General features: G+C 38.4%; 8 protein-coding genes and 1 long non-coding RNA gene across 17 annotated transcripts; 5 read left to right on the top strand and 4 right to left on the bottom strand.

Annotated features, from left to right (window-relative positions):
- Positions 1 to 18,436: 18,436 nt before the first annotated feature.
- Positions 18,437 to 21,192, bottom strand: LOC126788666 (uncharacterized). Of its 2 annotated transcripts, XR_007671400.1 has the most exons (7): positions 20,841 to 21,192; positions 20,257 to 20,374; positions 20,106 to 20,147; positions 19,381 to 19,494; positions 19,049 to 19,074; positions 18,891 to 18,952; positions 18,437 to 18,777 (listed from the first exon to the last, which is right to left on the bottom strand). It is a non-coding gene; the product is annotated as an uncharacterized LOC126788666 (long non-coding RNA). The 2 variants fall into 2 exon arrangements; XR_007671399.1 differs by lacking the exon at positions 19,049 to 19,074 and having other exon boundaries at positions 20,841 to 21,190.
- A 15,198-nt stretch (positions 21,193 to 36,390) lies between these two features.
- On the top strand, positions 36,391 to 44,766 carry LOC126785889 (uncharacterized). 8 transcript variants are annotated; one of them, XR_007671132.1, is made up of 10 exons: positions 36,391 to 36,472; positions 36,597 to 36,659; positions 36,969 to 37,208; positions 37,301 to 37,516; positions 37,626 to 40,817; positions 40,976 to 41,160; positions 41,257 to 41,392; positions 41,460 to 41,509; positions 42,981 to 43,076; positions 44,463 to 44,678. XR_007671132.1 is itself a non-coding variant. In XM_050511560.1 (7 exons), exons 3-7 carry the CDS (start codon positions 37,002 to 37,004, stop codon positions 41,339 to 41,341), a joined length of 3,885 nt encoding a protein of 1,294 aa, XP_050367517.1. In that variant the 5' UTR covers positions 36,391 to 36,472; positions 36,597 to 36,659; positions 36,969 to 37,001; the 3' UTR covers positions 41,342 to 44,765. The 8 variants fall into 8 exon arrangements, 2 of the variants coding, with proteins under 2 accessions (XP_050367517.1, XP_050367518.1); XR_007671131.1 differs by having other exon boundaries at positions 44,452 to 44,678; XR_007671128.1 differs by having other exon boundaries at positions 42,981 to 44,749.
- Positions 44,767 to 46,417: 1,651 nt separating this feature from the next.
- On the top strand, positions 46,418 to 48,934 carry LOC126789105 (tubulin beta chain). The gene is made up of 3 exons (XM_050515173.1): positions 46,418 to 46,870; positions 47,264 to 47,533; positions 48,065 to 48,934. Exons 1-3 carry the CDS (start codon positions 46,477 to 46,479, stop codon positions 48,739 to 48,741), a joined length of 1,341 nt encoding a protein of 446 aa, XP_050371130.1. The 5' UTR covers positions 46,418 to 46,476; the 3' UTR covers positions 48,742 to 48,934.
- A 1,093-nt stretch (positions 48,935 to 50,027) lies between these two features.
- LOC126788261 (uncharacterized) lies at positions 50,028 to 51,934 on the top strand. Its single transcript, XM_050514232.1, has 3 exons — positions 50,028 to 50,377; positions 50,525 to 50,567; positions 51,641 to 51,934. Exons 1-3 carry the CDS (start codon positions 50,090 to 50,092, stop codon positions 51,793 to 51,795), a joined length of 486 nt encoding a protein of 161 aa, XP_050370189.1. The 5' UTR covers positions 50,028 to 50,089; the 3' UTR covers positions 51,796 to 51,934.
- Positions 51,935 to 54,166: 2,232 nt separating this feature from the next.
- On the top strand, positions 54,167 to 56,554 carry LOC126788407 (uncharacterized). The gene is made up of 2 exons (XM_050514397.1): positions 54,167 to 54,838; positions 56,253 to 56,554. The coding sequence occupies exons 1-2, from the start codon at positions 54,510 to 54,512 to the stop codon at positions 56,476 to 56,478; spliced, it is 555 nt and encodes a 184-aa protein (XP_050370354.1). The 5' UTR covers positions 54,167 to 54,509; the 3' UTR covers positions 56,479 to 56,554.
- A 1,288-nt stretch (positions 56,555 to 57,842) lies between these two features.
- Positions 57,843 to 59,794, top strand: LOC126788063 (mitochondrial import inner membrane translocase subunit TIM10). Its single transcript, XM_050514021.1, has 6 exons — positions 57,843 to 57,953; positions 58,047 to 58,094; positions 58,512 to 58,564; positions 59,021 to 59,059; positions 59,152 to 59,221; positions 59,521 to 59,794. Exons 2-6 carry the CDS (start codon positions 58,053 to 58,055, stop codon positions 59,569 to 59,571), a joined length of 255 nt encoding a protein of 84 aa, XP_050369978.1. The 5' UTR covers positions 57,843 to 57,953; positions 58,047 to 58,052; the 3' UTR covers positions 59,572 to 59,794.
- A 433-nt stretch (positions 59,795 to 60,227) lies between these two features.
- On the bottom strand, positions 60,228 to 61,442 carry LOC126788345 (probable glutathione S-transferase parC). Its single transcript, XM_050514320.1, has 2 exons — positions 61,111 to 61,442; positions 60,228 to 60,894 (listed from the first exon to the last, which is right to left on the bottom strand). The coding sequence occupies exons 1-2, from the start codon at positions 61,423 to 61,425 to the stop codon at positions 60,547 to 60,549; spliced, it is 663 nt and encodes a 220-aa protein (XP_050370277.1). The 5' UTR covers positions 61,426 to 61,442; the 3' UTR covers positions 60,228 to 60,546.
- A 1,368-nt stretch (positions 61,443 to 62,810) lies between these two features.
- On the bottom strand, positions 62,811 to 64,174 carry LOC126786557 (serine/threonine-protein kinase BSK5-like). Its single transcript, XM_050512407.1, has 4 exons — positions 63,976 to 64,174; positions 63,654 to 63,809; positions 63,403 to 63,516; positions 62,811 to 63,119 (listed from the first exon to the last, which is right to left on the bottom strand). Exons 1-4 carry the CDS (start codon positions 64,126 to 64,128, stop codon positions 62,859 to 62,861), a joined length of 684 nt encoding a protein of 227 aa, XP_050368364.1. The 5' UTR covers positions 64,129 to 64,174; the 3' UTR covers positions 62,811 to 62,858.
- Positions 64,175 to 64,200: 26 nt separating this feature from the next.
- On the bottom strand, positions 64,201 to 65,467 carry LOC126787452 (serine/threonine-protein kinase BSK5-like; the record flags this gene model as incomplete). The annotated part of the gene is given in 5 exon segments (XM_050513336.1): positions 64,201 to 64,212; positions 64,333 to 64,418; positions 64,862 to 64,964; positions 65,081 to 65,214; positions 65,350 to 65,467. Coding segments are annotated over 5 exon segments (453 nt in total), but the record flags the coding sequence as incomplete, so codon positions are not given.
- Positions 65,468 to 69,840: the final 4,373 nt, after the last annotated feature.

Here is a 69,840-nt window from a genome sequence, read left to right as displayed (position 1 = left end):
TGCATAGTGGCTCAAAGAACACAGCAACGATTTGGTTTCTGAAGCAAATCTAATCAAGTTTGAATTTTTTTCTTCCCATGGTATTGACAAGGACATTTAATAGTTGGTCTTCTCCTACAATTAACATTCTCACATCGTTCTATGCTTAGGTTTTCAAGAAAAGCAAGTGATGCTTGCGTTTATTTAAGATATAGATCAACGATACAGTTGAAAGGTCTCAAAGGCATAGAAATAAAACATATGAATTCTGGAGTTATATTTGGTAAAAATATCCTTACATATTCCTCAATTTGGATATTCCTTGCTCAAGTTTGGTTCTGATTTAAGCTACAGTATAGTTTTTGACAAAGGGATCATTGATACTAATGAGCATACAAGCATTTCTTGGAGGTAGGATGAGAAAAAACTTGTACAAGAAGTTTAAAAATTAGTATAACAAGTCTACAATTCTACTACCTTAACATGTCCTACATTGAAAGCCAGCTCCTCAGTAGTACTAGCATCTATGACTTTAAGCATGGTAAACAAAGGACAGATTGCCGAACTTAATGGCGCCATTTCTTCTTAATCATCTGTCAATTTAAATTTAATTTTTACAAAACACTCCACCATCAGCCAAAGAGGAGTCCCTCAACTTTCCCACTGAAAGAGATATCTCATTATCCATGGGATCTTTACTGTATGGAGTCATCATTACTATCTTCAATTGCAGAATCTTGCAGAGAGATTCAGCCCAAATGCAGGGACACAACAACATGTCTTAACATGCTCCACTCTAGTGTTGAATTTTGAGATGAAACAAGAAGATGAAAGTTTAGAGTTTCAACTCAATTGTATTTCTCTTGATATATTTCATGAATTAAGTAAAGCTATACCTACTAATATATATATGCACAAAACAAGAATGTCATAATTACTCCAAGACTAAGTAGCACACAGATATGGACTACGCATCACACAGATGTAGACTAATTGATTCTTCAATTCACACACATCCAATATCTTCAATACTCCCCTTCAAGCGAAGGCTGAAAGGAAAACGACAGCCGAGCTTGACCAACAATCTCTAAGTATGGCTAAATAAGTTATGGATGGGAGGATGGATAGGAATAAGTGAAACAAATTCTGGCAGTTCTGTCCTTCCACTTTGAATGGCTCCCATTTTCTGCTCTGACAACTTGACCATGAGCCACATATGCCGGGAAAGCTCTTTGTGTCTAGTTTATGTACTATTTTACAGAATTGGATTCAGAGGTCGGAGTCAATCTCAGTTTCTGTTTTAGTGCAGCAAGGTCAATTCAGAAAAATAGAGCAATTGCTTGCTCAAAATTGCTCCCCCTGAAGCCAAATCGGGATATGGCCCCGGCATTCGTACTGGAAGGGAACAAATCTGATTGGAACCAACAAATATATATAAAAAACTCTGATAGTCCAACATCGAAAATGATGAGGTTAAAACAAAACCTCTAAACAGATCTCTCCTCCAAATGAAAGATGAAGAAATCAGATCTTGACCATTGACAATTTCAAAATGAAAGAACAAATAATAAATTGGCCAAGGAGAAATGAAATAAGGAGTTTTGAACTCTAAACCGATCTCTCCTCCAAAATGGAATGAGATGGAAATAATGAAATGACAATGAACAAATGAGGAGTATTATATGGAAGAACTCCAATATATTTCTCTCCCAATGACAGAAGAAGAAATCAAATAATGAGACCGACTTGGATCTACTCCTTATCGGAAATGATTTGAGGTATGACCTCCTAACCGATCGAGATTGATGAAGAAATCGGAATGACAAAAGAGACAGCAACTTTTTTTTGTGTAGGGTCTGCAGCACTGCTTGCATCCCCTACATAACCATGTAGATCATAAACACCTTAATGCTCTAATTCTTACCCTCTAGCTGGATCTAGGGAAACCCCAGAACCAAGCTTGAACTAAAGGTGATCAAACTGAGTTAGTGCAAAGGAGAACACTAGCGTCAGGAATGGAAAATATGGACTAATTAGCCGAGCCTCATTGGCAAGGAAATAAGAGGGGTCGAAATCAAATATATTCGCCGACCAAAGAGAAAAAAAATAAGATGAAGAATCAAATCTTGACTATGGACAACAAATTTCTTCTCAACATGAAAAGAAGAAATCAAAAATGGCCAAAATGAAATGTGGAGATATAAACTCCTAAACAAATCTCTCCTCCAAAACTGAAATGGATGGAAAGAGCAGAAACACGTCCTATGAGGAAGCCTGCTCTGATCCAAGATGCAGAGTAAAAGAGACAGGCCATGAAACCTGCTCTCCAGGAAAGCTCTGATACCATGTTGAATTTTGAGATGAAACAAGAAGATGAAAGTTTAGAGTTTCAACTCAATTGTATTTCTCTTGATATATTTCATGAATGAAGCAAAGCTACATATACTGATATATATATATATATATATATATATACCGTCCATATCCAGAGTGAAGCTTCACTCTGAAATTACAGAGTGAAGTTTCAATTTTGACACACTTTTCGGTCAATTTTTTTTCACCACAAGTGATTCAATATTTAGGTATGTTATTCAAGATCATCTCTACAAAATTTCATCCAATTTGACAATGGTTTGAGCTTTCAAAATTGATATTTACACGAACGGTTCACGTTGAACAGTTTTAATTCATTCATTGATTTAATCTAATTTCAATACATTAACGATGTGCGAATTAGGTGAAATTTTGTATAGATGATCTTAAATAGCATACCTAAATATTGAATCACTTATGGTGAAAACATTTGACCGAAAAGTGTGCCAAAATTGGAACTTCACTCTGAAATTTCAGAATGAAGCTTCACTCTGGATAGAGACTGTATATATATATATATATACACAAAAAGAGAATGTTATAATTACTCTAAGACTAAGTAGCACACAGATGTGGACTACGCATGTAATACCCCGAATTTTAGGCTTTAAATTCGCATCATTTCTTGTAAATTATTAAGCTTAGTAATTCGAGAAAAATCGCCTTTTACGCCTTATGGTCAATGTCTTTGCGAAACGAAACTGATTTTGGAAATTTAAGTTGAAAAACGTTACGTTTTCTGTGGCTCGAGAGTTGACTTTTATTCCTTCGATCATCTTAGAAAATATCCTTCACGAAAATTGTAGAGCTCGTCGATATATGTTCGTGGACACGTGACACACCTTAATCGGATGTCGTATGTGAAATTTGCTAGTAACGGATGTTTGGTTTCCGATTTTGGAAGGCTATAAAAGAACATTTTTTGGAAACTTTCCAAAAATTAGAAATTTTCCCCCGAGCTTCACTCTCCTCTCCCCTAACCCCAACCCTCCTCCGTTGATTTCTCCTTCACTGATCTCCCACCTCTGGCCATTGTGACCTTCACCGCCGAACTCGCAAGGACCGCACGACCAGCTTCTCTAACCTGTGGAGGTGGCACATCACCCATCGTCGCCGTGAAGCCATACCGACAATTGGAAGTTTCTACAGTTCTGTCCCCGATCCAAGCTCCGTCACCGGTGAGTTCCCAACCGCTTAGCCTCTTGAGTTAGACCTTCTAGGTTGGTTTATCGTTGTTTTACAACTCAAATCGAAGGTTTAATTGTCGGAAATGAAGCTTGGAGTTACCGAAGTGTTTTCGTGAACATTGTTTTTACTGTAATTAATAATCACCTGTTGGTTTACTGATCATTTTCTAAACACTTTGTTATGCTATTAGGTGACTGATGAAACGAATGAGAGAATCTCACTATGACAAATCTACCCTTGGCGGCGACTCATATTTATGATTTCTTAAAAAGAGTGAATTGTGACATCTATATAATATAGTGGGTTGTGTATGTGTACAAAAATGGTAAATACAATATATATATATATACGGGTTGATGTATTATATAATGTTACGGTTTTTATTTAAATTATGAGATTGTATTATTTTCGATTAATTGTGGCGGATGGGACTGGAAGGGAGATAACGTACCTTCCGGTATAATGGATTATTGGAGTGTCTATATATATATTGATGTGCAAAAGTCGCTTGGTTGTAGTACAATAACATGTGTTGATTGTTATATTGTACGTGGTTTTAACATTGAGTCTTGTTAAAACGTTTTCTGGTCTTCGGACGTTGTTGGCATTATATCGGAACCAAGCCTTGGCCGGATGTCGGTTACGATTAGTTAGAGCTCTAGTCTGTCTGCCGGTGTACTGCATGAGGGGTTACAGATGGGTTGCCTGGGTCTCATGAGTACCCATATTTTAAATGATAGTGGGTAACATATGAGTTGCCCAGTGTCTCATGAGTACTTTTGTCTTTAAATGTTATCTGTCATATTTCTTTTGTATGCGATGTATATTATACTGTTGGTTTACTCATACGGGCTGAAAAGCTTACCGGATTTGTGTTTACAATCTCGGTGCACCAATTCGATGGTGTAGGGGATAGTTCTGCAGGTGGGGATTAGCAGATTCGGAGGGCTTACTCTGAAGATTTATTTCTTCTGTTTGTGGTGAGGATTGAGTGAATTTTACATTTCTATTGGTTATAATACTGAGGTATAAACTGGTTATGTATTATTCAAGTCGACTCAGTCGTGCGGTGGACTCAGTTTCGATACACTGTTATTATAAGATGATTTCAATATATTTTAGATTGTTTTAAAGTTTTCATGGCTTCGAATTCAAATTTTTATCATTCGAAATTTTGGGGTTGTGACATACTATTCTACCATTGTGTGTGTCTTAGCCTTAATAGGTTTCCTATTAGAGATAGATTAACATCTCTGTAATAGATTAGGACTCCGAATCCTATGAGATTGTGGTTTTGTAATGCCTATATATAGGCCCCCATATTATTCAATAAAGATACAGTTATTTTCATCATGCATTATATATATATATATATATATATATATATATATATATATATATATATATATATATATACACACTCACGTGATCTTAGTCATTCATATTCACCTATGTATGGTTAAATATTAATTGATATCAATGTAAATTAATTTTTGTAATTCATATCCATCTACATAATTTACTTTATATTTTTCAAGGTTCTAAAAAGCGCTAGGTAGTATTCAAGCGGACAACCACCTCCTAGCGCCTAGACGGCTAGGCGGTTTTGAATTATTAAATATCTAATTATTTATATATATGTATTTAAAATATTATCATGATTAAAAATATATAATGATGCTTAATATTAATTTAAAAAATGCTCAAAATAGTCTAAATTCACAATAACTTAAATAAAAAGTCCATATAAAAATATTAGAATAAAAGATAAATAATAAAACAAATGCAATAATAGTAAATCTCAAGTTCTTCCTCTCCAAATTATTCCCTAACTCCTTCATTATCAGACTCAAACTCAATATTCATATCTCATTCCCCTTCTTCTGCTAATGAGATTCAGTTTTCGGAAAAGAGACAAAGAGTGAGGGAGGCGGCCTCTTTTAGGTTTTTTTTAATGTCAAATGATGGTTGACTGCCTAGACCGCCTAGGACCGAATATGACTGAATATGGCCGCCTAATTCACAAAATGCCACATATGGCCACCGAGACAAAAAGCGCAGCGGTGGGTTACCTCCTAGCGCTTAGGCCGCTTTTTAGAACATTGATATTTTCAAATCATACGGACCATTCTCGGTAGGAGATTTTGTTTAAACTGACATATTTTGTTATTTGTATCGGTTACATACTCTATTTTTGCTTCAATCCAAATATATCGTTCAGTGTTGGTTACATAAAAAAAATCGTTCAGTGTTGGTACATGTTGGTACTTTTTTATCTGAGTTGGTACATGTTGGTACAATTCGAAAAAAAAAATGGCTTAATATGCATCAACTTCCTAGCACACTGAAAAATAACATCGTCATCTTCTACAACACTACTGCTTCAAGTGCTGCATCTTCAACTTCTATATGGCTCATCTCACTTCTTACTCGTTTCTATTTGAAAATTATGAATGCAGGGTAAAAACAAAGAATGAAAGAATTCATAGAAGCACAAATTGTGAGCTTAAATCAGTACTCTGCAACATAAAAATTTACAATACAAGTTTTTTTTTTTTAAATTACAATACAAACTCCAACATATAGTATATACATTGGAGGCAGGAGATCACACAGAAGAATGATCCATAAAACACATATGAAAGAGTTAAAAGTCTTTGGGAGAGGGGAAAAACGTAGGTGATGGCTTTATCTCCACCCGCGCGGTATCGCAATAGGTATAAATGGCTTTATCTCCTTTTGGTTTTCAATCACAAACAATTTGTTTACTTGGGCTTGATTAGTTCTTGTTAATTTATGTTGTTGCCTGTGTTTTATATCTTGGATTCTTGGATGAGTAAGATATGAGGAACTCAGATGTGTAGGTTGTATATCCGTAGGTAGTAGATTCCATGATTTTGGATTTCTGGTTATATCATCAAGAACCTATGATTCTGGTTAGTTGGACTTGGATATGAGGAACTGAGGAACATGCACAATTGAAAGTTGAAAGCATGTGGATGTATAAATAAGTTTATAACATCACTGAGAGGATCTCTCTTGTCAGTTCTTTTTTGGCGTCTCTTCTAATTGGGGGATATGCCTGCATTGATGAAACTGATGGTGCATGGATGAACTTGATGGATATAAAGGAAAGGACTTGGTCTAAAGTACTATTAGAGGTCTGTGATTATCACAGTAATCATCTGATCTCTCCTTTTGTGATCAAATTGCTGCCTTACTTAAGTATTTTTGCTAAGAGTGCTATAATCAGTAGACCCTTAGTTTCCAGTTGATTAATTGTTTGTGATTTTCTTTTATTGAAGGCCACTGCCCCTGGCCTGGAGGATAAACTTGGAAAGTTAGCTTCTGCTTATGCCGTTGCCGGTCACATTGCTCCCTATTTAGTGGAGAGTAGGTCATTGAAGGAAACTATGTTAGATTCCAATCTCAGTTTTGTTACCTCAGAGCTTGTCCAATTTGACACTAGTTTGCTTCATTACAAAACCAAAGATGGAGTTTACAGGGATGCCTCGGTTGATGGTAGAATTGTTTCTCCCACCTTGATGTGGGTGGAAGCTCTAGATCTTGTACTCGATAAGCTTAAGAATTTAAATTTGGATTTTTGGAAGATCATTGTTGTTTCCGGTAGTGGGCAGCAACATGGTAGTGTGTATTGGAAGAGTGGGAGTTCCTCAATCTTGTCATCATTGGACTCCAAAAAGCCATTGGTGCATCAGCTTAGTGATGCCTTTTCTGTTAACGAATCGCCGATATAGATGGATAGTAGCACCAATGCGCAATGTAGAAGAGGCTGCTGGTGGAGCACTACAGTTATCCCAGCTTATAGGCTCCCGGGCTTACGAAAGATTCACAGGCCCTCAAACCAAAAAGATGTATGAGACAGAATGATTAGGGGAACTTGATATGCCTATGGTGAGTATACAAGATTTGCAGTAGTAATTCTGATAGGAAAATGTTACAATATGTGCTGGTTGTGATTCATGCTGCCTCCCAGTTATTATTTAAGATAATGGATAGCATATGTTTATGTTTACGTTTATAGTGTTCTGGTTGACCTTACAATCTTTAGTTGGAACTTGATAATGCTAGTTTGCTTTATTGTTATTGCAGGAGAAGGCATTTAGAAGGAAAAGAAGCTTTTAAAATCTTGTCTAAAACTCAAATAATGTTAGAAATGTAACTATGAAACTTATAAACTGAAATTAACAGGGATTATGATATGATATGTTTAACAATAGATGTTGATGATATTATTGCCTGATTGTTTCAATTTTATACTTGTAGCGGCTTTGCAAAGAATCACAGATTCATCAGCTCTTGTGTAGGTACTAGGCAGTAGGTTGTGTAGACAGTAGGTTGTATATGCTTTGATTATATGACTTGAGTAGGCACTAGGCAGTAAGGTGTATACTTTGATTATATGGCTTGTGTATATGCTTTGATTATATGACTTGTGTAGACAGTAGACAATAGGTTGTATATTTTGATTATATGGCTTGTGTATATGTTTTGTGTATAATTTTTTTGAAGTATAGGTGTATAAATATAATAATTTTAACTAAAATTAGCAAATTTGATAAATCTGATATATCTTCTATATATCATTTTTTCACTCAATCGATACGACCCGATAAGCGATATTTAGACCCTAGGTCGTAGATGTCAATTGTTGAAAATGTCATTACCCATCTAGTCAAAACATGACCGCTATGCACTTATACCACCTCTACGCACCAATTTTCTCTGTAGATTGAGATAAAAGAATGTGATACTCGATGGAAGTTGTCAACGTTTGGTGGATATCCAACCTCCCTAACATATTTTATCCTCCCTTGCATATCTTGATCACTTGTTGTGAAGTATCCTGTGGTTCTTGGCCGAGCAAGATCTAGAGGCCTATAGTACAAATGCAAAAGACTTGAATTTAAGTAGTACAAGGACGCAGAGGCCAATAGTACAGATCCAAAGACAGCAATGTAGTAGTACAAAGTTATAGTCTCAATCACAGAGACAATCGGAAAAATCCCCCTAAGGTTTAATCTTGTAATGTGTACTGCAATGTAGTACAACTTCTTCAAATGAGTACTGGGGTACGGTATTCAGCCCTCCATATATTACCATGTTCTCAGCATAAGCTAATCCATAAGCGCAAAATGGTAGAGGAGTCCCACAGGAGTGACTTGAGATCACATGTGTCCGCTCTCGCCACATTCTAAGGTGAGAATGTTGGCGGTCTTTTGCATTACACGTGTTCTCAGGTCGCCCCTGCGGGACTTCTTCTACCACATAACAATGCTTTTGAAATGATGAGACAATCAATGTCTACAGCCGTAGAGGTGTTCGCGAGTTCTCAGCATAATCCAGCCATAAAGGGTAGAGGAGTCTTACAGGAGTGACCTGAGATCACATGTGTGCATCCGCACCACAATCCAAAGTGTGGGTACGTAACATGTGTTCTCAGGTCGCCCCTGCAAGACTTTCCTTTTACCACATCATTGTGGCGATTTGGTGTGATGAGCAATGTACAGATGTAGTAAGTCTCTCTGACCGTGCTATTCATGATATACAGGATATATGTAATGGAAGTATGCCGTGCTTATGTATTCTATTATCAGCTTCCATTAAATTGACCAAATTATAAGAGTAAGCATAGGAGTAGGAAACACAACCAAGTCTAAATTTAGGTAAGTTGGTACTAGACCTCATTGTTTCTGGAAATTCCAGTGACTCAGGATAAGAGATGACTAAGCAACCGATCTTGTACCTCATTATTTCTGCTTGCTTTGACTTGTCCAAAGTCCAAACAATAAAAGCGTTAAAGAAAACTACTTACCAGAGTTCCAAGTCTCTAAAACTAAATGCCATAGAATAATGCAGCATCGTGATTTTGATTTTTCCTGCTTTATCTTCCCAAGTAAGATACCTGATAGAGCATAGTCACATACAAAAGACGCCAACAGACCGAAAGCCTGCAGTAAGAAACTCAAGCTGTTACTTGCAACTCAAACTGAATTTCAATTGTAAGTGTAAAAAGCAAGTGACAGGTGCCGGGTCGTGGATCTTCAATCAGATATATATAGCAGGTGTATAATGAGTTGATGCATGGGACGGGTATCAATGGAGCAACATTCCCCTGAATTCTACAATAACTCAAGTTTTAGTGATAGACTGATAGTACATAACTACATAGTACATACTACATAGACTTAACCATAGCAATTTGCAGAGTTAAACAATACCTTATTTTTTCATCTGAGTAGAGGAATGAAAGTTGTGGAATTCACCTCGTCCTTACCCACAGGCACGGTTGCACTTCAATATCAGTGATAGACACGTTCATTTTTGTCCAGAATAGAACTTACAATCAGATTGTCAGTCACCACAAATATAGCTGGTCCTTTTAGAAATACTCTATTCCTGTCTTCACCAGAAGGGGATTTTGGGTCCAAAATTTCAACCGCTGTGCTATGAAATGTGGCTGTGTTCCATTTCCTGAAGGATGGTTGCTAGCAAAATCCTGGGGGAAGCTTGGGGTTAACTAGCACTTCCTTGGAGTATCTAGACTTCAAGAGCTGCTGATCAAGATCCTGGACAATTTTGTACAAGTGATCAATGCATCCCTTCAAAGTACCATACTGCATTTGTTTTAACAATAACCAAGTGGAAGAACTACGAAGCTGAAAAGCAAATCAACAAAATTGATGCTTCTGCATAGCAAACCACCTTCTTAGATTTGCTGAAAAAGAGATTCTTGATTCAGTTCTCCACCTTAACGACATAAAAATGCATTCTCCATCACACTAGCGGAACAAAAAGTATTGTATCATAATTATGAGCTTAGGTTCAAAGTAATTTTCGGTTTATTATTCAATGTGTGTTTGGCTCTTGCAGAATAGTAATCTATGATTATTGGTGGATTACTAATACTTTTGTTCAAGTTTCCTAGTGGTCTATTCTGTAGAAGAACATCTGTCAGAGTTTTAGATGCAAATGAGCACATAAGCAAATTGACCATAAAAACATAATTCAACCTGTGGAAGAACAATAAGTTCAAGGATCAGGAAACATCCACACAATTCTACATAAAAACACAAAATTAGCCTATTCAACTACCTCATCAACTTGAATGTCCAAAGTCACCTCCTCAATAGTATTTGAATCCATGAAACCAAGCCTCATCAAGAAAGAACAGCTTACTGATGTTACTACAAGCACGACTTTTAAATCAGCACTGATGGTAAGATTGCCAACTAAATGGTTTCTCTTTGAGTCCACAACGACAATGGCGAACACTTCTGTAATAGCTTAACCGAGCTGGTGATGCGCGGCAAGACACATTTGAGCACTTGGAGCCAGTACAGGCTTAAAAAGATTTGTGCGTCCTTAACATTGGATTTTGTTACATATATTATGTAAAAGAAATTTAGTGAAGTATTACTGTTTTGTTACCTGGGATACAAAAAAGGGAAAGGAAAAACAAAAAGACAATACTTCAATAGTAACTCCAGCCAAGCTGAGAGCCTTGCTCATCTCCACACACATTTTAGTATTCAGTAAACATTGTTTCAGGAAGGCATAAAACTTAAATCCTGAGCGCTTATAGAGAGATCTAAAGAAACATCAATAATATTACCTAAATTAGCAAATTGACACTGAAAGCTACACTATTTGTCTTACGAAAAATATATATTAGATTGGGATAAAAATTCTAAAGCTTTCAGGTAATTCTTACCTAGAATTCGACTAACCTCTAAGTTGTCTTCTAAAACACCCTTCCCCTTCTAGCTTCTGCATAGGTAGCAAAATCACAACACGGATTTGAAACTTCGTGACTTGTACACTTTAGAAAACACATGCATATTTGGTACATGCCAATATGGAGCAGACATCAATGTTAATCACTGCAGGGAAGCAACAACAAGGATTGGCATTCTTTAGTTCAAAACCCTCAGCATTTCCATATTAGTTGTCCATGTAACAGATTTCAATCAATGTGAAGTATGAGAAATACATATAAATCACCATATTTGGTAGATTGGAAAATACAATCTCCCTATATATTTACCAAACAGCATTTAATTTCTTCGAAATTGAGATAGTCAAGAAATTAAAAAAAAACAAAAAAACATCAACAAATTCAGTGTCATCTCCGCACCTGTGTACAAAATGTTTTTTTTTTTTGGAAATGAGTACTTCATTAGGGACAAAGCCCGAAAGAGAAAAAACCCAAAGATACAAACCGAGAAAACATTAAGAGTTGTAGCTCTCCACTAACTCAAAACAGAGCTAGAATACAGAGAGTCAACAACAAAAACACCTGATAACAATTAAAGAGTAACAACAATGTCTTCCTGCAGAGGTGGTCCAGTGAGACCGTCGCTCCGAAGGACTGAAACAAGAGACAGAGGAGGTTGTGATGTCCAATTATGAGGACCCTCACTCCGATAGCTAAGCTCGGCAGCAATATGAGCTGCTATATTCGCTTTTTTGGGGACCCAATTCCAGGAGAAGGAATCGAAGCCGATCAATTTAGCCCGGATCTGACTAATAATGTGGTAGCTCTTCCAGTTTGTGCATTTAGATCTCATCAAATCCTTGATTGCATGCAAAGAATCTGATTCCAATATCACCTTCTTCAAACCCAAAGAGCAAGCCAAGGAGACACCCTCTAACAAAGCCAAGTTCTCAGCCGTATCCACATCCCCTACATGCAATTGCTTAGAGAGACCAGCAACACTCTCCCCGATATGGTTTCTGATTACAACCCCCAGTCCTGCCAAGTTTGGCTGCTTCCAAGCAGCATCACAATTCACCTTAAACAGATAGATGGGAGGTGCCGACCAGTTCACATCTGGATTGACCGAGGAGGAATTAGATACATTCACCTGCAGAATTTGAGCTCCCAAGTACTCAGAAGCTTGGTTGGATGCAGACTTTATGACAAAGTGAGGCGAGAGAGGAGCTCCTTTGTACACGAAGTTACATCTGGATTTCCAGATCCCCCACAACAAGTAGCAACAAAAGGTAAATACTTCTTTCTTACTTCTAGGACTGGGGATAGATTGGTAGCATGTAGTAAACCAATTATCAAAAGTTGTAATTGCTTGTTTGTTGATTCGGATGCCAACATAAGAGCCAAACCAAACAGCTTGAGCCCATGGGCACAGTAGAAGTAGGTGGATGTAAGTCTCTTCCTCTCCCTGGCAAATAGGGCAGAATGGAGAAGTAGACATCTTGCGGCGAGTAAGGTTCTGAAAAGTAGGACCAATATTGTTTATAACTTTCCAAATAAAATGCCTAATCTTTGGGGTCGTCTCTAGCTTCCAAACCATACTCCACACCCTCCTGTCCACACGGTGAGAAGGACCAGGATCATGAACCTCCATAAGCTTGGACTTGTTGTGATACCAATAGTACCCATCTTTTACTTTGTATGATCCATCCTTGCAGTGAGGCCAAACAAGCTTGTCCTTTTCACCTCTGTTGCCAAAAGGAGTACTATAAATCACAGGGAACATGGACGGATGGAGTAAGTTTGCCACAGAGGATAGATTCCACACCCTATTACCCCAATCAATGAGAGAGTGGACATGTGTTAGGAGGAGCTCTTATAATAGGAAAAGACTTGACTTGACCGTTCCCTGGTGACGAAAGCCATTGATCATACCAAAAGTTAACATATTCACCACCACCTATAAGCCATTTACAATCCAGTAGTAACTCATCTCTAGCCTTGAGAAGGCTAGTCCAGCTCCAAGACGGTCTGTAGCCTTTCACAGCTTGCATGAAGCCACATTTCGGGAAATAGCGTGCCTTCATCACTCTAGCCCATAAGGAATTAGATTCAGTTTGTAGCCTCCAGCACTGTTTCGCCAAAAGAGCCATATTAAAATCATGTAGATCTTTGAAACCCATCCCCCCTTCACACTTTGCTTTCCCCAGCTGATTCCAAGCCGTCCAGTGGACTTTATTCCCTCTTTCATTGCTGCCCCACCAGAAATTACTAATGGCAGAGTTTAGATTGTCACAGAAGCTCTTGGGTAGCATAAAACACGCCATGGGATAAACTGGAAGGGACATGACAACATATTTTATAAGAACCTCTTTTCCAGCCAGTGATAAAGATTTCTCCTTCCAACCCTATATCTTGCGTTTGACCTTGTCAGTGATAAAACTAAGAGCCTCCTTCTTTGACCTTCCCCAGATAGTAGGAAGACCAAGATATGTGCCAGGGTCCTTAACCTCCATAAACCCCATTAATTCACAAAAGAGTAAGGTCATTTACTCAGGAGTATTAGGGGTGAAATAAACACTAGATTTCGCACCATTGATTACTTGGCCAGAAGCAAGACAATAATCCTTAAACAAGAGGGTCAACTGCATGATATTGTTGAGGGTGGCTCTGATGAAAAATAAAGCATCATCTGCAAAAAACATATGGGAAATAACCGGGCTGCCCCTGCATATCCTCATACCAATCACTGTCTTATTCCTCACAGCATGTGTTATTCGGAGTGATAAGACTTCACTAACAAGTAGAAACGAGTATGGAGAAAGTGGATCCCCCTGCCTCAATCCACGACTAGGTCGAAATGTTTTCCCCGGTCTACCATTCAGCACAATAGAAAAAGAGACAGTAGTGACACAAGACATGATAATTTCCACCCACTCACCAGCAAAACCAAATCGGAGAAGAACTCCCTCTAAGAAATCCCATTCCACTCGGTCGTATGCCTTGTTCATGTCGAGTTTTAAACATAACTCGTGCTTGCCACCCTCCTTCTTAGACTTCAAATAGTGGTAGGACTCATGAGCTAGTAGGAGGTTGTCTTGTATTTGCCTATCTGGAACAAAGGCATTCTGGTTAAGGGAAATTAGGGTCGGTAAAACTTCCCTGAGCCTATTAGCAAGAAATTTGGAGAGTATCTTGTAGGAATTGTTGCATAGACTAATAGGCCGAAAGTGTGAGGTCGACTCTGGGCTCTCCACCTTTGGAATAAGAACAATATTCGTCATATTCAGGGTAGAAACATCCACACCACCATTCAAGAACTCCTTACTGGATTTGAAAACTACTTCGTTAACTATATTCCAATACTTTTGGTAGAATAAACCGGGGAAGCCATCCGGCCCCGGAGCCTTTAAAGCACCCAACTGGTCAACTACACACTTTATCTCCTCCATAGTCACCGGAGCCAGTATATTGTTGTTCATGACCTCCGAGATCCCAGATCTAATGCCACATAGGGCATTACCCCAATTCCTTGGTCCCGTACTGGTGAATAACTCCTTAAAGTGCAACTCAAATTCCCTCCGAATTACATCTTCCCCAGTCAGCCAAATACCCTCAGCATTCTGAATTCTTAGTATGCGATTTCGTTGGCGACGTTGAAGGGTTGTCAAGTGGAAGAAACGAGAATTCGAATCGCCCGTCTTCAGCCATTTGACTCTTGATCTTTGATGCCAATACACCTCCTCTTTAATCCAAAGATCATTAAGCTTAGTGCTAACCTCATTCTGTTTCTCCGTACTGATCAAAGGGTGATTATTCTGTAAGTCATCAAGTTCGACTAAGCAGTCTTTTATCAAGTCTCTATTACTCCGGGGAAACCTTTTCCTACAATTCTTCAATTTGGATCTGCAGCAGCCCAAATTCCTTTTCCAAGTAACAACTGGCCCAATATTACTAGAAGGACCCCAACTCTCCTTGATCAGAGGACAAACTTCAGGCTCCTCGGCCCATGTAGCTTCAAACTTAAAAGATGGACTCCACTTCTGTTTTTCACTTGTTGTCATGAATAGAATAGGGGTATGATATGATCCTACACGGGGGAGGTGAGTGAGAGAGGTATCTGGCCAATGCAAGAGCCAGTCTATACTGATCAAAGCCCTATCTAGCCTCTCTTATAATACAACAACACCGTTCTCTTTTCGAACCCAAGTAAACTTCTGGCCTTTGAACCCAATATCCATAAGATTGTTTGTGGTCATGAAACTATCCAAAAACCAATGCCTGCTTGGATTCCATAACGCTCCCCCTTCCTTCTCCATAGGACTCAAAGTCTCATTCAAGTCTCCTATGAGAAACCACGGAATATTGTCCCCTCTAGCCGAGAAATACCACTGAGACCAAAAACTATATTTATCCTCCGGATACGGAGGACCATACATCCATGTCATTCTCAGCAAAAGACCACTTTCAGGATCCCTTATCAAAGTATCAATAAAGAACTTTGAAAAATCTACCACTTCCACCGAATAACAATCCTTCCACCAAAGACAAAGACCACCTGCAGTCTCTATTGGTGGTACTGTAAAGCCCTTGGAATACCTCATCTCCTTCATAATCTCATCAACATAGTCATCTTCCTTGTGAGTTTCTGACAAAAAAAATAAAATCCAAACTATGGGAACGGCAAACTTCCCGCAAAGTTTTAACTGTCAAGGATTGCCCCAAGCCTTGACAGTTCCACGATAATCCAATCATTGATCCCGTGTGGCTGATTTCGGCCAGCCACCACCACCCCGGAGGTGGGTTAAATCCTCCGTACCTACAATTGACACCCCAGCCCGAGAGTTATAAGTTGACAAAGATATCTCTCTCCTTTCTTCTGGACCATCATCTTCTTCAAAACAACTCAGATTAGAAGACCCCCTTCCCTTATCACCACGTTGATATTTAACTCCACCTCGACCCCGGCCAAGCCCAGCAGATAAGCGTAGAGTAGGGACCTGAGTACCTTTGACCTTTTTTGATGGAGCAGTACCACTCTCCCCTTTAGTCTTGCTGCACCTCTTTCGCTTTCCCTTTGATGCCAACTCATGTAGTGTCTGGTCAACATCCACACTATCACTAGGAAGAGTAGGTATCTCAATAATTCTAACAGTACTACCTTCGGGAAGCTTCAGCGCCGGTGATGGGTTCTCCAAAATACCCTTCTCTGTACTTGACTTGGTAATTGTTAGATCCTCTATCGTATCTTCCCTTGTTACATGTGGGATATATCTATCCGCTTTAAAGAATTCCTCTCCTCTTTTAAAAGCCCACGGAGGGATTACCTTTGGGTCAACCCAATCTTTCTCTAGACTCAACCCATTTACAGCACGTGTTAGGCTCCCATTCCTAAACATCGCACCATGTGAATCTGGGTTCCACCAGTTTCCCATACATGTTGTGTACTTAGGTGAGGGTATCCGAACCACAGATGTTGACATGTCACCACAGAGTTCTGGGTTAAGTAGTGCTCCATCTTTATCAACATTGAAATCAGGAGGGACCAAAGACAAGTCACCATCAACATGGTTAGCCTCTCTAGAATTTGAAATTTCCCCTACTTCATAACTCCGCTTCTTGCTCCGGCGAAAGAAGCCGGAAGTAGGAGCATATGGGAACTCCACCGGAGTCCTCTGCTGTGTATAGACCGGCTTCTGGTTGACCTCAGCTACCAAATTGTGGTCATACACCACCCCTAACTCAATTAGCTTGGGGTTAATCTTGTACCTGCAATCTTCATTCATGTGCCCCAACCTCCCACACTTATAACAGAAGACTTTGAGGTTCTCATACCTCAGTTTGATTTTTGACGGGGCGGACCCCGGTCGAGGAAGATTCACCGAAGTTGCTAATGGTCGGCGAGCATTGAAATCCACTCTAACACGTAAGAAAAGCTTGTTACCAGTTTTCACTGGGTCATCAACATCAAGAACAACCCCAATCATATTGCCTAATCGACGACCATTAGTAACAGTAATCTGCTCCCTCGGAATTCCATGTGCTTGTATCCAGTACACTGCATGGTGAACATCGAGCTCATCAATTGAGTGGTAGTTTGGCCACATCCTCACCGAAAAGCAATACCCCTTAACATTCCAGGGGCTCCCATCCATCAGCTTGCGAGCAAGTTTCTCAGATCCGACTGAGATGATGTAGGCATTAGCCTTTGCCCTCACAATACGGATTTGGCCCAGAGAGCGCCACATGCCTTGAAGAGTGGCCTTCACCATATTTGTGTTGGGCTCTATATCAGCCACCAACACTCCAAGTAGATCAATACCATGCTCAAAATCAGTGAAGTCCGCTTTGACTTCGAAGGAAGCAGATAAGACTTCAAGTATCTCATCATCATCATAAGGAATCTCCTCTGATACGGCGGAGACTGTATCCATGATAAGAGAGAATAAACCAGAATAAGAGATCAGCGCTCCACAATAAATAACCACCAGATCGGGTACAAAAACTGAACAACCACTAGGGAAGAAAATGAGAGGCAAATAACTGGGGAGAGAGATACCCTCCTAATGAGTCGAGACACTAAAACACAGGGCCAAGATTCAATCCCATTTGTCGATTACAGATCAAATCTGTTACCAGACGATAAGATAAAAGACTCCCTTCCAAAAGATGAAAAGGCCTGACCCTTTTGGAAGATCTTAAAACACTAGAAGGATGACACTCACCGGTTCACTTCAGGGAAGAAAATGAGAGGCAAATAACTGGGGAGAGAGATACCCTCTCTCTCAGGTTATCCATTTGTTGTTTGCTTTGATGTTGATAAAAATGGTATCCTTAAGGTCTTTGCCGAGGACAAGTCTACTGGCCAGAAGAAGGGGATTACAATTATGAGTCCCCGTGTACACAATATTCAACAATACCTTCAAGCTAACATTGTTATTGAAAGGGTATTTAGATATACACCCAAAAATGTGTACATGTTTTATATTAAACCCACAACTTCAAGTTACACCCAAATCTATTTATTAGGTTGATTTTTAATTTAAAAATATATATTTTAGACCTAGTTAACATAACCTAGATTTGCAATAATTTACAAAACATGCCACAAAACCAAAACCATAACCATAATCCTTATTTCGCTTGATTGAAACTCTGTTTCGAAACTCCATATATAAACAACCAGAATTATGATTTTCGCATGAGCTCTGCGTTTCTAAGCTCCTTCATTAGTCAACTAATACAATATCCAATAGCATCTTGAATCTCATCCGTGATCGAAGCAGCAGGAATCAATACAAGGGTTTGAATTTCAATATCAACAACTTTAATTCTGATATCTGACAGTATTTTTCTTAGGTATATGTGGATAGCTCAATCGGATGGTGGTGGGTACATGGAGTTACATCATCGATTTGTGTTGTTTTTGCAACTGGCTATAAGAGCCAACAACTTCACCAAAGTCTTTCACTTCCTCTGTCACATCAGGGACAACCTTTAACCTACAAACACATGCAAGAAATTGAGGAGTCTAAGGGAAGAGGGCATAAAAAGGATAATTTGCAGCATCATAAAATACATGGCATAAATCATCAGGGACCATAACACGAATTACCTCTTGTCCATCACAGCCAGTCACTTTCACCTCACATGTAAGGGCATATTGACGTACAGTTCCTGTAACAAGTAATTCAGTTAGTTATAGCCTAAAATGATCATTCTACCTCAAGCAATGTCATCTTTTGCTCAACTTCTGATGCCTTTAACTCATACCTATGAACTATCCCATGTGTTGGTACCTACAAATCAGAAACAAACTGTTGAGGAGAAACAAAAGGCAAGTGTAGAGACATCACACTTAATGACTCTTCATGTATGTTAAGCAAGTGCAAAAAAGACACCATATTAAAAAAAAGAATACACTTCTGACTCTCTAACACAAGTTAAACAACATAAACTAAAGTTTCAAATTTTTTACTTCATCAGTGAAAAACCTAAAAAGACTAAAGACTTGCTACACATTCATAAAGCACCAACTATCTAATTCAATATGACAAAAAAAAGGCCACAGACTAAACTTTATCTCAATTGACACTGAATTATACCTTCTGGACAGTGAGACTTCCTGGTGGTAATGTGCAGAACTTTTGTAGGCATCCTCACTGGTCCCTTCACCTTGAGGGTCTTGTCCTTAGCACCGCGAACCTAATCAGCACAAACTATCCAAACAAAAACATATATCAGAACAATAACCAAAATACTAGCACTCAAACAAACAAAACTACTGTTTCATAATTTTGACCTACCAGATATGAGGAACAAAATAATAACATATTAGATGTAAGATGGTATGCCAAATCAAACAAATTAATTAGCCAAATGGGGATAGCAGGACCTGCTCGAGAGAACATAATGAAAATAACCAATGAAGTAAACAATATCTTAAATTTTGAATTTTTGATCAATGCACCAAACAGAACCAGCAGTTCCAAAGAAGAATATGGTTTTGCGCCAGTTATAATTTCTGCTACTAAAATGAAGCACTCTTATTACTTTCTTTCTAGATAAGAACAATGTGTAGTATGCCTATATGTCATTCACACCTCATATAAATTATATAAATAACTGATAGGTAGACGTTCAAGTATAAATAATAACCCGAATATCCATATAATAACCATTGTTTTTGAGTAGTGCCGACATTAAAGCAACTAAATAGTGTCAAAGTTCTATGCTAAGAAAATATTCAGATCTCATTCCATGCTCAAACTTTTCAATATATAGTAGTGTATAACTCTTTAGCAGTCAAATGGAGTAGAAAAGGGTACACCTGCTCAGGCTAGCAACAGACAGTCCACGATCTAATGCTTCTCTACAAACAAATACATTTCCACCCAACACAATCAACTGAACTAAGAAGCATAAAAAAAAATTAATATGATAGCACGCAACATTATATAGCCTAACATGCAAGAGAGTACCTTCTCTGTTGGAGGAGGGGGAACTTGAATAGTCTCTGCTTCCTCAACTTTGAATGGTTCATCAACCTTATTAGAGTCATTCGAGAGAAACCTCCCAATTTTAGGTCCAGTCATGATACTACAATTATATAAATGAGAGAATCAGAACAGATCAATAATAACATACTAGGATATATGTTCTAGATAGTGAGCTACCCAATCCAGATATTGAGCTATTATCGAGTAAACCTTATACATTAAGAACAGATGTTTACGAATAAATAATCCAAAGTATGAACTTTGTGTTGATAAAGAATTTAACTGAACAAGGAACATGTGAAGCAACGCCAGTATTGAACATTTACAATGGACCAACTTATTTTAGTTGAGTTCTAAATGTAGACCATGCTTTAAACTATCGCCGCAAGAATACTAGAATCCCGTATTTAAGATTGTGCAAACAACGATAGCTTTACAATAGTAACAATGATAAAAAAAAAACTAACTGTAATTATACACAAAACCAAAACCATATGCAAAAACATGACTCGACTCGACTCGTACTACGAGATCGGTAAAACCCAGACGATAAGCAAAAGTTGTACCTCTTGGAGAAGTGACGGTAATCTTGTTCATCTCACGAGAGACGGTAATAGAATCACCGAGAGCTCCGACCTTGGAGGAACTTCTCCAGCGATGTCATGTCCATAATCTTATCCTCCACCGGCTTCCCGCAGTCAATCACGAAGGAAGCTCCCTTCCTCCCCTTGCCTCCGGTAACAGCTCCGCGGCTCATTTTCGCTTCTGTGACTCAAACACAATAAACCAAACCAAATCAAATCTCAGGGATGAAGCCCTAGAAACTCAGAGACTGAAAACGAGAGACAAAATTTGGTGATTGATGCTGCACTTGTTTTCGGTTTGAGGGATTGAGAGAATTTGGTGATTGATGCTGCACTTGTTTTCGGGTTTGGGGATTGAGAGAGTTGAGAGAAAGTGAGTTAGGATAATCGAAATTCCTCGGTGCGGCCCCAAAAATTGGGCGAGATTACGTGGCACGCTGTGATTGGTATGGGCCAAAAAGTTCGCTCCCTGTGTGCTGCCTCGTCCTCGACTGTCGGCGTGGCTGGTGTGAGCCGAGTTCAGCTGGGTAAAATCTTTGATCGAGAACGGTAAGAGGAGGATTGAAGTGTGCGAGAAAAGCTTCAGCATTAGGTCTAGATTTTTTTTTGTACAGTTAAATGAAAATATCATTTCGAATATCAGACCTAGAATTAGGTAAAGATGGTTTAGGAGGGTTTTGGGGGGGGGGGGGGGGGGGGGGGGTTGGTGAGTTGATCCAAGAGGTGGCGCCGCCACACCGGGTACCTCAACCCTTTTAGCCACCACATTAGTACCACCGTCTCACAACCGCAGACGGAATCATCATTCAATTTTCACAAATTCAGTGTCATCTCTCATTTTCCTAGATCCAGCCCCCCATCGGATTCCTTCGTAAAAGGTCAATAATCGATTCCACATCTTTCTTTTTTTCTTATGTGAATCAATCATAGTACGTGTTATCAAGCACGTATCCGTTATATATGTTTGGATGTTGAATTTATCATTGAGTAAAGCATCATCGAGTCGAAAAGAAAGAAGAACATAATGGGGTTGTTAAAAGTGCCTTGTTAGACTAGTTTATCTTAATTGCGTAAATAATTGAATTGAGAACCCTTTTAGTTAGTGGAGTGTGAAATTGTTATCGTTAATCATGACTGTGTGTATCGTAATTATCATAATTCTATTTCCATTTTGTCATTCTAACTTCTTCAATTTGGGTTCTCGGCATTGACTTTCATGGTGGTGACTCTTTATATAGAATAATTTAGATGGTTAATTTATAAATGGGTATTGCAATTAGAGATAACTTATTTCACATTAAGATAATTACTGGCACAATTATTTCTATTTAGTTTGGCAACATCATCAAATATCACCCTGTATAAGGTCAGTAATTGTTCTTAATTTAGGTTTTGGTGTGGGGAAGAAGATTCAGCTGTGGATTTAATCGTTTTAAGAGTAAAATGAAAAGCTAGACATAGATATAGTTTCAGATGTGGAATTGGGGAAGATGGTTTAGGATTGTGGGAGACGAGTGAGGAGGTGGCACCACTGTTCCTATTACTGGAACCCTGCAAGCCGCCAATGTCTCGGGATATCTTTCTTCAATTTTTCTCGACTCCACTATGAACAGGTCTATATGTAAAAGGTCAGTAAACCAATTGCTTTGATTGTTTTGTGTAAGCCTTGTAGTGTAGGCAAATATGAATTCGTTTACATTGAAGATTGTTTTCCTCTATACAGTATATGTTGTCAGATCTAAGATGTGTTATAGTAAATGCATTCATGTAATACAGAGATTTTGGTGTATCAGGTTGCTATGTGCTATGAGATTTGTATTGATGATCGACAGTGTTGTGAACGACTTGGTGAGTTGATCCAAGAGGTAGGAGGGTTTTGGGGGGGGGGGGGTGAACGACTTGGTTAGTTGATCCAAGAGGTGGCGCCGCCACACCGGGTACCTCAACCCTTTTAGCCACCACATTAGTACCACCGTCTCACAATCGCAGACGGAATCATCATTCAATTTTCACGAATTCAGTGTCATCTCTCATTTTCCTAGATCCAGCCCCCCATCGGATTCCTTCGTAAAAGATCAATAATCGATTCCACATCTTTCTTTTTTTCTTATGTGAATCAATCATAGTACGTGTTATCAAGCACGTATCCGTTATATATGTTTGGATGTTGAATTTATCATTGAGTAAAGCATCATCGAGTCGAAAAGAAAGAAGAACATAATGGGGTTGTTAAAAGTGCCTTGTTAGACTAGTTTATCTTAATTGCGTAAATAATTGAATTGAGAACCCTTTTAGTTAGTGGAGTGTGAAATTGTTATCGTTAATCATGACTGTGTGTATCGTAATTATCATAATTCTATTTCCATTTTGTCATTCTAACTTCTTCAATTTGGGTTCTCGGCATTGACTTTCATGGTGGTGACTCTTTATATAGAATAATTTAGATGGTTAATTTATAAATGGGTATTGCAATTAGAGATAACTTATTTCACATTAAGATAATTACTGGCACAATTATTTCTATTTAGTTTGGCAACATCATCAAATATCACCCTGTATAAGGTCAGTAATTGTTCTTAATTTAGGTTTTGGTGTGGGGAAGAAGATTCAGCTGTGGATTTGATCGTTTTAAGAGTAAAATGAAAAGCTAGACATAGATATAGTTTCAGATGTGGAATTGGGGAAGATGGTTTAGGATTGTGGGAGACGAGTGAGGAGGTGGCACCACTGTTCCTATTACTGGAACCCTGCAAGCCGCCAATGTCTCGGGATATCTTTCTTCAATTTTTCTCGACTCCACTATGAACAGGTCTATATGTAAAAGGTCAGTAAACCAATTGCTTTGATTGTTTTGTGTAAGCCTTGTAGTGTAGGCAAATATGAATTCGTTTACATTGAAGATTGTTTTCCTCTATACAGTATATGTTGTCAGATCTGAGATGTGTTATAGTAAATGCATTCATGTAATACATAGATTTTGGTGTATCAGGTTGCTATGTGCTATGAGATTTGTATTGATGATCGACAGTGTTGTGAACGACTTGGTGAGTTGATCCAAGAGGTAGGAGGGTTTTGGGGGGGGGGGTGAACGACTTGGTGAGTTGATCCAAGAGGTGGCGCCGCCACACCGGATACCTCAACCCTTTTAGCCACCACATTAGTACCACCGTCTCACAACCGCAGACGGAATCATCATTCAATTTTCACGAATTCAGTGTCATCTCTCATTTTCCTAGATCCAGCCCCCCATCGGATTCCTTCGTAAAAGATCAATAATCGATTCCACATCTTTCTTTTTTTCTTATGTGAATCAATCATAGTACGTGTTATCAAGCACGTATCCGTTATATATGTTTGGATGTTGAATTTATCATTGAGTAAAGCATCATCGAGTCGAAAAGAAAGAAGAACATAATGGGGTTGTTAAAAGTGCCTTGTTAGACTAGTTTATCTTAATTGCGTAAATAATTGAATTGAGAACCCTTTTAGTTAGTGGAGTGTGAAATTGTTATCGTTAATCATGACTGTGTGTATCGTAATTATCATAATTCTATTTCCATTTTGTCATTCTAACTTCTTCAATTTGGGTTCTCGGCATTGACTTTCATGGTGGTGACTCTTTATATAGAATAATTTAGATGGTTAATTTATAAATGGGTATTGCAATTAGAGATAACTTATTTCACATTAAGATAATTACTGGCACAATTATTTCTATTTAGTTTGGCAACATCATCAAATATCACCCTGTATAAGGTCAGTAATTGTTCTTAATTTAGGTTTTGGTGTGGGGAAGAAGATTCAGCTGTGGATTTGATCGTTTTAAGAGTAAAATGAAAAGCTAGACATAGATATAGTTTCAGATGTGGAATTGGGGAAGATGGTTTAGGATTGTGGGAGACGAGTGAGGAGGTGGCACCACTGTTCCTATTACTGGAACCCTGCAAGCCGCCAATGTCTCGGGATATCTTTCTTCAATTTTTCTCGACTCCACTATGAACAGGTCTATATGTAAAAGGTCAGTAAACCAATTGCTTTGATTGTTTTGTGTAAGCCTTGTAGTGTAGGCAAATATGAATTCGTTTACATTGAAGATTGTTTTCCTCTATACAGTATATGTTGTCAGATCTAAGATGTGTTATAGTAAATGCATTCATGTAATACAGAGATTTTGGTGTATCAGGTTGCTATGTGCTATGAGATTTGTATTGATGATCGACAGTGTTGTTGTCCATGTGGCTTCTAGTTTCGGCCTTGAAGATGAATAGATGATTACAAATACCTAAAGAGACCAGTCAGGGGATTTTTTTACTGGTGAATTTCTCGGTTTTCTTTTAGCATTCAACTTTAAGCCTTTAGACATCTGCATCTGAATTTGCTTCGGTTCTAGCCATTGACAAAGTCTTTTATTATCTACTTTCATTTTAGGTTGATAATGACCCCTGCATATTACTTCCTTCAAAGTTGTTGGCTTGCCGTATTAGATTTTTAAGAGGTGTAATACTTGCATCTGCTTTTTGGTGTTTGAAATATACAATGAAATTAAAACTAGTGGTCACAATGTAAAATCAAACTAGAACTTCCAACGTAAAATTCAATGGGAAGTGTGCGAAGATCGAAAATTTATGTATGAAGCGTGCCATTGTCGGTGTTTAAAACGTTGTGTTTTCTCTCATTTGTTCATATCTTGAATTCGGCAAGGGGGACAGCTAAAGAAGCTGAAGCTGTCGTCAAATCCATGTTTGCCCCCGAGAAGAGATTAGTAGGTGACAGATGCTTCGGCTCGCTCGTCTTTCTATGATTCTTTACTCTATTGGTCGATATTCGATTCGATATGATATGATAGTTTTGATTGATGTATGTGATTGTGTGTTACAGATGCAATCCTTACTCGTCTTCATCGTCGAGTCCGGTTTCGTATGGGTTCTGATTGGTAGCGCTGGTATGAGTACTAGGAAGTTGGGAGAGACTATTAACTATCCTCAAGCTCAATCTGGAGGACCCCAAGATTCAAGTTACTCGACTAGGGAGGTGGAGATCATGGGAACTCCAAAGAAAATTTCACCCTAAACTTGGTCATAATTGTCAGTTTGCACCTCAAACTTTATCATAATTTTTATTTATTTTTAAGAAAAATATAAATAAAAATGACAATATTACCCCTCATTTGCATGACATGTGACGCAAAGTTAGATAGAAACAGTTAAATTTAACCGATGTGGTGCAAATCGGCAATTTTTACCAAATTTAGGAGGTAAATTGACTCAAATGCAAGTTTGGGGTGCAAATTGACAATTTCAGTTAAGTTTATGGTGTATTTTCGCAATTTTGCCTAATTAATAATATTGTTTTTTTTCATTGATTGATTTGAAATTCACCAAATAGTAAAATCTTCACAAAAATTTTAACATCTATTAAACAATTTTTTCTCTCATACGAAGTTTATCAAAAATTTTATGTAGCTTTTTGTAGACACACGAAATTTAATGAAGTAAATTATCTTTGTTAAATAATTAAATTGACCAAGAGCCCGACAAAATTGCACACGTGGCCCAAAAGTCAACAAAGTTGGTGCGGATCCGAATAAAACTCGTGTCAGCACATAAACGGATGATCGTAATCGAAGCTACGTGATTCCGAATTGCAGCAGAAAATTGAATGTCATTGATGATTCGAAATGGTAATCGGACATTTGATTAAATTAATAACTTTCTTAACGGTCATAATTAAATCAATTATTTTCTGTTTAATTTAGTTATGAGAATAACTAATTTTAAATTAATCAGAAAATACATATTGATTTAATTATACAATTAAAGAATTTATTATTTTAGTGTCATTAAAATATTCTACAAAATAGAAACCTTAACACTATAAATACACCCCTTCAACATGAAGAGAGGGGATTTTTGAAGACTTGGAGAAGAAGGAGAGAAATCACTTGAGCAAGAATCACTCTCAAGTCCACGAAGATTATCAAATCCAAATCCAAATCCAACCTCAAGTCCACGAAGAATCATCAAGCGGCCAAATCGCTCGTTCTTCATCAAATCCAAATCCAAATCTAACCTCAAGTCCACGAAGAATCATCAAGCGGCCAAATCGCTCGTTCTTCATCAAATCCAAGTCCAATCCAAACTCAAGTCCACGAAGAATCATCAAGCAGCCAAATCGCTCGTTCTTCATCAAATCAAATCTAAATCAAACTCAAATCCTCAAGATCAAGTGCATGTCACCCTTGAGCCAAATCACATACGGAGATAGAATCAGAGGAGTTCACCAAAAATTGTAACCCTGCGCTTGATATTCAATAAATTACATTTATTTGTACACGTGTATGCATTCTCTTGTTGGTTTTCAGATTCTCGTTCTACACTTTTCAATTGATACATGACGATTAATACTGTTATTTATTGTATTTTTAACAATAAAAAATGAAAGTAATTAAATCATCTTATTTAATTTATTATTCCAAATTAGGATTAGTCTAAAATACATAAATAAAAAGATTGACGAAAAAGGTAAAATTATAAAATAGGCAGGTTAAAAATTCTTTTTTTCACTCTTATATGTCTTTTTTTAGTAATTTCACATGCGTTAAAAAGTAAAAATAAAATTGAAAAAAGAAGAAGAAAGGTTTAAGTACTGTTTTAGAAAGTATGAATAGATCCTCCTAAGTAATAATGAAACATAAAACGAAAACACAAAGAAGGCAAATACTTGAACAGTGTAAGGAAGGACCTTAGTGATGAAGTCGAGATTTCTATTCCAAGCCAAGTGAACTTCTCTCTTAGTATCTTCTAAATTCTAATACAGCTTCCTCAATTAGACTAGTTTTCCGAACACGTAAAGACTCACAGTAATGGATCATTAATTTTAATTTATTGATAGATAATTTGAATTGTTATAGATAGCAAATGAAATATGGAACAGAGGAGGAGAATCTTGGTAGGCTCTTTAAATTCTTGATCTTCCGTGTAACTAAATTATGTTTAGCCGAAAGTGCAAAACATCAATTTCCATCAACTCAGAAATTTAACATCCTAATTATTAGCTCTGTCTTTATCGGTGGTGCATATTCGAAGCCCCACCCCCTAAGGTTTTCATGGAGGTGGCGACACCTTTGCCTTGCCAGGGTGAAGCTTGCAGTATACTATGGCAACGACGCTCTTCCTTTGGCAGGGTACGTACGCGGCTCTGAGATCCGGTTCGACGGCGGTGATTGTGGTTGTTTTTCTCTCCTTCAAGGATCATTTAAGGCTTTTGTGCTTCTCCCCTATTTGATTCTAGGTGTATAATTCTTGTAGGTCAGATTTCACCTTTGATTCAAGCGGCGGCAGAGGGAGATTGTAGGTGTCCGAGTCAGTTTTTTGGTGAGTGCGTTTTGAGTTTCTGCGTGGTCCCTTGTGGCAGCGTCTTGGTTTCCTCGAGGCGGCGGCCTCAAGCCCCACTATCAACCTCGCAATAGCCCCAAATCCAGGCCGGCCACTAGACTGAGGTGACATCGATACCATGTGGTCGGAGGCGATCAGACCTACTATGGCTGAGGAGGAGTTGGATTTTGGGCCTGACCTTATGTGGATTTGGTCCATTCTAGGCCTCATGGGGAAATATCATTATCTATTTCTAGGTTTTGACAAACCATCTGTTTAGGGTACGCAATTGATGTTTTAGGCTTGAGTCGGTTGGTTGTTCTGTTTGAACCTAGAGCTTGAGGAGTTATATTGTTGTTTTGCATTTTTTCATGTCGTTCACCTGTTTTGACCTCTTTTCAGACTTTGTTGAATAAGTGCTTTAGGCGTTGGTTTTCAATAAACGCGTTTGTGCGCCGTTATTAGTTTAGTTTAGCTTGCATTTGGAGTGGTTCTATCACTCCATCTGTTCGGTCCTTATGGTCGTGCATGACTGTTGTGAAATGAAGTTATTCATTCCCCTAAAAACAAATGTTTAGCCGACCATCTCTCTTTTCCAATATGCTTCATGAAGGAATTACATTGTTACTAATCTTTCATTTCAAGTCTTCAAACTTTAGTTTTGGTTCTTTTCATCATCTTCGAACTCGATTTTATATAAATACGGTACCATTTAACCTAGCTAGTAATTTAAGCTTGTGTCTGTCAGCTATGTTAGTATATCCTCTTCTTTTAGCCATTATTTGTGGCCATGGCTAAAAAATATAAAATGTGAAGAATGTTAGCAGCATGAAAGCTTTAGCGGACGGAGGGAACAAGAGATTAGAGTTCTCTTCGTATAGTCACATTTCGAATTTTGCTGGTTCGCTCTTTAGTTTCTTAACATTCCTATTGCGACAATGACCAATTTCTTGGTCACCTCTACGGCTCTAATTTCTACCATCTCAGATGAATTCTGCATTATAGCAAATATACAAGGACTAAAAGTCACTGGTTTATGGATTTTGATTCTGACTACAAGTTTTGCGTCTTTGGTGGGATTTTGTGTCCATTGTTTTTACCTTTCTCCTTCTGAGAAGGGCAATCCTCTATATTTTCCACCTAGACAATTCTTCCTAGCTTCTTAATTTACCTGACAGTATTTTCAGTACACTCAACACAACAAAAGCTAATGATTAAAGGCAAATTTGGTCTCGATGTGAGTTTTTTATAATCAAATTCAACGGTGCTTTGAGAATAATCAGTTGTAGTTGTATTGTGAGAATAATCAGTTGTGAGTATTTAAGTATTTGGTGAATATTGAAATAAGAATGTGGTGAGTTTAGATAAAAACTAAAAATGACATGAAATTAAATAGTTTTGGGCTTTAAAGAAGACAAGATAAGAATAATAAGATAAAATGTGAAAATAATCTCAGAATTTATAATCAGAAGCATACAAAACCTAGTTTCTAGATTATGCATTGGAAAATAAGAAATTTAAATATAATCAGCAACAATTTTGTTCACCAAACAACTGACTCAACTTATTTCATAATTTTAAGTCCGTAATCTCTAAAAATCTCAGGGTCCAACACAGCCTAAGACTAGGCAAAAAATTACAAGAGTGACATAATCAGGATGGCAAGTTTATGACTTCATCCTCAAACAGAAGACCAAAATTTTAAAAAAGTATTCTTCTTCAAATATGATTAAAAACAACAGATGCAGCAGCAATCATTCTTAAGGATTTGTATATAGAAAAGTACAATCATCTTTTCTCTATGTATATAGTTTCAGAACTTCTACTAATGCCAGCCCAAATTACCAAGAACAAAATGCTGTTTCAGAACTTAGACAAATCTTCAGGCTGAGGTTGCCTCTCTTCGACCCTACTGACAAACAATGAAACGACAAGGCACTTACTAATCATTAATGTCATGTAATATGCCTCTGAGCTTAAACTATAGAGAATAAAAAAGACCGAGGTTCCTAACCACAAAGCATAACATTCGGAAAAAGCAACCAAGAACACAAAACTTGTGCTAATGAGACAACCAGCAGAATATGGATTTCTAGCTTTTCTTCTTTTAGGTCAGACATGCTTTTACCAAGAAGGCACAAACAAAGGTAGATTAGATCGAAAGAATATCAAGTGCACATTAGGTAGAGGGAACTACTGGCTACCTGAGTCTACTTGTATTAATGAAATATATTATCTGCTTCTCGTATGAAACCAACTTCTCCTTCAAATCAAGTGAAATTTCAGTTTTCGAATGGTGCAAGACTGTTAGGAGGCCCTCCAGCTTGTTCTTCAACATGCTTAGATGCTGATCAGATGTTTGATGTTGTAGATTATTGAGATTTGGTGGTACTTGCCACCATACCTAATTGGTATTTGGTTGTGTGGTGATTACCACCAGTTTGGTTAACTGAGTATGGTGATGTTACTGATGTATTCAAGCTTGATTATAGGGATTGTTGTAAAATAGAATGGTGGTAAGCATGGTGATAGGTCTGATAGTATGGCCTGGTATGGGTCTCTGTTAAGAGTTAGTGGAAAATGTGGTTTGTGCCTTTCTTATATATAGGTCTCCTGTATATGGTTTAATACACAATATACAAATCTATCTTCATCTAAAATATCTTTATAGATGAGAAATCCTGCTAGCAAACAGAAAGAACAGTGTGACGAGTGAAGCAATATGAGGACTGAAAGCAGCCAGTGATTTTGTTGCATCTCTCTGAAAGAGTGCAGCATATTAAAGATTAGAAAGATGGATGTACTCTACAATTGATATCCTTTTGTTATTCGTGCTTGTTACTTGAATGAACCAATTAGAGGTTGTGATTGACACTTCAAAAACAGTGCCAAGAGAAAAAGAGGTTTTCTGCAATCCCTATCGAGACTTAAACCTCTCTAGAATCCTTTTTTTTTAATTACATAAGTAACAGAGAAAATGATCTTCTACCCACAAATAACATGTTCTGTTCCAAGGTTCTCTGTTCTCTTTTGGTATATATGCATGTCTTGAATATAACAGCTTTATAACAGCAGCCACTAGCATCTGCATATAATCGTCGGTCTCTAAGCCAAATGACAGACACAAAGCAACGCCTTTAATGTCCTTTTCAAAACTTATATTAAATGTGACCAGCATTTCTTCTACTACTAAAAGAGAGAAAAAAAAAAACACAATTCAACAATGTATAAGTCCAATAAGCTTGGGTATAACTTCTACAGCGACAGATTGGTCCAAACCCCAAAGCTGAACCTTCCAGATCATATATGATATGCATATAAGTTATATCCCATCGATGAGCAAACAATTCAGAACATAACCTTTTGATAGGCCTCTTCTTGCCAATCTGTATGTCCAGTCTGGGCAGGGCAGCCTAGAGATGCCACACAGTAGCAAAAACCTAGAGGTGAGTATTTGCACAAACATTCAAGGAGAGAAAAACGAAATAACAATCAACTAAAATAACAAAATATGGTTTCACGGATTAGGCGCAATGACAAGTTATAGAAGCAAAATGGTAGCACACCAAGAATTCACGAACTAAAAAATGGGGGCTCCTTATATCTCGAATTAGACAAGTATGTATAATAATAATGTGTTCATCAGACTTCAATATAACAAACGCGCCCAAATAAAAAGTAACACAGAGATTGAAAAAAGGCATAACTGCATAGCAACATACTTGATGAGGTCTCCTGAAGGCTTCCATGTGATTGATATAACTGGTTTTGCAGCTCCGTTGTATTTGGTGGTTGAAGTATGACTCCAAATACCCGACATGATGCTTGGGGCCTTTCCTGCGTATATAGCTGTACTGGGTTTGACTGTTGTTGCAAGTTGAACTGGTGATGTTGCATATGTCCAAGCTGAGATTGAATCTTTTGAGGACATATTTCATGTGATGGATGAGGTTGACACCGCTGTCCTTCTGTTGTAACTAAGTTGGACGTTTGTTTCTCCACCTTGGGTAGTTGCACCAGGTGTGCACCGTGCATCCCATGGTGGAAATGCATCCCAGATGGTGGAAGATGTAGAGAAGAAACAGGCTTCCTGGGTCTCTTTGTATTGACAAAATATGCCATCTGCTTCTCATATGAACTCAACTTCTCCTTCAAATCAGGTGAAATGCTACTTTTGGAAAGCTGTAACACTGTAATGAGGCGCTCCAATATGGTCTTAAACATTTTCAGCTTCTCAAGCTTATCTTGATCTAAGGGTGGCGGAAGAGACTCTTGCTAGGAACAATAAAGAAGAGCAGAGAAAAGTAAGACACTGTAAAACAGCAGAAAAAGTAGCCATTTGTTAGCATTGTGATTACAATGCCCTGTACATAGGCTACATGGCTGCGGTGATTGAAAAGGTGACCTAATTGTTGGGAGGAATCTACAACAAATTTCCAATCATAATTCGATGAGAAATGCTGCTTGAGGACTTAAATTGGCAAAGTATTAAATGAGAAAAATTAAGTTGACATACCTCCTGAAGTTTACTAACAAGGCTATGGTACATTTCACTTTGTACGGGCAAGTAAGTTCCCTTCATGACTTTAATCTGCAAAGCAAAGTGAGCCAGATAAAGATGGTCGGAAAGACCTACGTGCCTTTACAGTAGTACCACCAGATTTGCATGTTTCCATCACCGATTGAGCTCAATGCTTTGAAACATGATTTCATCAAAGCCAGTGCAATGAGAACAGAGAGCTTGTTGTCTTTGTGACCATGCATTCTGAAAGCATATATCCATGTACGTGATCTTTCATTTCATGTTGTGAAAATGAGCTTCAATTGAACTCCCAAGTGGTGATTGGTATAAATTTCTCTTTTCGCGAAATATAACTCACATAGCATTGGACTCAGTTGTTACTTTCATCATTTATGTCCTTTCAGATCTATTCAGGAATTTTTAAAATCTCTTTAAAATAACCTACTAACACAAAATATCAAGAATAGAAATGTATTCCACATTATCAGTACTTTTCTTTTGCAGCAACTAGTAAAATTCGATTCTGAAGTAGTGTAAAAACTGCAGAGCAAACCCACAACTGAGCCATCAATTTTTATATAATCTTCTATAATTTAAAATTGCCATTTAATGGGAAACACCTTAGCCATATCACCTTTTGATAGACCTCCTCTTGCCAATCAGCTCCACTTGTATCATTAGCCTGGAATCCTGGATATGAAATCATGATCTACAAACACGGACGTTAGTTGTTGCCAGTAATTGAGGAGGCCATCTGATTCTAACAAGGATTGTAAGACATACTATCATCACCATACATAACCATAACTAAACTTGAAGACTACAGCTATTCAATGACTATATTTAGCAACAAATTACATGAGGAAAATAAGTGATATAACAGACCTGCTGCAGCTTTGCCGCGATTTCCTGGTATCTTTCACTTAGTTCAGGCAAGTACATTTCCTTCATGACTACGATCTGCAAATGACAAAGATAATTACAAACATATTTCTTTGACTAAACCTGCATTCTCATATTTTGTTTATACCATAGCAAATACCAAATTCAAATAAAGAACAAGTCAAGACACCTCACCTTTTGATATACCTCCTCTTGGCAATCACCTCCATTGCTATGTGCTGTGGAATCTTGACAAGAGAATCCTAACGTAAATTAATCGATACAAAAAAAAAATTGGCTAAGAAGAAGATACTCGTTGAAATCACAAGAAGGTTTCTTTGAGACTGATACCACTGCCACTGTGTTTGATGATCCGTTGCAATATGAACAACCTTTGAAATTCTCAATTATCGGAGGAAGAAAATTTGGGTTGAAGAATTGCGATTCGAAACGATGATAAAAACATGGAGAGAGAGAGAGAGAGGAGAGAGATTTTACTCGGAAGTTTCTTGAAATTTGCACTAGGCTAGGCTTAAACGGGTGTGTATGTAGTCCAGGTCCCCAAGCAAGCTCTGTGACAGTGGCGGAGAGTGTTACGATTTGAGCGGTTATGGGTATATGGGTTTTGGATTTTTGGGTCTTTGTTATTAGGTTTTGGACTTTTGTTTCTTTTAATCAAATACAAAATTTATATGCAACAATGAGTTTATTTGAGTCTGTTGTGAGTTAAACTAACTTAAGCCTGAATGTAATATGTATTGAGACAATCCGACCCAGAAGGTCACGGCGGTGGTGCTTCACGGTGCCATTATTGTGGCGACCAAAGCCAACGAAAAAGAAAGAGAGCTTGGCTCTCTCCGTGTTTCTCACATTCCCCTGCAAAAAAAAAAAAAGGAAAGAAAAGGAAGGGGTTGCGGCCAAGAGAGAATATGAGAGTTTTAAAAGATTAGAGTGCTTTTTGTGAAATTACTATATTACCATTATATAAATTTTAATTCAATTTCGACGTTTAATTTTGGTTGCTAGAAACTCTTACATACGATAATCGTTTTAAGTACGTCACGTGTCTACAAACTCGTATCGACAAGCTCTACGATTTTCATGAAAAAATTTTTCAGAAATGAGTGACAAATTAAAAATCAACTCTTGAGTCATAGCAACTTAATCGATTTTCAAACTTTTGGCTCTTGAAACCCATTCTACTTTGAGCAAAGACTACCTAAATGGTGTAGAATAAGGATTTTCAAATATGAACGTTCGAATAATTTCCAAGAATTACAAGAATTAAGAAATGAATACAAAATAATGTCTCCAAACTCGTGACGTCATGTACTTCATTCCCCATAAATACAAATCCCAATAAATCTCTGGTCGGGATGTTACATGTACCATCCAACTGAAAACTTTGACCACTTTCCTTTCCACGAATTAAATGAGGCTTGAATGTATATAACACACGAATTGTATTTTCTTCTTCAATGGATACCATGAAGGTATGAATGTATGCTGAATAAACAACATACTAAGTAATCCTCAAAATATGTTCAGCTGAAAACTTGTTCAGTTGTCCCTGACAAAAATTGATTGAAATAAGTGCTTGATAAATAATAGCTGATAATATAGTCAAGGGAAATTGATTGAATTAAGTGCTTGATAAAGGATAGCTGATAATATGGTCGAGGGAACACATCAATGGCCTGCCCCAAAAAGAGAGCACCCGGCCATCAAAATGGTAAGTACAACAACCATTACACCGTGAACAAACCATGGGAAGCTAGGAGACCCAATACACGCCAAAAGAAAATAAAACAAGCGCAAAGAAAAGAGTCGGGACGAGCACAACATGCAGTCAAAATAAAAGCCTGATGTATGGTCGAGACAAGCCTGACATACACAATAAATAGCTATGAATACAAAAAAAAAAAGATAACTTATAAAATAAAAATAACATGAACCATGGGCCCCCAGCCCAGCCCCAACATTGTCAGGCTCAAGCTGAAGACCCGTGCTGCATGAGGCAGATCGCCACCATCTCGTCGGAACCGGTAACTTTTGACATGCACCCACACATCCACCCCTACCACCATGTTGCTCAAAGATCGCAAGCCATCTAAGAGCTTTAAGAAATCGGCAACAGAAGCACTGAAAATGCAGACACAAACACTTAACCTAAGCCGGATCTAAGAGATATGAACTTCAAATCGATTCGGTCTTTAATGCCGTCAAGTTGCCACCCCCATGGGGATGTCTATCTTGCAGCACCACCTCAGACTAACCCAGCCGTCTGCACTCCACTCCCCGACACACTAGCCCCACATCGATCTTCCACAACCCCCAGTCACCCGCCCCCTCTTCCGATCGAGCTAGAAACGCCGAACCCCCACAGTCCTCGCTTCGACTTTGTCCCTCTACTTTGGACACTAGGCCCGCTAGAGCCCGTCTATCTATGCCACTATATAAAGCCAACACTTAAGAAAATCACCAATAAATGTTTAGCTCAAAATATCATTTTTATTAAACACAAGTACACACAAAAAATTATGTGTTAAAAAAATCAAAACGGATAAGACATAAAATCTGTTTTTTTTCATCTTTACATAATAATTCGTACGTTAACACGTGCATCGCATGTGAACGAGTCAAGTATATATAATAAATTAAAATAAAAAAACGAAGAAAAGCCAAAGATTGGGTTTAACAGAGAACGACGTCGTTTGAAGTTCAATGTGCTATATAAGGACCATTGCCTCTTGGTTCTCTGTTCAGACTTGTAGAAACTCTCACACGCCCAGAGGTTTTTTTTTTTTTTGCGTCTCTCAAGCAATCCGAGCAGAACTGTAATCACTCCTCCCCCTCTCAAAGTTTGTATTTTTTATACTTGTTAGTCTTCACTCAAAATCATATTTTTCTCTGCCGTTACCCCTAAGATTCTCTGTTAAAGTTTCAATTTTTTTCTCACAGGTTTAAGTTGGGCTAGAGTTTAGGGTCTTGAATCGGATTGGCAGACGTTAGAGTAATTCCCAGGTACCCAAATTGATATCTTTCGCCTTAATTTATTAATTTTCGATTGCTCAGAATTTTGAGGTTTCGAAAAATGTCTACTTTTGATTGAAGTTGAATTTGTACTAATCTGAATTAAAAAATGAACATTGATTTTGTTTTTTTTATCTCTGGTAATAATTAACATAGTAATTAGATTGGGTTTGTAATGTAGTTGTTGATTCTTGTTTATGAGGTTTTGTTGATTTTGGAGTTAATAAGAGAGTTGCTTTTACCTGTTAATTGTTTCATGAATGCCAATTTGAAGATGATTTGATTCGGGATGTTGTACAGTGCGCTTAGGTGGATTGCATTGATGCACTAAGCATGGGGTTTGATAATGAGTGCATACTGAATATTCAATCTCTTGCTGGAGAGTACTTTTGCCCGGTGTGTCGTCTTCTCGTGTACCCAGATGAAGCATTACAGTCACAGTGTACTCATCTGTACTGTAAGCCTTGTTTGACATATGTTGTGAGCACTACTCGAGCGTGTCCCTACGATGGCTACTTGGTCACAGAGGCAGATGCCAAGGTTGTGTGATATGCAAGTGTGGTTGTAACTGAAACTTTTGACCTTTGATGTGTGGTTTGTTGATTAGTTTTTACTGTGACTTGATTGTGCAGCCCCTTGTTGAATCAAATAAGACGCTCGCTGAAACCATAGGGAAAATAGCAGTTCATTGTCTGTATCACAGGAGTGGGTGCCCGTGGCAGGGGAATTTATCTGATTGCACATCTCATTGTTCTGGTTGTGCATTTGGAAATTCACCTGTAGTTTGCAATAGGTGCAGCATCCAAATTGTGCATCGACAAGTGCAGGAACACGCCCTAAGTTGCCCTGTGAGTAGCCCTTTTCCTTTTTTGTTTCAGTTTTACTTAATGAAGATTTGAGCTGTTATTTTTAAAATTTTGACTCTTCAAATTAATTTTGGTTATTTCTGAATGATAGGGTGTGCCCCAAGCACAGCAGGCAGAGGGTGTTCCAGCCACCTCAGCCTCTGGCACAGCTGCTATTTCCAATCAGACCCAGGCTGTCACTCAGGCAGGTACAACGTCTCAGTCACAGGCTTCTCAAACCGCAACTGCCACTATAAATGGAGCTGATCCAAATTCTCAACCGCAAGCCGTTGTTCAAGCTGCTGCTCTGACTGCTGACCAGTGGTATCAGCAAAAATATCAGCAGTACTACCAGCAGTATCCTGGATATGATCCGTATCAACAACAGTATCAGCAGTACTATCCCTATCAGCAGCCAGCAATTCCGCAACCACAGCAGCCTTTGCAGGGTAGTGCATCGTATGGGACTGTTCAACCTCAACAGCCAGCATACCTGCAGCCTCCTTTCCTACCTCAACCTCAACTACAAACCCAACAATCTCAATCTCAAGCTCAAACCCAACCACAGGTTCAGCCTCCACTTGTGCAGGCTCCCATGGCTGCTCAAACTCAGAGCCAGACATCATTTAACCAACACTTACTTCAGCCTGCCGTGGCACCACAGTCACAACTTCAAGCACAGACTTACCCATCAGCACATGGCCAAGCTCAACATCCGCCTCAAGCATACTTCCAGGCCCAAATGCCTCAGTATCAGCAGCCCCAGGTTCAGCAGATCACACAGACTCAGCTTCAACAGAATCCCCAACTTCACCCATCTCAGCTCATGAATGCTACAGTCCAGTCTCAGACACAGGTCACATCATCTAATGCATCAGCTGGCCATCATTTGTTCCCTCAATCTCACCCTCATCAACCACAGGTCTCAGCAGCCCCCCAACAACGTACTATGAATTTGCAATCTCAAGGAGTGCGTTACTCTCAGTCACTAAACCATGTTCAGACTCAGATTCAGTTCCCTCAACAACCCCAACTTCTGCGACCGCCCCCATTTCAAACAACAATTTCAAACCAGCAGCAGACAGCCTTGTTGCCTTCACCCAACATCATCTATGCACAACAGCCTCCAGTTCAACAACCTGGAATTCCTGCTCTCCAGCGCCCTTTAATGCAGCCAGTCCAACATCTTAATCATCAGCAGTATCTCCAGAATCAGTCCTATGTACAACAGACACCCCCCACATTGTCGCAGTTACGTCCCCAAGGCCAATCTCAGTCATTCCCACATCATATACGTGCCTCAAACCAGTCTCAGCAGAACGTTTTATTGTCTCAGGGCATGCAACATATTGAGTCCTCAAACCTTGTGGGACGGCCTATAATGCCAAATCATGGAGTACTACCTCAACCATATGCACAAGCAATAGGAGGTCTTCCAAGGCCAATGTATTCTGCTCCACACCATCAATCTTCAAATCAGAATAATATAGGCAGAACTAACAACCAAGTGCAAGTGGGAGCAAATTCAAGACCACCAGTGACTGCAGGGACAGCAGAGAAAGAAGCTGAGATATCGGCTACAAATGGTGCACAGGATTTAAGTGTCTCATCTGTTGTAGCTGATTCTGAAGTTAAAACTGTAAAATTTGAGGTGGATGGAAATAAACCTTCTTCTGAAGATACAAGCAATCAGGGTACCAAGGAGATTTCAGAGTCTAAGGGGAAGTTGGGGGCGAATGGAGCGTCTGAAAGTAAGCCAACATTGAAGGAAGAGGGTGTAGATAGTACTTTGAAGGATTCAAGTAACAGTAAATCAGGTGAACTTGTAGCTGAAGGTGCAAAAGATGTTCCCAGCAGTGGCACGAAACAGGGTGAGCATAAAGAAATGCCACAAGATGAAGCTCTACTTCATGGAGTAAAGGATCAAAAATTGCAAAAAGATGCTAGTAGCACTGATGAGGGCTATCAAACTGTTTCTATAGGTCAGGCACAAGCTGGCGGCATAATGCAACACACACATCCTGGTTCTGCTATACTCCAGCAAAGGCCAGGTGCACCTCCTTTGTCGCAAGTGCCTTCTTCAGGGCCTCCACATCATATAGTGGGTTCTGGGCAACCCGTAGCTCATTTAAGGTCTCAGGGGCCCAGACATGTGCCTGGGCAGCCTTCCTATCTATCTGAGCATATCCAATCACCTAGAGGAAACCTTGGGTTTGCAGCATCATCTGCGAGTGCAAGTCAGCATGAGCCTTTTATTCAAAGCCATGCACCTCCTCATTCAGGGGCACCCAGAGGTCCACCATTTGCACCACCCCCTAGTGCTTTTGATTCTCATGGAGGTATATTGGCCCGCTCAGCACCCCGTGGCCATGAAGGTCAGATGGGCCCACTGCGGCCGGCTTTTCAGATTGAACAGGGAGCTACTGGACATCCATCTGGTATCATCTCAAACATGCTCAGAATGAATGGAAATCCAGGGTTCGAATCCTCATCAACTCCAGGGTTGAGGGATGAAAGATTCAGAGCTTTGCTGGATGGGAGGTTGAATCCCTTCCCAGGAGACCCAACTCGTGTGATAACTCGATTAGGGTTTGAAGACGATCTCAAGCAATTCCCTAGGCCTTCTTTTCTGGATTCTGAGCCTCTTCCAAAATTAGGGAATCACTCATCTAGAGCTTTTGATAGGAGACCTCTTGGAGTCAATTATGATACTTGTCTAACCATAGATACTGCCGCTGGCTCTGCTCCAAGGTTCCCATCTCCCTATGGTCAGGCTGGATTAATTCATGCCAATGATGCAGGTGGTTACTCAGAATTTGCTGGACGGCGCCTTATGGACGGTTTGGCTCGGCGAAGTCCAAACAGAGATTACCCTGGTATCCCATCTCGTGCATCTAGGGGATTTGGCCCTGATGATTTTGATGGCAGGGAATTCCATCGATTTAGTGATCCGCTCGGCAGGGAATTCCATGATAATAGATTTATTAACCCTCACGGTCATTTTCGTAGGGGAGAATTTGAGGGTCCTGGTAATATGCGAATGGATGATCATATGAGGAACGATCTGATTGGTCAAGATGGTCACCCAGGTCATCTACGGAGGGGAGAGCATTTGGGTCCTCATAACTTGCCTGGTCATTTGCATATGCGAGATTATGTGGGTTTTGGTGTTCATCCTCGACACGCAAGGCCTGGGAGCTTTGAATCATTTATTGGCAGTAGGGCAAGTCATCCACGTCTTGGTGAGCCTGGATTTAGGAGCAGCTTTTCACTTCAGAGATTCCCTAATGATGGAACTTATGCAGTTAAGTATTTACCTCAAGTCATTGGTTTCGTTTTGGATGCTATATTCCAACGTGATAGACACCTGTATTTATATTTTAAAATTGTATGTATTTAAAATGTCATTGCTTGAATTGTATTTTCTGTTGCCTTCAATATTTTGATGCAATGATTTATCAGGGAGAGCTGGATTCTTTTGATCACTCTAGGAAAAGGAAGCCAGCTACCATGGGATGGTGTCGTATCTGTAAAGTTGACTGTGAAACAGTTGAGGGATTGGACGTGCATTCTCAAACAAGGGAGCATCAGAGAATGGCAATGGAAATGGTGCAAATTATCAAGCAGAATGCCAAAAAGCAGAAACTGTAAGCTTTCTATGCATTGTTTTTTCATTTTTCAATTGCGTTCCTCCCTCTCCCTCCCTCTCTCTCTGTCTCATTTTGATTTGCTGCATTTTTCAGAACCTATGATCAGTCCTCAGTAGAAGATGGAATCAAGTCAAAGATATCTAGCATTGAGAGCAAAGTGAATACTGAAAAGTCTTGATTGATGATGGGTCCAGTTAATTCCTTTGGTTTTATTGCGATAGCAATATAGGTGATGCACCCTTCCATGCCTCTTCTCTCTTCTTTCGGGGTGGTTTATGCTAGCTTTGTCCTTTCAGGTTGCTGCCATGTTAATGGAGATGGTATTTGGAACTGAAGTTCAATGGCAGTTAAGTTTGTTGGTTTTTGATTTTCAAGCATTCTCTATTAACAGTAGGATTATTTTTGTTGACATTAGCAATTATAAATTCAGAAGTTTCATAGTGCTGTTACTTTCTTTTCCAAATGGTGGCTGCGATAAACACTAGATTTGTAGTCTTAGATCTATGTCATCACCTTATATGTTAAGTTCATTCAGGTGTTTAGGAAAACCATAGATGTCACAGTGTCACTTAATAAAATTTCCTCGACTTGGCTTAGTTTTCTTCTGGGCTTAGAATAATCAGTGGTCATGATACTGCCATTGGTTTTTACTCGAATGACGTTCAACCAACTATTAGGAGCTTGTCTTAATTGTGGAGTTCTTACTCTTTCTACAAACACTTTTGCATCCCATTTTGAATCTGGTTTTTATATTTCTTACTTGGAGCTTTTGTATTACACTTGAATAAACATCCCTTATAATTGTTCATACTCATTTCATATACAAAATGTAGCTGAGACTTATCAATTTATTGGCATTTATTTTTGTCAATCTCATTTATCAGTCTGCTTCTTCTGTTTGTTACTGTTGTTATGTTGAAAAAGTGAAAATCTTCTTAATGTGATGATTTTCAGAATGAATGGATTCTGGAATATTGATAACCTTTTGACTTTAATGAGAAGTCGAAGAATTAAATGGACTATTGTTAACCGGTCATGAATGCATGAATACTTAGCATGTAACTATGCAGATGCTATGCATTTTTACTGATATTTAAGATATTCTCTAATGTACATAGCTTTTGCTTTATGGTGTAATTTTGTTATATCACCGTTGTTGATGGTTCATTAACAACATCACCCCCTATCATGCATTGGAAGTGCAGCTATCATGGATATTGTAGGTAGAGATATGTAGAAATAATTAATAAACTTGATATTTGTAAATAACATATGTGAATAGGATTGACCATTTTAAGTAGATTAGTTTTTAGTCATGTTATTTAGTAATGGAATAGAGAAAGAAATGCTGTAAAGTGGGTAAAAGTCAGCAAATAGTAACTTTCACTATCTAGTAAGGTGTTGTTGCGAAGGCAATTATTGGAGAACATCTAAACAATGTAGCTTTTAGGGAAGTTTGCACTCGCATTCCCCACTAAAGTGAGGAGGAATTTAAGGACTTGGTGTTGGTGTGCCACCCACTGTTGTAACAGATAGCTTCCTGATTTCACTTGCATTGTATTTTATTTTGTTATCGATACCAATTGCTTGTGAATCAACATTTTGTTTTGTGCAAATTGTTATATCAAACAAATATTGGGTCTACCATACATGAAAGGCGTCATATCTTCATTTGAAGTACTATTTTTATGTCAATGGCATTTGGCTTTTGTACCAAATTGAGCATCAATTTCATAACACAATCATATCATGAATAAGCTTCTATCATTGTTTTTATGGTTAATTTATGTTTTGGTGCATTTCATTTTTATGAATAGATCTTTTCCATTCAACCCCTCTTTTTTCGGCGAAGCAGACTTCATAAGGGCTGAAAGTTGGCAGAAAGGTTTACTCTATCATCTGTGTTTTAGGTGGTAAGATTGTTTCCAATCTTCAAAATTTGTTTCTGCAGACTTTGTTTTTCATTATTGATTTTATTAGTTTGGTGATATGTTAGGGATTCTATCAGTTTCTACATATTTATGAATTGAGTATCGTGCTTTCCATTCCCATCTAGGATAATCTTGAAAATAGTATGCTTTTAACTTGCTGTCTCTCATCACGAGCTACTACATACAAGCTTATCTTGTAGATGTCTTCAATGGTTAGAAATCAATATTTGGATCGAGTTTTTGAAGGCCCCTTTTCTTGGGTTAGTTCTATTTCCATTGTTTTTGTTGCTTGGATGACTTTGTCATTTATCCTGTTCTTTTGCTTGAATATGACTATGTGATCTGTCTTCTTGAGTAACATCTTGAATGATATAAAACAACACCAAACAGATTGGTTTGTCCGATATCTTTGTCTAAGCCATCCTACACTCTAGAGTATCAGTACCTTAGATGTTATGAAAGAATGGGCAACGAACCTAAATCCCGAACGTTAACTTCGTGAAAAACTCAATAATTCTATTAAGCCACTTGTTTCTAATATAAGGTGGAATTGCGTCAAACAACATAATAGGGTAAACTTTGCCTTGTAGTTGTAATAGAAGTACTTATCTGAGAGTGATGCATGTATTAAGTTCTCAAATTTGTGTAGAATCTCCAGATCTGATTTAACAAAAATCTTGTAATTAGTAATCTCCCCGCTGATTGTTATATATCTCGTCTTGATGCTGAATTTTTCTCTTCAAATATTCGGTATTTTTTTTCATCTTTTGATATTCATACTTTATTATTATTAATGAGTGAGATTTTCTTGATGTTGAATGGAAATTCTAAAATTTTAATTATGATATTTTGTTTAACGGGGTTGTGGGCTTGGTTAATTTATTTATTACTTTTCTATGGTGTTTATCTAAAGACCCAGGACTAATGTTTCATTATCTAAATAGTCCCACTGTCAGCCAATCTATAAATGTTTAAATGATGTTAGTACAGGAGATAAGCCTTATGGATAATAAAAATCTTTGATGGCTCATAATGAGAGGCCGTCCAATAATCCAAATGATATGAACAGTTCATAATCACCCTATTATGAACAAAATTGAAGGAAAAGAAATATGGCAAAACACTAGATCCAATACTCTAGAAGAAGGGCACAATGGGTGAGGGGTAGAGATCTTAGGTTCAAACAAAGAATATGACTAGATAATTATTGGCAATGAACAAAGAAGATATTATATTCTCCATAGGGATGCAGTAGCTGATGATAACAATGGGTACTTGGGTTTGGTGGAAGTAGTGAGTGAGTGATTGATTGCTTCCTGCTAACGTCAATGCATGGATTGCTTACTGTTTTTGCAAGTGCTAGCTTAGCCTCCAAGGGTGTCTGTGGGTCTCGGCGAGCTGTAATGAGAAGGTTCAGCTGTGCTTGTTTCTTATCATGGACACTTAAATCCCGTTCACTTCAAGGCCCGCGCTTCAGCTGCAGCCATCATTCTATGATTTGTATCTCTATGTATGCATGTGAATGATGTATTTCTGGCCTTATTATTTACTGGCAGTTAGTTGAATACATGTAGATAATTATTTTCTGCCGGATTTTCTCAGCTAAGGAGGTCCGCACCAATGATTTTGGTGCGGATTTCCATCTTTTTACCACTTTTTGATCGAATTTTCTCATCTCCACCGTCTAGTATCTAGATAATATTGTGTAGATCATCTCTGCAAAATTTCAGCCAATTTGGTAATCGTTAAGGCCCTCAAAATCGAATAACAAATGGACGGACCGAATTATGTCGAACCGTTATCGTTCATATTTTTAACAGAAAAACACAATTCTGAGTGACTTAACGATTACCAAATTGGCTGAAATTTTGCAGAGATGATCTATACAATATTATCTAGATACTAGACGGTGGAGATGAGAAAATTCGATCAAAAAGTGATAAAAAGATGGAAATTCGCACCAAAATCTTGGTGCGGACCTCCGTAGCCAAGAAGGCCTGTATTTTCTGCAGTGTCTTTTAAGTAGAAAGGTTTTTACATGAAACCTTGCTTCCCTTTGTCAATTGACTCGCTCACTGAGTCGCTAGTACACACTAGAGCTCGGTATCACAGGAGATTTGTAGTGAAAGACTGAGAGTGACTTGCTTAAATGAATTAATAATAAGTCCCTACTTATTTAACAAATAGAACGTGCACTTGCCGGCGTGGGATTGAAGCGAAACAATTGGAGACGCACTATCGTATCTTATGTTAGATATTATTGTGGAGCCGATTTGTAGTGAGAGGATCTATTTCTGGTTGAGGAGTAATGGTATTGACAAATCCCCTCAACCAAATGCCCTATTGTGTTTTTATTATTATTTATGCTTAATCTCCTAACTAAGATACGAACAAACAATAATTGAGTGACTGATATTTGTATTGTTCATATGGATATATCTTACCATCTTTAAAAAACAGTGGTGCTTGTATCGTAAGTGTGCAATTCTTGTAGTAAGTATATGTAAATCCGACGATTAGAATATTTATTATAAATTTAAAGTAATTGAGCATGAAACTATATTTTGTCAGTTATTGACCAGTTGAATGACATTATGTATGAACGTTATGATATATTCCGACTCTACGTCTAAAATAAATAGTCTAAATTTGACAATTCGGTGGACTTGTTTCTTATCAATTAAGTATAAATCTAATGGTGAATATTACTCAGTGGACCTGAACGTTACGATTCTTTCTAATCTGACAAATCGAGCGAATGTAGTCTAATTCTTACCCGGATCAACATCAAATGACTTACATTTTACCATGACAAGGCTGTAAATTAGTTTTTTTTTACAGGTTTTCTTTTGTTGAAAATTAGTATTTACAAGTTGGGGTTTAAAGAATCTTTTACAGAATGCGACCTGTACGCAAGAACCCCTGTCCTGCTGCGCTGTACCAGATCACAAGTCACGCTTCTCCCCACGGGGCACGAGGCCAGTACAGCCTTTCAATTTCCGCGAAAAAACCAGATCGGCGTGGGCATTTCCGTCTTTCTCACCCCATCCCCAATCCGGTCCACCGGTGCATCAAATTTGAGTCCAGCTGTCTCCGTCAATTCTCCAAAATTCAAAATCCCCTCCCCCATCATCCCACGTGTCCCTCATCCGACCGTCGATTTTCCAGGGGTCATTTCAAATTAGAAAACAAAAAAAACAAAAACTCTATTATTGGGGAAGATTCAAATGGAGCCGTTATAGGGTTACAGCTGAGTCCCCTCCTATATAAACCCCCTCTTCCTCTCCATACGGCCCTACTCAAGAGTCACCCAATTTCCGCCCCTATTCTCTCTCTCTCTCTCTCCCTCCTAGGTTTTTTTCTCCGATCCAAAAAACCCAAAATGCGTGAGATTCTTCACATTCAGGGAGGCCAATGCGGCAACCAGATAGGAGCCAAGTTCTGGGAGGTCGTCTGCGCCGAGCACGGCATCGACCCCACCGGAAGGTACACCGGCGACTCCGAACTTCAGCTTGAGAGGGTGAATGTCTACTACAACGAGGCCAGCGGCGGGAGGTACGTTCCACGCGCCGTGCTCATGGATCTGGAGCCTGGGACCATGGACAGCGTCAGATCTGGACTCTACGGCCAGATCTTCCGCCCTGACAACTTCGTGTTTGGTCAGTCTGGCGCTGGAAACAACTGGGCCAAAGGTCACTACACCGAGGGGGCTGAGTTGATCGACTCGGTTCTCGATGTGGTGAGGAAGGAGGCCGAGAACTGTGACTGCTTGCAAGGTATGAATCTTGCTTAGCCTAACCCTAATAATTCATAGCTCACTTGTAAATCGAGTTGGATTTGTTATATTAATGACTTTCGGTGCATATAGACTAAAAGAAACCCTAATTTCAGTGAAATGAAGTAGTGGAGTAATCAAAATGCGGTGAAACTTTTCAGATCTGTTGATTAAAGTGTTTTCGTGGTCGATTGTAGTTCATTTTTATCACAATGAAGTAGAAATGAAGTGAAATTATATGTTTAAGTTGAAATGGAGTAAAAATTTGGGGATCTGGAGATTTGAAGTGTTGCGGTGATTAGCCGTTGTTCATTTGATGGATTTGAAGTGGAAATGAAGTGGTATGTGTTGTCGATCTGGCGATTGAAGTGTTTTTTTTGGTGACATGGTGCAGGGTTTCAGGTGTGCCATTCTTTGGGAGGTGGTACTGGATCTGGAATGGGAACACTTTTGATTTCCAAGATTAGGGAGGAGTACCCGGATCGGATGATGATGACTTTCTCTGTGTTCCCATCCCCCAAGGTCTCAGACACTGTCGTGGAGCCTTACAATGCTACTTTGTCGGTGCATCAGCTTGTGGAGAACGCAGATGAGTGCATGGTGCTTGACAACGAGGCTCTCTATGATATCTGCTTCCGCACGCTTAAACTCACCACCCCCAGCTGTAAGATTATTCTCATTTTTCACTTGTTGTGGTTCATTTCTGTGGAACTATTTGTGAGCAACTGTGAATCTGCAGCAGCTATGGAAGTGTTTGGTCAATCTGTGCTTAAGTGTGGTTATATGCTTGATTGAATTTGGTTCCAATCGTGTTGCATGTATCAATGATTTTGCACATGTCTTTTCTTATAGTTGCATGAAGGATTAATTTCTGAGGTGAGTGTATTCTAGTACTAGAAGTTTATGCGTCCTTGTTTGACATAATAGTCATGTACTCTCTTTCTAATGTTGAAATGTTGCGTTCATGTGGTCCTGTGGTGAGATGCGGTCTTTTGTTCTTACTTTGTAATAAAAGGCTTGTTAATCATGTGGTCCTAGTTGTTCTTTTCAAGTTTGAATTTAATAAATGGTTTGTTCTTGTTTTCTGGAAGCGTGAATAGATGAATAGTTGTGAGTGATGTGTGTGATAATAGCAGGGTTGATATCCGAAGGGAATTTTTAATCTGACAGCAATTCTTTATGTTGTCGTATACAGTTGGTGATTTGAATCACTTGATCTCTGCAACCATGTCTGGAGTTACATGCTGCCTAAGGTTCCCTGGACAGCTCAACTCTGATTTGCGCAAGCTTGCCGTTAACCTCATTCCCTTCCCTCGTCTTCACTTTTTCATGGTTGGTTTTGCTCCCCTGACCTCAAGAGGGTCTCAGCAGTACAGAGCTTTGACTGTTCCAGAACTCACCCAGCAAATGTGGGATTCCAAGAACATGATGTGTGCTGCTGATCCCCGACATGGAAGGTACCTCACAGCGTCTGCCATGTTCCGTGGTAAGATGAGCACCAAGGAAGTGGATGACCAGATGATGAATGTTCAGAACAAGAACTCTTCATACTTTGTTGAGTGGATCCCCAACAACGTCAAGTCAACAGTCTGTGACATCCCACCAACTGGTCTCAAGATGGCTTCAACTTTCATTGGGAACTCCACATCCATTCAAGAGATGTTCAGGAGGGTGAGTGAGCAGTTCACTGCTATGTTCAGGAGGAAGGCTTTCTTGCATTGGTACACTGGTGAAGGCATGGACGAGATGGAATTCACTGAGGCCGAGAGCAACATGAATGATCTGGTGTCAGAGTATCAGCAGTACCAGGATGCCACCGCTGATGAGGACGAATATGAAGATGAACAGGGAGAGTATGAGGAGGAGATGTAATTCTATTAATGCCCCGCGTCTTTTAATACCAAACTTCTAGCAGTAATCTTTTGTTTAGTATGCGATTGAACGCTGGTTGAGTTGAGGACAACTTTGGACATCAACTTCCAGTTGCTGCTTTTGCTGTAACTTGCTTATTTCGACATTGTGGTATTGGGATTTGCTTATCTAGTAGCGTTGATATTATCTTTATTGGTTTGCTCTTATATGGAGAAGTATATTATGAATTGTGCGCGATTTTACAATCATCCTCTTCTCTCTGCTCTTTGATTTAAATCATTTGCTACTCTCATTTTGTTTCTGTTATTGTACTTGCTTACCATTTCTACGATATCTCTGCTCCTTGATTTGAATTATTTTCTCCCCTCATTCTGTATCTGTTTTAACGTGCTTGCTTGTATTCTACCATTACTACGGGTAGCTGCTAATGAAATGAAGTCTACTATGGGCTTCTAAATCTTATTGTCTAATCACTAATCTACTGCGTTTGCTTGTTGAAGTGCATGTTTCTGCTTATAATATTCGAATCTTCAATTAACCTACCTCAAATAACAGCAATCACACCAGTTTCTAGATTAGATCTTACATTGGGTTAGGAACTCGTACACGAGCTCTTACTTGGTAAACCCTACTTTTTTGTTCTAAACTTTAATTGAAAAATTTGAAATTGCAATCCCAAAGACCCTTACCCCCAAAGTATGTTTACCCCAACTATTGTTTGCCTTCTTGTAATTGGGCTTGCCTTTTAGCCTCTAGGTTTATTTTTTCGCCCCATGAGCCTCATCTACCTTTTTCGACGACAAAATGGATATCTTTTTTCTCTCAAACAACGTCTCACGTTGTAATAGTGAAGATGTACAAAACACACAACTTCAATTTTACTTCCTATTGAAAATTTTAACATAAATGTTTTAGCTTACTGTTTGTCCAATGTACATAGGGTCAATTTCGCTTTCGGGAAGTTGGGAATAAATCCATCCGCCGCTAAGCTTATGGTTTCATCTATTTCACTCCCCTTTCATCCTCCCCTGTTCATAAAGATCTTTTCTAGTATTTCACTACATCAGGTTTGAGAATGTTGATAGTGAAAGGAAATCATTACACTTTCAAAACACAAAACACTCTTACTATCCCAAATGCAGTGCAAATATCTTAAAAGACGGATACTTCTGCACAAAAATAATATCATTGGAGGCAAAAACCAATTAAACAAAACCCAGGGGGCCATTCTGAAATAATACAAAACCCCCTTAAACCCATTTTGGCCTCCTCCAAGCTCAAAAAAGCTCACCACCAAATCGGAGCCGTATCACTCACAGGGCCTCACCCTGGGGAGCCCAACTCGAAAATGGCGACCAGTCTCGCTCACAGAGCAACAGCCGATCGGGGCTTATTGAGGCTCACGTCGAGCTTCGTCAGAAGCTTCAGCGCCGCAACCCCAAACCCTACTGACGCCGCCGCAGCGGCAGCTGCTGCTACACCGGCGGCGGCGGCGGCCACGAAACCGAAGAAGAGAAAGAAGAAGAACCTGTTCGAGGTGGCGCAGTATCTGCCGAACTGGGGACTTGGGTACCACATGGCCAAGAGCCACTGGGTCGGCGTTTCGTATCAGATCACCAAGATCAATCTCTACAAGGTTTGAAGAAATCATTGGGTTTCTGTGATTGTTTTGAATGTTTTGGGTTTTGAATTTGAGTGCTATGTCTGTAAATGTGAGTTTCGTTTGCCTCATTTGGATTGTTTAAGGGTTCAGGGTTTATGATGGGTTTTCAATTTTTGACAGGATGGGAGACATGGAAAGGCATGGGGAATGGTTCATAAAGAAGGTGAGTATTTGCATTTTCAGGGCTCGGTTTCGGAGACTTTGCTTTGTTGCATTATTGGATAGTGTTCATTTGGAAATTTCTAGAGTGAAGAATTGTCTGCTGGTTGGTTGGTTTTGTTCGTCCAAGTACAGGGTCTACTCGATCAGGCTTACTCCCTGTTAGTGTTTGTTTTGATGGGTTGTTGGTGTCCTTTTGATTCTGTATGTACAGTTTGTGTAATTGGTTGCTAGTATTCGTTTGTGATATCTCTTATTGGTTGAGTCATTTATGTTGATTTGGAAGTGCCCTGAATGGTGGGGAATTGGTGCCTTTAGATTTTGGTCGAACGAATTATCTAGGACACTGGTTACAAAAATACTTGCATTAGCAATCTTCCTGGTTAAAAAAAAAAACTTTCATAGGAAACTGTGATTTGTGTGCGTTTAATCTAGCTTTAGTTATAGACTTATAGATTCATAGGCAAAAATTTTGTAATTGAAAAGGTCGTATTATAGGTGATGGAGGATTGAAGACAGATGGCTTTGGCTTTTTTCTTTCTTCTATAAGATTTAGATTAATTAACCCTACACCCCAACCCCTTTAAAAATAATTGCCAAGACAGACTTTAAAATCAATGTGTTTTGTTTGTTTATCGATTAAATTAGCCACTCTATGCCACACGGATCAGTAAGTTGAAAATGGAAGGATTTATTCTCGTCTCTTCAAGCTAGTTGAAGAAAACATACCTTTTTTTTCTTCAAACCTTCTCTTCTCATCAAGCTAGTTAAAGAAAACATATATATTTTTTTTCTTCAAGCCTTTATTAAGGGAGAGTTTAGGTCAGGTTAATTTGAAATGGCTGTGTCCCTGGTGATATTGACACTCTCTTTACCTCCCCAAGCGCTTCAATATATATGTACTGCATATATACAGTGATCTTTGATTTCTCTGTTATTTGTCTAGTAATGGCTATTTTTAAAACCTCTGTGTAGACATGTAGTTGTGACATCTCAGAACTGCTCAAATAATGTTCTATTGTGTTTTTCTGGGTTAGGCTTCGCTATGAAGTTAATATAGTCGAATATTTTTTGCAGGCTTGCCAGCTGCAGATGCCCCCAAGAAAATAAGTGGAGTCCACAAGCGTTGTTGGAGGTACATTCCAAGCTTATCTAACTCAACCGAGAGTGTTCCATGTATGACTAAACCAACAGAAACTGCTCCAGCAACACCTGAAGTTCAACCAGCTTGATGCATTTCCTCCTTTTTAGGGATTGTGTTGCCTGATTTGTAATTGTCTGATGTTATTTTGAATCTCTTAGTTGTACTCCAATATTTTTGCCCAGATATGATACTTACTCTAATAAAATCAGTTCTAATAGATTTGATAAGCCACTGTAACATCCTTGTGTGTTAAAGTTAGAATAAATTTATCAATTTTTGGTTTTCCAGCAATTCAAATGGAATGTTTGATCAAAAGAAAGATTGCGACTGAGTTTGTTTCTGCGCTTACCAGTCATATCCTGCATAGTATTTGAATCTTCCACTTGCATTTTAGAAGTGGTTGTTTTGTCAAAACAACAGTAGCGGCTTTAAAGTTTCGAAGATCAATCTTATGGTATGTATATATTTGACTAGGATCGTCTGATTATCATTTGAAGACTGTATTGTATTGATTTTATGTTCAAGTAAGAACATAATGGTATTGTGTGATGTGTCATGTAACAGACTAACAGTGGCTTGCAGTCTCTTGTATGTGTTGCAACTCAATTCTATTTGATCCTTTGTTCAGTTGTTGCATTGTCTGCGTGTGTCTCTTGTTCTGTTAACTTGCATCTGCCTCTCAACATCAATATGACATGGAAACCATATTAATCGGTTTGGTAAGTTTCAATTTCTGATAGTGTTGTTGCTGATGTCGAATGATGGGTGTGATTTAACAGTACCAGAATTTCAGTTCTTTGCTGCAATCATTTAGAATTGTGTTGCTTTCCTTCTACCACAATTAGGAGCGTCCTTTTAGGACTCCAGATATGCATATATGGATGATTCTATCAAAGGTGGTTGCCTATGCAGGACTGTAACTCTGAGTAATTTGTAATCCTGGGTGGCTGCCCGTGGTTGACAGTAACTTGTAGTAAGCCTTTTGTATTAAAAGTTCAGATACTGTCATTTTCATCTTCCTAAGCACAGGTTCATACTTCTGAATCATCAATACTGATTGTGTCATGCTTTTCATATTAAACTCTTCATGGGCTATCCCTAATCGTGTTTAAGTGTGTTGCTTGTTATGATATATTTCCAAATGAAATGAGTTTGTGAAGAAATATACTCCTCTTCATGGGCTATCCCTAATCGTGTTATACGTGTTGCTTGTTATGACATATTTCCAAATGAAATGAGTTTGTGAAAAAATATACTCCTAGAACTCTAGAAGATTCATATCCCCTCATAATCGAAGTCTATTATTGGTGATAGATAATGTTTCAGCTGCGGGTATAAACTGTTTAGGTCATTTCCTACTTTGATGTGCTTCATTTCAATGGACACTTCAATACTCGATAGGTTCCCATTAAAATCTCTGCAGATTTGTTTGGTCCCTGTTTACCTATCAAACTTGAAAGCAGACCGACCCTTGTGGCATTGATGCCAAGATTATCTAACGCCTATAAAAGCATTGAAAGAAACAATCAATACTAGGAAGATGGTACTCATTGTTCTTGTGATTACGAGTCGAACTCAACTACTGTCGAAGAGTATTATCAACTGTAATAAGCCAATAATGCTAAATTCTGAAACAAAGAAGAAAAGAAAGAGGTTCTTGTTCCAAATGCTAAACATCCAGTTCAATGACTTCTATCATGTCAAATAGCCGAAGCATTCAAGGTTTTTCCTCTGGTTCTTGTTTTATGCTGGTGTATTTTTGCTAATTGAAGAACTTAAGATATATCATTATCTTGTTTGTATAATTGATTCAAAGAGAGCATGTATGTTTATAGCTTATAAAATGTTGTACCCTAGGCTCACACTAAGGAGTTGTTGCCTGCTTCCTTCTCTATAGTTGTTTATGTCAATTATGTGAATTTTGTGACCACATTAAAAAAATGAAACTGAACTCAGATTTTTATAACTATTTCAATAAGGCCTAGAGAAATTCCTTCTCACTATATTTGAAGTTCACGAAATTAGTGATTTTAAAATTGTTCTTGTAAGGGTGAGATGACTCCCAAATTGAACACTGAAGCTATCAAAGTGGTCGGACACTTTGTTGCTAGCTTGTAATGCTTAGCATTTCATATGCGTCGATGGATTAACTTCAAAATATAACGGTTAATTAAAACGTTTTACATGTGCGGATGGATTAACTTCCGGCTCTAGAAAAATATATGTAGCTTAAAGAGTAGGGAAGTGCTACAAAATCAGTAACCAATTCTATTTTTTTTAGGAATCAAAATCAGTAACCAATTGATAAGTGGAAGTTTTGGAAAGTAACACAAAGGTCTTTCTTTCCTAGGAGTCTCTATCACTGTGCCCACAACTGGAAGCCATTAAAGACGCTTACAAGTCTCTTATTGTATCATCCTTTAATACTCTGAGGCCTGAGCTCTACCCTACCAGCCTCCTCATTATTCGCCTTTGATCCTGGCCAACCTCTCATCTCTTTTCTTCTGCTAACTAGTCCCCCTCTTCTTTTCTTAGTTTCTTTCATCTCTCTGCTTTCAACAACAACATTGCTCGAAAACTGACACACATAACCACACACAAAGACAGTGATCGATGTTTTGAGATCGACACTTATAGACGCAGACATTGATTTTTACATTAAAACACCAGAAATCAAATGCCACCTACCTCTTAACCCCACCCACATTATTCTCTTCAAAACCCCAAATGCGTTTCTTCTCATTCTTCTTCTACTTCTTCTTCTCCTCTGAGATTGTCTGTCTGGTTTTTTGACCAATTAGGATGTTGGCTGTAGTTGAAGCTGCGCAGAGTAACAGGCATTCGGCGAGTGACGTGTCAGTTTCGGATGAGTCCACGTTTGATTCATGTGGGTCGGATTGTTGTTCTTTGGAGGGTGTGGATTTGGAGAGTGGGGTTTTGGAGCTGAAGAAGCAGCTGGTGGTGCAGTTGAGTAAGGTTGAGAGAGTTTGCAGGATTTGTCACTTGGGTTTTGAAGGTGGTGGGTTGGACCCTTCTGGGCTTCCAATGGAATTGGGTTGTTCTTGCAAAGGTGATCTTGGTGCTGCTCATAAGCAATGTGCTGAGACTTGGTTCAAGATCAAGGGTGATACGTGAGTAAAGTTCTTGTCTTTGAAGTTCAATTTTTGGTTTTTGGTGTTTCTGTTGTTAATTCTAGACACCCATTTGGCCTGTGTTTGGTGCATTTTTACTTAAATGAGTTGAATCATGAACTTAAGGTATATATTTAGCTTAGTTTAGCTGAATTCTTAGTTGTCTCTGCACTGTGCATTTACTCACTAGATTATGATCTTACTATAAGAACTCTTTGGTTTTAAATAATAATACCATAAAAGATCAGAACTTTGTTAGTCTTCTCTGAGTTTATCTTATCCAAATGCATACTAGTCCAGTAGTTTCCGACTTTCCGTTAATGTGATAGTCACCATTGTTCTTGTTCTTTTGATTCTTACTAGCGAGTCAAATGAGATGAACACATGTGGTATAGAAGGCATAATATGTAGAAGACGAAGATTCTTGTGGTCACTATTTGTAAATCCATCCAACCCTAAAGATATGGATCAGTATGAGTAGTTTTCCAACTTTTCATAGTCACGTGTGATGTGGGATTAGATTTAGTGCAGACTGGAGAGTATGGGGTCCATTGCATACTTATTATCTTGTCTATACTTGCTGGAGTGGAGTTCCATTAGGTGCCTGGGTTTAAAAGCTTCTGCTTGTACTGGTCTATCCATGTTTCTTATTATGAAATGAATGTCATAGTGCATTGATGTTCACAAGTTGAATTTGCTTATGATAATGGAGATCTGGAGGTTCTCTTTTGCCTTAATTTCTTTTAACTTAAGATGCTGATACGCTTAAAACTTTCATTGTATCATCTTCCAGAAGAGAGGGCAGCACTATTTGGTAAAACTGAAGATATCAGCTTGACATGAACTGCTGAGTGCTGACAAACAAGAGAATGATACTCGTAATGTGTCGAATTGATGAATGAAGAGACAATATCTAAATTCCGATAACAGGAAATGTAGTTCAATAAGCTTTTATTACTTGAAAACACCATAAGGTAACCTTAAAATGGAGAAGGTTAAGAAGTGCTTTATTAGGCATTATATCTGTTATGGAAATGCAGAGAAGGCATTCCACTTAATGAGTTTGGCCTTCCAGGATGCTAATGGACTGACATGTTGATCACAGCACATTGATAGTTTCTTCACGTTGGATCACTCATAGTTTTTTACTTTTTATAATATTTTCATCTTTACACTATTGCTTGTGACTATGCCAGTTATACAAGATCACAAGAATAATAGTACTGCTACTCTATTAGAACTTGCTTTCTTATCTCAGTTGGTCTTGTTTTGCTACGTGAATAAAACTTTCTACATTGCATACCTGACTCCATCGAGTTCATATTCTTGCGAGTTGCTTATCAGCCTCCATTGAATTCATATTCTACATATTTTAGCTTCTTTGTTTGACAATATGAATCTGTTTATTTTCCAGCATTTGTGAGATCTGTGGCGTTGTTGCAATCAATATAGTTGGCGAGCAGATCAACGAGGGAAATAGAGCCACTGCTCCAACATCCCCTTCATCGCCACCAGCAGCATCTGTGATCATGGTGGAAACCCGAACCATGTGGCATGGCCGCCGCATTATGAATTTCCTGCTTGCTTGCATGATCATTGCCTTTGTAATTTCATGGCTGTTCCACTTCAAAGTACTATGATGAACACCACTAAGGAATAGAAAAGGGCTTCTCCTGTACAAGTTATTGCTCCATATCTCTTGGTGCCTGTACTTCTACTTTGCCCATGTACCCATTCCTACTTGGCCCTACATTCGTGACTTGAAGGTCAGTTCCAAATTTGTAGGTTGTCATCTGTAATGTAAGGGTTCTGCACTTCTGCTTGACTATCTAAAAACAAGTTATATCACTATTTTGGATAAGCTCGAATTTTCGATCCTCATTCATCCGACGATAAGCTCAGGGAAATATTGTCTCGCTGTCTCGCAAATAGTTTGTGCATATAATGTTAACCTCGTATGTACAGATGACAAAGGTGTATCAAAAGTATCTAACTATTTAATTCCTCAAGCTACTCATCATTGAAGGGGTGGGCATGGGACGAGACGAGGGTTTTTAAGAATGCATCTCACTTGGGATTAATCCCGGTTGGGACGGGACGGGACATGACAATTCCCACATTCCTATGAAGTTAAATAAAAACCTATATTTTTACTTTTTCATAACAAAATAACATTCAATAATGAAAATTTAACAAAAAAATGCATATTATATTTAAAATATTATAATTTACCATTATTATTTGAGTTGATATAATTTTAGAGTTATTACGAACATAAATTAGTTTCATTTTGATACAAATATATAAGAATTTTTAAGTTTTCATTAAAGGTGGGACGAGATGGGACGAAGCGGGATATTACTCATCCCACGTCCCATCCCACTATTATAAAACGGGACGGGATCGGGACGGGACAAACGTTTTTAGACATCTGTCTCGTCCCGTCCCTATGAATTTCGGGACGAAATCGAGATTTCCGTTTTTTATGCCCACCCCTACATCATTCTCTTTGGCATGTCCATTTTATCATCAACTTCATAAGCAAAAGCCTGACGAACAACTAAAATTAAGAAGAACTAACCTTCTTGCACGCGTAGAACTGTAGAAGGATGTGCTCACAGTATTACTGTTTATAAATTAATTTATTTTAATGTTGTTCGATGTGTATTGTATCTTACAATTTTTGAAAGAGTTTGTAGGAGGACAATTTAAATTTACTTTCTCACCCTCTATCTAAATAAATATCTTATATACCTAATTTAATAAATCAAGTGTAGTATTAAAAACATGTGTTTGGTTCCGTATGCCAAATCTTTTTAATTAATAAAAAAAAGACAATAATAAATAATAATAAAAAGTAGAAAAGATAGATAATTCATAATATATAGGTCTCTGTGCAATTAGTCATTGTTGTTGTACCAAAAAGCAAAACAATCAGTGACTTGCTTTCCCGTCTATCTCATATACACACTAGATACTCTTCTTAAACCCTAAATCGTGCGTATAGCCGTATACCTCAAATTACAACACTTCGGCTGCAAAGCGCAAATCAGAAATCTAAACCCCATTACATCCATAGATACCAATCACAACACTCGCTATTCCATCTCACTTGGTAAGCCTGCAGATACCCTTTCTGCCATTCTATTCGATTTTGGGTTTGTTTTGAAGGACTCTGTGTCAGTTAATTTGGGGTTCTTTGTTTCAGGGTCCAATGGCTGCTAACATTGCTCCTGGGAGTATTGACAAGGAACAGGTAGATACCCTTTTCTTCTTTCGTTTTAGTTTTCTTTATCTTTGAATGTTCACATGAGTTCACTGTGTGAAAAGATTGGATTTTTTTCGTGTCCCAAAGATTGGATTTCGGGCAAGATTTGGGAATTTGTGATTGAAATTCTTAGTGGGTATTTGGATTCTGTGTTTCTCTGAGTTTGGCTGCGGTCAATTTTGATCATATTGTGTAATTTGTCACTGATGAGTGGGGTTTGATCTTAATGAAAGAAATGCACTTTCACTTCCTGATAGCTAGTAGGCAATTAGATGGTTCATTTTTTTCTATTGGTTCAGGGACTAATAAACTTTTGCTATTAAATTTTTGCATCTGAGCTCGTGCTTTGTAAGTAATCATAGCATCTTCTTTAGATTTGAAGGTTTGTTTTTAATGATTGTGCAGATTTTCGGTATGGCTGAGAAGGAGATGGAGTACAGGGTTGAGTTGTTTAACAAGTAAGTTTTCTGCGTTGTAGTTTAGGTTGATGTCACAAAATAGTAATGCTTTCTTTGCAAGGTAGTGTTAAATTCAGTTTGTTCAGCTCCATTAGTTTGATCAATTAGTTTGGGCGCTTCTTTGCTATGCACATTTTCTACCTTTTATTCATTTTGGCTTTCTACATGTGTTTCGTTTTGTTTCCGTTTAATCCTATATTTATATGATGAGCATGTACCATAATTTCTATAACACGCAATGTGCTTGAATAATACCTTCTGTACCTACACTTCTAGCATCACCGGTTCAGTCTGTAAGCGATGGGAGTCCTCTTTTTTTCTGTTCTAGCATATAGTTGTACCAATCGCTTGCCTTTTCTATTCTTCATTTGACGAAATTTTTTCAATCGCTACTTGTTGTTGTTCCTGCAGTTAACTAGGTTTTGCTTATGTGTTTGCTTATTTGCTTTGTTTCAGGCTTACCCACACATGCTTCAACAAGTGTGTTGAAAAGAAGTATGTGCACTTTGCTCTTTTCTACTGATTTTGTGGATAGTCCTGAAATGTTTTATACCGACACTGATAAATAAATTGCCTTATACAACCAGGTACAAGGAGTCTGAGCTAAATATGGGTGAAAACAGTTGCATTGATCGCTGCGTCTCAAAGTACTGGCAGGTGAGCTATTAAAATGTTGTCTTACAGATATAGTTTTATGGTTTAGATTGAGTAAGGTTACAACAAATTGTATGTGCAGTTCCAATTATTTTATTTCTTCATTCATGCTTTTGATTGGAATTTCTCTCTACACATTCTTGCTTTTTGTTTTTTTATTGTTTACATAAGTCTTTCTTTTGACTGTGAATTCTGCTACAAAAGAAAGTTCCGCATATATTAACTTCATACACCACACTTTTTGGTGCTGCACAAAGCTTGCTTATTTTATGTGTAAATAAGAAAAGTTTTGATGTTTGCAGGTAACTAATTTAGTTGGTCAGCTGCTTGGTGCCGGTAGACCTCCTATGTAAGATTTGGACCTAGTCTACTGGAGTCTCACTCTTCTTTCGATAATTGTTGTTGGATTGGGGTATGTGGAACTGTAATCGATCTCTTGCTACTCTCTTTTGTTGTTGGGGAAGTTTTTGATGTATACTGCTGTTCAGTTCCATGATAGAATTGGAAATTAGTCTCTACTGTTTCCTCAAACAATTGTCATTGTTTTTTTACTTTAATGTTGCACCTCAAAGTGTTTGGATGCTGTTATTTTTTTGGCAGCAATAAAGTAGTACCTAGAATTTTTATTTCTAGCTTGTTAATGGTTCAAACCTGCTCATCTTACAACAAACTTGATGTATACTTTGCTGTATTGCTTTTAGGATACCAACTCTTATTTATCTCATATAGCCCCTTGCATTTAGTGGCTTCCAAGGGTTCAACTGAATCAAGTCTACCGCTGCGATTACTGCTTAGGTGAAAAGAAAACTTGCCTTCAATTTTTTTTTCTGGTGAGAGAAGCCAAGGTATTTATCATAACGTAATTCCGTGTTTTAACATGCATTATTCGAACCTGAGAACTAGTTCATCTGCCAAGCTCTTTGTATGGTAAAATTATTGAGATCTGATCTTCGGAACATTAAAAGCAGGCAAAAATATCCAAGCATTCATACCATAGATAACGAAACGAAAAATTCCAGTTTTGAAGCCTTTAATCCGAAAAATTATAGTTATAGCTGTTTTGTCACACTAATATTTGAAATGTTGCACTGAGATAGACCAGAAATTGCATTGTCATCGTTCCATACTGTAATTCATTTGGCCAGGAACAAAGTCACAGAACACGTACCCCTTGAGAAAAAGATAATTTTATCAAGAAACGATTGTTGATCCTTGTACTTATTTCCGTAAAGAAAGGGCCTGAGACCCTTACATGAAGTGCTGGAAGAGAAAAGAAGACAGTGACTGATAGTGCTAGCCGGCTAGTGTTGAAAGAACAAGTCGTGCAATCAGTCTTGTACTCCCATCATCTGCCTAAACATGGCCACAAATCCAAGGACCTTCTCTGCCTCTGGAATGACCTTGGCTACACTCTTTCTCTGCGAGCTCCTCTCGATCCAAGCTGAGAATTTGGGGCAGTGTTCTTCAAGCTTGAAGCACCCATATTTCTCATAAGCGGGGAACCAACTCGTCATAGCAATGCCTATGATGTCGACGAAACCAAAAGTATCACCACCAAAGAAATGCTTATCCCCCAAAGCCTTCTCTAGAGTCTTTATAACCTCAATGAAGTCCTTCTTCGCGACCTCTACTTCTTCTCCTTTGCCCAAAAAGATGGCTTTGCCCGCATCAAACACCTTCAAGTATACAAGTCACTTCTTGAAGTTAGGCACAACATTAGGTATCTAACCATTGTTAGCTAGGCACTTACCCGAAAAGCACTACACGTTAATGACCTCAAAAATAGAATTTCATCTTCGGCAATTGTCTACATTTTGATGCACTTTTAGAACTTTCTAATATGCTAAAGACGATTCACATCATTACAGAGAGAGAGAGTGAATGGCACAAACCTTTTTGTCGATGTAGTCAGCCCAAAACCTTGCCTGAGCTCGGCCGTAGGCACAGGGTGGTAGAAATGAGGAAGATGTCCAAGTTTCATCAATGTAGGCAACAATGATGGCGGACTCGGACACAGGTTTCTCATTGTGGAGCAACACAGGCACCTTGCCATGAGGGGTTGATGTAAGCAGAAGTTCACTCTTGCCTCCAAACAAATCCTCAGCCTGGCTTTCATATGCAACACCCTTTTCTTCCAAAGCGATTTTCACCCTCATGCAGAATGGGCTAACCCAACAGTCCAAAAGAGTAACCTCTGCCTTCATCATCTTTGGTATGTAGGTAAACTTCTCTCTTTATCTCTTGTTTACGTCTTCTGAGGAAGATCGATGTAGAAAATTTATAGGGAAATGTGGAAATGAAGTCCGATGTTTTACATGCCTACAATGTTTTCTTGTTTTGGTCGATATTCTTGTGAGTTTCATAGATTCGTACGATGTCAACTTAGTTGCTTTGTGTGGTTGGAGCTTCGGTGACAACTATGGTCACACTAATAAGGCTTTGTCTTACAGTTTGGAGTACCTTCTGACAGCCGGCTGATTGAGTACAATACCTGCCCTTTACAATGCTTCAAAACTTAACCAAATAAAATTGGCTGCAGTTTCATAACTTAAAAATAGTACTCGAAAAATCGAATTGTTTGAATGATCTGTTTCTTCCAAATGAATAGGGGGTTAACAAGTTACATTGTCATCATATACATACCAACTACTATCACCGTCAAAATAAATCAAATACAGCAACAGAAGGTACGCGCCCATACTTGTCTATGCCTTCCTCTTCCAATCTTTTAATCCTATGAAGTAGCATGCTGATTAGCTACTGATACATTACAAACTTAATCAATAAATCTAACACTTCCACCCCATTTGTGTCCATCATTCTTGGCATAAGTCAATAAGTAAACGCTAGTAGGTATATTGATGCATCAAATCTATACTTATGAAAGTATGAACTAGAGGACTTGTGAGAAACTCAGAAGCCTGAATCATATTGTACCATACATTTTTTTTTGAGGGGAATGAATATTACTTCATTGGGCAAAACCCTTTCACGAACACAAAGGTCAAATACAAGAAATGAAAGACAATTTCTCATACGCGCTAATAACTAAGAAAACAAATAAAAGCGCAAAAACACGCTTACTAAACAAACTAAAGTCTGAAAACTCCAAAAAGAAATAATGGAAAAACACTAAAGCAAAAACTAAAGCATAGTCACTCCTTTAAGTCTAAACATAACGACATTGGACATTACACATCGAGCCTAGGGTATCAATTTGCGTACTCTCAATGATAGTGAAATTGAAAGAAAACAAAAAGGAGAACCATCTCTAGCTTTTGCTAGATGCAGAAAAATAAAACCACACAGCCTTAAAATCCACAACGGCTTCAAAATATGATTGCAGGTGGCATAAGTCGTGCAAGGCCGAAAGAATATGTCGATAGGAAACGACCCAAATCCATTGGACTTTAAACGAAAAGCACAAGCAGTATGACCCATATCATAAACTCAACAAATCCTTCAAGCCCGCCGTAAGGACCGGCCGAGAGTCTCCACCGATCAACAAATCCTTCAGTCTGGCCCATATTGTACCATACATGATATGAATATACAGGTAGAAACAAAACAAGTACTATTTGGAAGTTCTATACATATATTAAACTAGAGTAAAGTTCTTGAAGGATATAAGAGGGGTAATTTAGAGGTATAAACTTTGATCTCTTTGGTTTTTCATGGCTTCCAATGATGCCCCTTCTTTCAGAATTTCCTCCGCATCGTTATCCATCCCTAGGATATTTAGGGCAGCAGCTTGAAGATAGAAGGCAGTGGGCCATAAATGGTGTAGTACTAGAGCATTCATACTGTCTTTAAGAGCTTCTTCCGCTCTATCAGTCATCAAGTAACACAAGCAACGTCTAACAAACACCGTTCTCGATTCCAAGCTACCACTGTCAATGAACTGAAATGAAAAGCAAGCAAGACGACCAAAACAGAACATAGCTAGGGAGAACTCTAAAATAACTATATTCACTCCTACTTAAACTCTGTATCACATGCATGTCATTTGGCTGGTTAAGCTAGTAAATTCAAAGGAGAGTGAGTTATGAGAAGCCATATTTTCCTATTTGTAGGACAGCTATGACAAAATTATATCAGTAATGACTTGAACTAGATCATCAGTGCATTTGATGGCAGAACCTAGCTACAAGGGAAAAGTGCGTTGCTGAATAAGCGATCCTTACCTTTGTGTAAAGACCTATTGCTGAGCTAAAGTCCTTAGCTCTAAATGCAGCATCTCCTTGTCTCCTGAAATTTAATGCTTCCCTCATTGAATGTGTCCACAAATCGAAGGAAGGCTGCAAAATAACTTAAATGTAAGGGCAATGCAATGCAGAAGAAAATGAGACATAACATTGTAATGGCTGTAGGATACACAATAGATCAATAATACAGAAGATAGTGGTGTTAGGATGGAGAGTAAGTGATAACGTACTTCCTTTTCAGCTTCAACATCAGCCTTGTATCCGGTAATCTCCAGCAATTTATGTATTACAGTAAGATCCAATCTCAAGCAAGCCTCGCCCAGAGGTGACAATTGACCGGGTTCCACATTTCGGTGTGGGATATCCATCAAGACAAATGATGGAATCTGCTTCAAAAACCTCTACATCAGATATATTTATCCTTCAAGGTGTTCTACTTAGAGCAATAACCAAAATCACATTTACAATATGTAAGGAAAAATAATTTAAATTCCGCAGCATAAACTAAAGCATGATATATAGTTATATACAGAATAAATGAAGTTGGCATACCTCTGTATCTTTCTGAAGAGGACTGAGGACATTCACAAGAGACTTGGGATTTGGTCTCTTACAAGGATCAAACTGCAAGCATTTTGCGGCTAACTGCAGCAGCTCAGTTACATCATCTTTTGAGAAATCCACCAAGCATGACTCCATCAGCATCCGGAAACCTTTGTCGTGTATGAGGTCTACCACCTTACAGATAGCAAGGGGAAAAGTAATAAGCTAGGTTCTTCATATAAGAAGCTGGTGATTTGAATGGAAATATAATCACATCCAAAGTATAAGCATATATAGGAATTTTTTAATAATGAAACGCTGAAATTAAGAAAGAACTAGATAGCTATAAAGGAAAAGGAAAGTTACATGGCTTGGGTGGGTATGCATGCCACTGAGCAAATCAAGCAATAAGGTCCCAAAGTAATAGATCAAACTTTCTGGTATCACTCCTCCTATCAAAGAGAAGGACACATGTTTTGTCAGAATGACTATTGCCTTGAGAAATGTTAGACCTGTGCATAGGAACATGGAAGATCAAGCCATTTGGTCCAATTATCTTAGGAAGATGATCAAAATCAAATATATACAATTTAACTTTTGCTTTCAGAACTCATCATGCAAGACATAATATGACTGAGTTAGGCAAACATGTTATGCATCCCAACAGGGAAAATTAAGCTAGAGCAGGATCAGTCACATGACCGTGATCACTTACATGAAAATGCATCTTAATTAATGAACCTGCTCCACAACTCATCCACTGCGAACTGATTACATTTGAATTGTCTCTTTTTATACAGAGATTGTTTCAACATAATCTACTACGGGAAGACGCAACAAACTGTGTATATGTGATGAAACTGAATTCTGTTTTGTTTTGGAAGGATTAATATACCTGTCCTGGTGTACTCTGGAAGATAAGCCAGGTTGGAGCTGTAGCTCTTGCGATTATTGCTTCTCTTCATTAGGGCAAAGCAGGACAGTCTGGGATTTCCATCCTGTCTCAGACTGAATACTGTGAGGAACATATATACCGCAAACGCAAGACTACCCACAAGGCTACAGCGACTCTAAGAAGTCTTAACATCCAAAAGAGAAAAAAGGCCCCATGTACCTGATCAAACAGGACTCTAGAAGCATTCAGTTCATGGTACAATGGTTGCCCTTTGCTGCTACAATACACTAAAGCTTGTGCCAGATGCAGAGCCACTCGCAACCTCATAGCCCCTTTCATGAGGTGAGATCCCCCTGCACAAATTTACAAGCTAGCTTGGTTACTTCAAGAACAAAAAAGAATATCAACACATTTAAGTTAATTAACACCATTTACATCATACATGCGCATAATGATACCAGTCATGAAGATAGTAAAAGAATTTTAACAGTGGAAGTGAGCTTACTATGAAATAGATGGTTAGAGAGTTTGATTAGGCATAAACTCAGCCACAAGCGATCTCTCATTGCCTTCACAGCAATACCCTATCAAATTCGCCAAACGTTTGTTTCATAGCTGTTGGAAAAAATGGTTGGAAAAACCATTTAAAACCAAATTTTAATTGATTAATTAAATTAAGTTAAACTTATAATTAATCAAAGGTGAACATAGATTTGAGTTCTCCATAATGAGGGCTACTAGATCATATGTTTGTTTGTGCAATTTGGTTTGTGGGTGAATAAGAAATTGTCACTCAAAGATGGCCACTTAGAATGAGGGAAAGGTATTTGTCCCACATTGGAAAAGAGAAGTGTTGAAAAGACTTTATATAGAATCCATTGTGTATGGATTGTAAAGTGTGTAAGCCTTTTTATACCCTCTCGCGCACGCGCAGTTGGGGGGGGTGCAAATCCTAGGTCGCAAGGGAAACTTGTGTATGCCCGTGCGACCTGCGGACACGAATGCAACACCGAATTGAGGGTCGGAACGCAGATTCTTTTTGCATTTCCGAAAATTCGGTTTTGACTTTTCAAATTCTTCTTTTGTAAATATTGCTGATTGCAAATCCTCACAGTATAAATAGACACCATCCTTTCATTGTAAAATGATCTAATTCGAAACACATTTCTCTCCCACTCTCAAAGTTCTTAGTTCTTCTCTGGTGATAGATAGAGGTACCTTTCGAGTTCGTTGAGGGTTCTAGTTAGTAGTGCAACTTTCTAGAATTGTTCAGTCGTTATATCCTGGGAGACAAGCGCCAAGCATCGAGGCGTAAACGTCTTAAGGACAGTGTGGTATCACACACGTCTCGACTTGTTCTTCCATCACAAATCGTTCGGTATTTTTGTTGAATTTATTTTCGTGTTCTTCATTTCTGATTTATATTTATTTATAATTCAGCTTATTAAATTATATATGCAATATATCATTGATTTTTACAACAATCTTAAGACGTTTAATTTGATATTGCTTATATAATTTGTATTCGATATTTATCTGAATTTTTTCAAGCAAACTTACACCTTGTGTGTGTGTTTCAGTTTCTAAAAATGACTAACGGAGAAAATTCTGGAAATGGCAAGGGACCTTTGGTGCCAACTGTGCCTATTGCTCCCGTTGTACCTGTCTCAGTATCCCATGGGGAAAAACCTGAGAAGTTCAACGGTTTGCATTTCAAGAGGTGGCAACAAAAGATGATGTTTTATCTGACAACTCTGAATCTTGCAAGATTTTTGACGGAGAATGCTCCTGAGTTAAAGGAAGATGACCATGGCGATCAAGCAAAGATTGCTGCTGTGAATGCATGGAATAATTCTGACTACTTATGTAGGAATTATATCATGAATGGTCTAGCCGACTCATTGTACAATGTGTACATTAGCATGGGAACGGCAAAGGAGCTATGGGAATCCTTGGAGAAAAAATATAAAACCGAGGATGCCGGCGCCAAGAAGTTTATCGTGGGCCGCTTCCTTGATTATAAAATGGTGGATTCCAAAACTGTAATGAGTCAATTTTCTGAGATTCAGCTAATCCTGCATGAGATTCACGCTGAAGGAATGCAACTAGGTGAAAGTTTTCAAGTGGCATGTGCTATTGAAAAGTTACCACCTGCTTGGAAAGACTTCAAGAATTATTTGAAGCACAAGCGAAAGGAAATGACCATGGAGGATCTAGAGGTTAGACTTCGCATTGAGGAAGACAACCGAGGATTCGAAAAGAAAGCATGGATCAATGGCGTCTCTGCCAAGGCAAACATGATGGAACATGGTCAAGGTTCCAAGAACAAGAAAGGCAAGTATCAAGGGTCCAAGCTGGGGCCAAAATGAGGCATCTCCAAGAAGCCAAGGTTTGAAGGCAAGTGCTACAACTGTGACAAGACTGGTCACAAGTCTGTGGACTGCAACAAACCAAAGAGGAACAAAAAGAGAGAGGCAAACCTGATTGAAGCCGTCACTCAGGAGGTTGCAGACATGAACCTCTGTTGTATGATATCAGATGATAGCATGGAAAAAGTCAGTGATTATGACTGGGGACTAAATGACTTAGAGCTATGGTATGACCAAGCCAAGTTTTTGGATTGATCTGTAGAACAGAATTGAAATTATCGAATAAATTGATGTATGTTCTTAAGGGTTTTATGAGTATAAAACTCTGTGTTGACAAATGTGTTTTGTCTGAAATTGACATAGAGCCATGGGTGGTGGATTGTTTATTGTCAAAAACTAGTTATTACACCTATATGAGTCTTCCTAATTTATGGTAGTGAAGAATATAATATATGTCAATTAACATGCACAAGTGTGAACTTGTGTAGAGACAAAACTGAGTAGATCATCTTCCGAAGTGTTGAAAGAAACAATGAACCCCTTGATCTGATTCATACAGATGTGTGTGATTTAAAATCAACGGTATCTAGAGGGAATAATAAATACTTTATTACCTTCATAGATGATAGCACGAAATATTGCTATGTGTATTTGCTAAAATGCAAAAGTGAGGCCATAGAGAAATTCATTCTCTATAAAAATAAGGTTGAGAACCAACTCAACAAGAAAATTAAGGCACTAAGAAGTGACCGAGGGGGTGAGTATAAATCGCCATTTGCTGAGACTTGTGCTCAGAATGGGATTATACATCAAAGGACTGCTCCATACTCACCACAATCAAATGGTGTAGCAAAACACAAAAATCATACTCTAAAGGATATGATGAATGTTATGCTACTCAGTTTTGGGATGCCACCCAACATGTGGGGAGACGCGATTCTCACGGCAAATTACCTTTTAAATAAGGTGCCAAAAGGAAAGAAGAGAAAACTCCATATTAGTTATGGAAAGGGAGAAAACCATCCTACAAATACTTAAAAGTATGGGGATGTTTGGCAAAAGTGAAAATTCCTAAACCTAAAGAGGTGAAGAATTGGCCTAAAACAGTGATTGCATCTTTATTGGATATGCACATAACAGTTCGGCTTATCGATTCCGAGCCCACGATTCGAATATTCCTGAAATTCATAAGGATACGATAATGAAATCGAGAAATGCATCTTTGTTTGAAAATGTATTTCCATGGAAGTCTAGAGAGGAATTTAATTCTTCTAAACGGGCACGTGAAGACAACCGAGCCGAAACTGATGATGCTCAAGATCAAGAATCTGAGTTGGAGTCCGAATCTGAGTCTGAGGTTGAACCTAGACGAAGTAAAAGGGCAAGGACCGCAAAGTCCTATGGACCTGACTTCCTGTCATATATGGTTGAAGGTGATCCCCGCACCTTCAAAGAGACAGTTAGCTCTATTGATGGTCCTCTATGGAAAGAAGCAATCAAAAGTGAGGTTGACTCCATCATGCAAAATCACACTTGGGAATTAGTGAATTTGCCACCTGGATGTAAGCCTTTGACTTCCAAGTGGATTTTCAAAACGAAATTAAAAGTTGATGGGTCAATAGACAAGTACAAGGCTAGACTTGTTATTAAAGGCTATAGCCAAAATGAGGGTTTGGTTTATTTTGACACTTATTCTCCTGTGACGAGAATAACCTCCATACGGATGGTACTTGCAATTGCAGCGTTGCGCAAACTTGAAGTACACCAAATGGATGTAAATACGGCTTTCCTAAATGGAGATGTAGAAGAAGAAATCTACATGGAACAACCAGAAGGTTTTTCTGCTCCTTCTCAGAGTAAGAAGGTGTGCAGATTGGTTAAGTCATTATATGGCTTAAAACAAGCACCAAAACAATGGCATGAGAAATTTGATAATGCCATGATCACCAGTGGATTTAGAATAAATGAAGGTGATAAGTGTGTATATATCAAAGACACTGAAAATGGATATATCATTTTATGTCTGTATGTGGATGATATGCTTATCGTTGGGAGCAACGATAAGATGATCAAGTCTCCTAAAGACATGTTGAATTCTAAGTTTGACATGAAAGACTTGGGACTTGCTGATGTCATTTTAGGAATTAAAATTACGAGAACATCAGAAGGGCTAGTGTTGAGTCAAACACACTATGTGGACAATATTCTTGGGAAATTTAACAAGGAAGGTTCTGGAATTGTCAGAACTCCTGTAGATTTAAATCTACATTTGTCCAAGAATAAAGGTGAAAGTGTTTCTCAATTAGAGTATTCAAGAATAATTGGTAGTCTAATGTACTTAACAAGTTGTACAAGACCAGATCTAGTTTATGCGGTTCATAAGCTAAGTAGGTACACGAGTAATCCTGGAGTTATGCATTGGCAAGCGATTGGAAGAGTACTCAAATACCTAAGGTATACTCGTACCTACGGGTTGCACTACACATCATACCCAGCTGTTATAGAAGGGTTCACTGATGCGAACTGGATATCTGACATGAAAGACTCAAAGTCTACTAGCGGATATGTATTTACGCTAGGGGGTGCAGCCGTGTCCTGGAAGTCCTAAAA

This window comes from Argentina anserina, chromosome 3 (genome assembly GCF_933775445.1).
Source record: "Argentina anserina chromosome 3, drPotAnse1.1, whole genome shotgun sequence".
NCBI lineage: Eukaryota > Viridiplantae > Streptophyta > Magnoliopsida > Rosales > Rosaceae > Argentina > Argentina anserina.
The sequence above is the reverse complement of the archived record's forward strand: the minus strand, read 5'-3'. Positions and strand labels throughout refer to the sequence as shown.

Bases quoted from the DNA above. Each gene is read 5' to 3' on its own strand.
- LOC126788345 (XM_050514320.1), bottom strand. From the start codon at position 61,425: ATGATGAAGGCAGAGGTTACTCTTTTGGACTGTTGGGTTAGCCCATTC. The intron at 60,895-61,110 runs GTTTGTGCCATT...GTATACTTGAAG, and splicing joins CTGACTACATCGACAAAAAG to GTGTTTGATGCGGGCAAAGC.
- LOC126788063 (XM_050514021.1), top strand. From the start codon at position 58,053: ATGGCTGCTAACATTGCTCCTGGGAGTATTGACAAGGAACAG. The intron at 58,095-58,511 runs GTAGATACCCTT...ATGATTGTGCAG, and splicing joins GGAGTATTGACAAGGAACAG to ATTTTCGGTATGGCTGAGAA. The intron at 58,565-59,020 runs GTAAGTTTTCTG...GCTTTGTTTCAG, and splicing joins AGGGTTGAGTTGTTTAACAA to GCTTACCCACACATGCTTCA.
- LOC126788407 (XM_050514397.1), top strand. From the start codon at position 54,510: ATGTTGGCTGTAGTTGAAGCTGCGCAGAGTAACAGGCATTCGGCGAGT. The intron at 54,839-56,252 runs GTGAGTAAAGTT...TTTATTTTCCAG, and splicing joins TTCAAGATCAAGGGTGATAC to CATTTGTGAGATCTGTGGCG.
- LOC126789105 (XM_050515173.1), top strand. From the start codon at position 46,477: ATGCGTGAGATTCTTCACATTCAGGGAGGCCAATGCGGCAACCAGATA. The intron at 46,871-47,263 runs GTATGAATCTTG...GACATGGTGCAG, and splicing joins GAACTGTGACTGCTTGCAAG to GGTTTCAGGTGTGCCATTCT. The intron at 47,534-48,064 runs GTAAGATTATTC...TGTCGTATACAG, and splicing joins TAAACTCACCACCCCCAGCT to TTGGTGATTTGAATCACTTG.
- LOC126786557 (XM_050512407.1), bottom strand. From the start codon at position 64,128: ATGCTGATGGAGTCATGCTTGGTGGATTTCTCAAAAGATGATGTAACT. The intron at 63,517-63,653 runs GTACGTTATCAC...GTTATTTTGCAG, and splicing joins ATGTTGAAGCTGAAAAGGAA to CCTTCCTTCGATTTGTGGAC. The intron at 63,120-63,402 runs GTAAGGATCGCT...TTTTCATTTCAG, and splicing joins CAATAGGTCTTTACACAAAG to TTCATTGACAGTGGTAGCTT.
- LOC126788261 (XM_050514232.1), top strand. From the start codon at position 50,090: ATGGCGACCAGTCTCGCTCACAGAGCAACAGCCGATCGGGGCTTATTG. The intron at 50,378-50,524 runs GTTTGAAGAAAT...AATTTTTGACAG, and splicing joins CCAAGATCAATCTCTACAAG to GATGGGAGACATGGAAAGGC. The intron at 50,568-51,640 runs GTGAGTATTTGC...TATTTTTTGCAG, and splicing joins GGGAATGGTTCATAAAGAAG to GCTTGCCAGCTGCAGATGCC.
- LOC126785889 (XM_050511561.1), top strand. From the start codon at position 37,002: ATGGGGTTTGATAATGAGTGCATACTGAATATTCAATCTCTTGCTGGA. The intron at 37,209-37,300 runs GTTGTGTGATAT...TTGATTGTGCAG, and splicing joins TCACAGAGGCAGATGCCAAG to CCCCTTGTTGAATCAAATAA. The intron at 40,818-40,975 runs GTTAAGTATTTA...ATGATTTATCAG, and splicing joins CTAATGATGGAACTTATGCA to GGAGAGCTGGATTCTTTTGA.